The sequence below is a fragment of the Mirounga leonina genome, unplaced genomic scaffold, assembly GCF_011800145.1.
Source record: "Mirounga leonina isolate KUSES-001 unplaced genomic scaffold, KU_Mleo_1.0 Mir_170, whole genome shotgun sequence".
Lineage (NCBI taxonomy): Eukaryota > Metazoa > Chordata > Mammalia > Carnivora > Phocidae > Mirounga > Mirounga leonina.
In genome coordinates, this window is record NW_023270433.1 from 21121719 (window position 1) to 21182666 (window position 60948).

At 41.6% G+C, this 60948-nt stretch overlaps 1 protein-coding gene and 1 long non-coding RNA gene across 2 annotated transcripts in view; both read right to left on the reverse strand.

The window, feature by feature from the left end:
- The window catches only part of LOC118017814, a 16758-nt gene extending 13816 nt beyond the window's left edge, over positions 1-2942 (reverse strand). Inside the window, exon 1 of the long non-coding RNA XR_004681241.1 lies at positions 2802-2942. This is a non-coding gene — a long non-coding RNA (uncharacterized LOC118017814). The remainder of the gene's footprint in view (positions 1-2801) is intronic.
- Positions 2943-19971: 17029 nt separating this feature from the next.
- UGCG (UDP-glucose ceramide glucosyltransferase) lies at positions 19972-59498 on the reverse strand. The gene is made up of 9 exons (XM_035016062.1): positions 58998-59498; positions 38688-38829; positions 31702-31804; positions 30884-30985; positions 29330-29442; positions 26135-26313; positions 24989-25075; positions 23761-23950; positions 19972-23257 (listed from the first exon to the last, which is right to left on the reverse strand). The coding sequence occupies exons 1-9, from the start codon at positions 59093-59095 to the stop codon at positions 23087-23089; spliced, it is 1185 nt and encodes a 394-aa protein (XP_034871953.1). The 5' UTR covers positions 59096-59498; the 3' UTR covers positions 19972-23086.
- Between the last annotated feature and the right edge of the window lie 1450 nt (positions 59499-60948).

Genomic DNA, 60948 nt, shown 5'->3' on the forward strand with positions numbered 1-60948 from the left:
TTGGGTAGACTCAAAGCAGAGGCTGGGTGGCCACTCATGCTCTCTGTCTCTCTGTCAAATAAATAAATAAAATCTTTAAAAAATAAATAAATAAATAAAAATAAATAAATAAATAAGAAAACTACCATTTATGGAGCTTATATTTGTGCTAGGCATTGTGTTAGGTACTTTATATTCCTGATTTAATTTAATCTTCATAACCACACAACAAAATGGATGTTATTATTTTTAATATACAGATGAAGAAATTGAGACTCCGATTATTTGTCCATGGTCATCCAATTATTAAGTAGATTAGCCAGGGCTTATCCCTGGGAGTATATGACTGCTTGATTCTTCCTGGAGCCCTGAGAATTGGAAGGAAAGCGAGCGATTCCACCCACTCCATGACTACTGGGTACCAGGGCAATCAGGGTTGATACCAATATTATAGTCAGGGGACTTGTGGGAGGAAGCTCACTGGAGGGAACATGGGGCCACAACTGTGGGTGCTATTGACTGGCCAGTGGGGTCGTGTCTTGCCAGTAAGTTTTCAAACCTTGCAAGAGCTGACTTTGCTGGACTCTTACTTTGCTCCTTCTCCTGCACTGTCAACATAAATTCACAAGGCCTTGATGAAAATGAAGATGCTCACAGAAACACAATCTCTGACCAAAAGCTCCCTCGTTGGATTCAAGGATGTGAGTCAGGAGTATTTTGTTTCACTGCTTAAGACACTGAAATTTGAGTCTTGATGATGACTCTGTGGGCTCATAACCAGCCCCAGGATTGCTTGCATGGAGCCACTGGAAATCTGGAGCAAGTTCCTGGGAGCTACCAAGTAACTGACAAACTAGGAAGCATGATCTTTGACTCATCCACCCATTACACAACTAATCAGCACTACAGAGCTTGGGTGTTCACTGTGTGTCACCACACACTGGAGCCACACCTCTCCATTGCTGGTATAGCTTGCCTGGCTGGCCTTTGCAGCATCAGAAGATGTTTGTTGACTTGAACAATCAGTGCCTTTTCTATTACCTAATGAGCTGCATTAAGACTGACATTCTTACTTATCAGTCATTTTTCAGTGTGAGAATTTGGTTGTGGGCTCATGTTGTGTCTTGGGCAATTACTGTGGATTTCTCTGGAACCACCCCTGTTGACATGACTTGTACTCACACCTAGGATTAAAGTCTACTCATTATCAGAGGGCAAACACCTGTCCACACAATGAACACAGCTAACATTACAGTCAGGGCACAACTTATTTTTCTGTCGGAAGTATCTCCCTGTCATCCAGGAACTCTAGACCCCACCATTATTCTGCTCAACTCCCTCCCTCCTCCGCCATTCTTTCCATGTCAGAAAATTTATCTCAGAATTATAAAAGTTGATACTGCAGATAAGGAAATAAGCACAAGAAGGCTCATTCTACATCAAATAGCAAGTGAAATGGTCTTTTCACCCAACTACCGTGCCCCCTCAAATGAAGAACTGGTGTAATATGTGGCAGGAATGATGGGGGGGGAAAGGCGGTACATATCTTTATTTTTCTAAAGGACTCTAATATTGCCTTGGAATTCACCAAGCTCAGAATTTTATGGAAATGGCAAAGTGAAATGTTGAGAATGATTGAAGCACGGCTATAGTACACACTGGGTAACAGCCCATGGTGAGTTCTGAACCCCAGCTCCGGCTCCTCTTTAGATGATTCTGGTGATGACCCTAAAGCAGAGGGGCAGATGAGGTCTAATTCTCTGTAGGCAGCCCATGTCTCCCCATCTCACACAGTATGCCCTGCACTGGGAGGTCTGCCTCTTTCTTTATTTTTGTAAAGATTTTATTTATTTATTTATTTATTTGCGAAAGAAAGAGATAGAGCACATGCGCATGCAAGCTGGGGAAGGGGCAGAGGGAGAGGGAGAGAATTTCAAGCAGACTCTGGTGCTGAGTGTGGAGCCCGATGAGGGGCTTGATCTCAAAACCCTGAGATCGTAACTTGAGCCGAAACCAAGAATCAGACACTCAACCAACTGAACCACCCAGGCACACCAAGGTCTGCCTCTTTCTGTAGGATCCAACTGCTACATGTCATCTTTCTGCATATGCTTAAAGGTACAGTGTTTGGATGCTGAGTCTGGGAATAGCTGAGTGAGGCTGGTGCCCTGAATCTCTTACCCAAAGTCTCTGAGCGTACACTCTGCTGGGACTCCTCTTTTCTAGTGGCTGGATTCATTATAAATTGTGGTGGCAAAAAGGGGTTTTAAAGGCTCTCTGGCCAGAGGAGTCCCTTCCTGCTTGAGGTCAGAACTGAAAGTGACTTCCCCATTTACACCGCATCCTGGCATTTCCTATGCAACAGTACTGTCACTTTTTGCCCAGTATCCCCTAGTACATGGTCACAACCCTCTTGCACTCTTTCATGCATCAGAAAGGCAGAATAGTTGGGGCGCCTGGGTGGCTCAGTTGGTTGGGTGACTGCCTTTGGCTCAGGTCATGATCCTGGAGTCCCGGGATCGAGTCCTGCATCAGGCTCCCTGCTCAGCGGGGGGTCTGCTTCTCCCTCTGACCCTCTTCCCTCTTGTGCTGTCTCTCATTCTCTCTTTCTCAAATAAATAAATAAAATCTTTAAAAAAAAAAAAAAAGGCAGAACAGTTGGTGAGTAGTTTGAGTTCTTCAGCTGCAATCTGTAAGGGATGTAGCAAAGTGCTATCTGTGGTCGTTCTATGGGAAAAATCGAGGAAGGTTTGATGGAGGGAGATGCCCCCACCTCTGTCCATTCTTGATCCAGACAGACTGTTGGCTACAACACTGCTTACCTTATATCTCGGACTGAAGAGACTTTCAAAGATACCTTCTTCCTCACTGGAGCCATCCTCAACGGATACCTCCTGAAAGAAAGAGAATAAAAATAAAGTTTGCTACGTGTATATCTTTAGGATAAACTCCTAGAAGTGGAACTGTAGGTCAAAAGGCACATGATCTGTAATTTTCATACTGAAAATTATGCCAATTTATACCTCCACCAGCAGTGTATGAGAAGAGTGCTTGCTGTCCTATACCTTTGTAAATAAAATGGGCTTTTGCCAATTTTATAGATGAACAAATAAAATAAAGTTTGCATTCAACTGTGAAAAATTCATGCTTGTATCACTGGAGACTCTTTGGCAGAAGGAGATCTGGATTCTGCAGAAGCTTTGTTGAGGTTTACTCATTATCACCCCAGGGTCCTGAAGAGAGGCTGGGGAGAGGGGAAGTGGGGAGGAGAGAAGAGTGGTACAGAGGGGAAAAAAAGGGTGAAGAGGGTGAGGAAGTCAAGTAGTAGTAGGTTGGGGCACAGCCAGTGAACCTAGAGATGACAGTTCCTAGGTATCAGATGCATTCCTCTTCTCTCTCCACCTGACTTGCCTCCCTCCATCCAACACATACATCCCACCCAGCTGCTCCACGTCCGTGAATAGGTAGTTATGCTCTGGGCACTTAATCATCCCAATGCCATTCTTGGACCTCAGGATGGACACTAGCCATGGAGGCACCCACTGCCCAAGGAGTCCCTGTCAAGTGTGCCAGGAAAAAAGGAGTTGTTTAGGCTGTACCGGAAGGCTTCTAAGGCTGCATTAGTGATTATTTGGGATGGAGGACATGATCACAGGTGAGATTCTGGTCTAATCAAAAGACCTTAGGTCTTACTGCGAGGGGGGGGGGGATAAAACTACTGGATCAAAAATTTTAATACTAATGTATATGGTTTGCACAGGGGAAGTTGCCAGTGGAAAAGCTAGTGTGTTAGTCTGTTTGGGTTGTAATATACAAAGTGGCTTATCCAGATTACCCTGAGTGTTGGTGGTTTGTGAAGCTACATGTTTTAAGGAGGAGTGACATGTTGGCCATATAACCAGGTCTCTGGTGAACCTATAAATAGCTCAGTAGCTAACCTCCCCAGGGCCTAGGACATAGTTTGATAATTGGAAGGTACAGGATCCAGTGTGGGTCTGACAGCTAGGTGATGTCTACCCCTCCCTCAGCAGCAGGAGGAGCTAATTGCTACTCTGGAGCTTCACCATCATTTGGATCCAGCTCCTCCATCCTTTCTTCTGCCATCTACATCTCCGCCAATGAAATACTCTTTACTCCACCTGACCTCACACTCTGCGCACTCATAGCTTCAGCTCATGTCTTCTTACTGCCTGTTCTCTGTGTCTTTTGCTCTTCCTATCAATTGCTCAGTGCCCAATGTCTTAAATTCAAAAATCCTCAAAAGATAGAATGTGGTGGGTTCAATTAGTCACTGGAGTCCCTTCTGCTCAGTTTATAGACTGACATCTAGGCTGGCTACTGTTCCATCAGATGCTCATTCAGTTATGGCCATGTTGGAGGGGTCAACAGTGGCAGCATGGGATCCAGGGTGAGAAAGCCTTAGAAGGGGGTCATGGGTATGGGGCTTAGGTCATTAGACTTCTTTAGGACAACCAGACTAAATGCCTGGACTCACATCCCAGCTCTATGTATTCCCATACGACAAACAAGCCTGTCAGGTGAGCAGGGATTTCTTGCACATGATCTTCAAGGTTCTTTACAGCTCTGACAATCTAATTTGGTGGTTATACCAGTCCGCAAATAACACATCTGCTCCTCCTGGTTACCAGTCCTTCCTCCTATATGATTGTCTCATTTACCTACCATTTGAGATAAGACATCAAAGACCATTGTCTTTCTTTCCTCATCACAATGGATTACATATTGCATCTGCTGATGTCTCTGATAGACTCAGGATGTTGCAATGTGGGAAGCACAGTGTTGAGAGGAAGGAATGCTTGTTCCCCGTTCCTGACACTGTCATGGAGAAAGCATGGGCAGACACATCCAGCCTGTCTCTCCACATAGTGCTCCCCAAGGGAGGAGGAGTGACCAACTGGAAAATTCTCTTTTGGAGGAGCTTACTCTCGGAAAAGGCAGATTCTCTGCTTCTCGATGCAGTGAACTTACCAGAACATATTCTGCCCCTCAGAGAGAGAAAAGACTACTATTTGGGGGGTAAATAGTAGGAAGTCTGGGGAGGTGAAGCCATGGTCTCCTTTGCAGCCATAAAGCTAGTATTTTTATTTTTGTCTTTGTAAAATGTTACAATTATGTCTCAGTCACTTTGGAAGGTGGCTTAGGAGGGAGGAGTATGGTCAACGAGAACCACCTTGTTTCCCAATAGATGCCCATCCTTGGGCCTGGATGTTAGAAAGCATGCCACACCAGCTTTGATACAGCCCAGAGTGATTGGCCTCAAGGGTCCCAAAGTAACCTGAGGAAAGAAGGACACCTTGCAGGGATATTGGCCTCCTACGAGGGAATCCCAGGCCCCGGACTCTATCCAGAAAGATGCTCCATTCTTCATTTTCTTCTGTGGCTCGGTGCAGTGGAAAATGTTCTGGGTTTGGGGTGAGAGGATTTGAACTCAAATCTCGGCTCTGCTGGTTACTATTTGCATAATTGTACATATATGTAAGTCTACTGAGTCTCAGTTTCTCCATCTTTAAGATGGACCTCGTGATACCTACTCAGTCCTTGTGAAGAGCTCATTCAATAGGGAAATAAGTGGGAACACGTTTGTCGACTCTGCAGATGGGAGTGGTTGCCAACAATCCCACTGAGAATGAGTGCATTGTGCTCTTCTCACCCACCCACCTCCCTCTGCTTTTCCTCTTGTGTTCTGGTGGAAACGAAAAAGATGCAGTAGTTTTCTGATGACTATCGCATTGCTAAGTTTTCTGTGAGCCCCTTCATCTGGAGCAAAAGGAGAACCGGGGCCTGAGCCAGACCAACTGGGACTAAATCAGCCTGGCAGGGGGGTATTCTGAAAACTGTGGGGAATTCACTTGTCAGAATCCCTGGTTACTCTTATCATTTAGAAAATGAATATAATCATTCCAATCTCATAAAGTTCTCAGGGGGAATAAATGGGCTCAGTGATCAGGCGCATGATTAGAATGTTAAATGTTATGTCTCTTCTTTCCATTAAACACTGAGTAGGATGCTACTCCTCAGAAATGTTTCTTATAGAAGTAACTTGCTTTGCAGAAAGGACCACACGACAAAGAAAGCTCACAGAATGTCAAGTTCAAACTTGAATCCACACAGAGAACTGTCATGTGACATCTGGACAGATTTGAGTTTGATAATTTTTTCAAACACCCTAAAAATGATTAGCAGTGACTTTTCTAAAGATTTCATTTATTTGAGAGAGAGAGAAAGAGAAAGAGAGCATGAGCAGGGGGAGGGGCAGAAGGAGAAGCAGACTCCCCGCTGAGCAGGGAGTCTGATCCCAGGACCCTGAGATCCTGACCTGAGCCGAAGGCAGACGTTTAACCCACTGAAGCCACTCAGGTGTTCCAGTAGTGACTTTTAATATATTAAAAGTTGTGATTAGAAAGCCAAGTGAGTTCTTTGCCAATAGTCAAACCAGGAATGAGACTTCTCCAATTCCATATCCCTGACCTAAACCCCCATCTGGTCCAAGCCTTGGCATCCCACCTAGACTAGTGCAATGGCCTCTTCATGGGCCTTGTCTTGGCCTTAATTGGAACTTTTCTCAAGTTCCTCCTCAATAAAGCTTCCCTACTGTTGCCAGTTGAATTTTTCCCGACGCACCACTCTGATGTCATCAGTTCCTGCTTGGAGATCCGCCCTGGTTCCACAATCACAGTTTTTTTTTTTTTTAATATTTTTATTTATTTATTTGACAGAGAGAGACACAGCGAGAGAGGGAACACAAGCAGGGGGAGTGGGAGAGGGAGAAGCAGGCCTCCTGCGGAGCAGGGAGCCCGATGTGGGGCTCGATCCCAGGACCCTGAGATCATGACCCGAGCTGAAGGCAGACGCTTAACGACTGAGCCACCCAGGCACCCCTACAATCACAGTTTTTAAACTTGCCTCCTGTTCCTTCCTTTTGTGTACCCTTCGACCCTTTCAAATGGAACTAGCACCTGTATGGATCCTTCAGTCACCAGGTGCAAGGGACAGAAATAGTCTCTGGATTTGGGGTAGTTTGCAGACTGATTGACAAGACCAGAGAGAGTCAGCCACAGCCCTGTATTTCTAGAGCCCGAACAGCCGAGCCACAGAGCTGGGGGTTTATGATGAAAACACCTTGGTTGTTTCCCTGAGCACTAACCAAATCTGTGGTTTTTCCCTGCTGCCACTTCTGGGTCAGAAATTCAATTTTATTGCAACTGCTATTTCTTTTTTTTTTTTTTTTAAAGATTTTATTTATTTATTTGAGAGAGAGAATGAGAGAGAGAGAGCATGAGAGGGGGGAGGGTCAGAGGGACAAGCAGACTCCCTGCTGAGCAGGGAGCCCGATGCGGGACTCGATCCAGGGACTCCAGGATCATGACCTGAGCCGAAGGCAGTCGCTTAACCAACTGAGCCACCCAGGCGCCCTGCAACTGCTATTTCTGCCAGGATCTGTGACATCTCTTCAGCAAGAACTCAGTCTGGAGGGCTCTAGAAGCCAGACTTCTGCTACCCTTTGGACAGAAAAAATTAAATATGTATGCACTACTGTTTCCTTATATTGCTTACTTCAAAATCACTGTCTCCGTGGGTAAGCCTTATCGATGGGGTCTGGATTACATGTTTATGCTACGGTTGACAGGAACGCTGGGAGAGTTCTTTTGGCTTTTACCTTGGGGTGGGTTGGGCTGAGAATTATAAGATGGCAAATTCCCAAAACATAGCAAGAGTGCTCAAATATTGCTGGGCAGCCAGAAAATGTGATGAATATTTATGGTATAGTCAACCCTGTTTACTCAACATTAATCTACACTCTTCTGGCATACTTAAGCTTACCGATGACAAGTCTTCTACCTTGAGATAATGCAACTATCCTCCAAGAGAAAACAGACTTATCCTCTGTCCAAAAAGGAGACAACTCAAGGTCTCACCAGTTAGGGCATCCGGCTTCAAGTCCCGGATTTCTGGGTGATGCACATTCTCTAGTTTCATCTGGATTCTGGCTTTATATCCGGGAACCTATGGATTATATTGTTAAGATAACCACCAGCACCACAACCCTCCATATACATTAGTAAGCATATAGGAAAGAGGAAAAATAACAGTTATGACACAGAAAGGAAAAAATACAAGTACATAATATAGCCTTTCCCCCCACTATTTATTAAATGGTCAGAGTTGGTGTTTATATGTCTTCTTTCCTCTACCATCCACTCTATGTTCCTTTGTCCTCAGTTAGCCTGTTGGGTGGATGATTCTACACTATTCTATAGCGTTTTTTATTTAACTGCTACTGGGTGAAGAAATACTGGGAGGTTGTGAAATAATAAGAAAAATACATATTGGTTTCTGTCCCCGGTTCCTGACTCAGACTGTACATTCTAAGCACTCAGAGCACGAGGAGCATCTTTTAGTCTACTGAGATGACTCTTGGTGGGCTCCTCGATAGGGGATGGTCGCCAGAATGACCAGGCCATGATTAGCAGCTTGGAGTTTTCAGCTCCAGAGAGGGGAGAAGGGCTAGACATGGAGTTCATAAGTGATCATGCCTCTGTGATGGAGCCTCCATAGCATCCCAGTAGTATGGGGTCTAGGGAGATTCCAGGTTAGTGAACACATCCAGGTACTGGAGGGTGATGCCCCCGAATTCTATGAGGACAGAAGCTCCTGAGCTTGGCACCCTCCCAGAGCTCACCTGATGCATCTCTTCACCTGGCTGTTCATCTGTATCCTTTATCATGTCCTCCAATACACTGGTAAACATAAGTAAAGGCTTCTCTGGGTTCTGTGAGCCATTCTAGCAATTAAAAAAAAAAAAAATTTATTTATTTATTCATGAGAGTCAGAGAGAGAGAGAGAGAGACGCAGAGGCAGAGGGAGAAGCAGGCTCCCCGCCTAGCAGGGAGCCCAATGCGGGACTCGATCCCAGGACCCCGGGACCATGACCTGAGCCGAAGGCAGACGCTCAACCATCTGAGCCACCCAGGCGCCCGCCATTCTAGCAAATTAATTGAACCGGAGGAGGGGAGCCATGGGACAGAGGCACAGGTTAAAGCTGGACTTGTGATTGGCACCGCAAGTGGGGTGGGAGCAGTCTCGTGGGGCTGACCCTTAACCTGGGGGATCTGAGGCTATCTCCAGGGAGCATCAGAAGTGAATTAAATTAAGTTGTAGGACACCCAGCTGGTGTCTCAGAGAATTGCTCGGTGGGGGAAAACCTCCACGGAAGTACTGTGAGCGTGGCAGGGTGAGGGCGCAGGAGACACACAGGAGGAAAACCAGGTTTGTCCTTACAGAGACCTAAGGCATATCCTGGCTTTCCGACATAACCTCCTCCCTGCCTCCATTGTATAACTGCAACCCTCTTCCACCTTGAAAATCAGGATAAATCATCCTGGTCAACACCATGACCCCCTTTCTGCCTGTTCTTCAAGTGATAGGAGGAGCCCAAATGGCCAAGTGACTGGTTCAGCTTTTACTTCAGTGTCATCGTTTTTGTGTCCCTGGTGGAAACATTCCTCGTCTGGTAGTAAGATTCTAAACTAACAGAGCTCAGAGTTGTGGAAATGAGCATCAAACTAAGTGGTATATCAGATGCAACAGTGAAGATGCTACACCCACCATTTCATCTTTTTTCTTGCTCTGGATCCTGCTCAATCCTGGAAGGATTGGTCACACAGTAAAAAGGTCCAAACAGCATGCTTAAATGTGGTATACAGGGCCTCCCAAATCTAAGGATGTCTGCCAAGCGATGTGCCTCTTTCTTAATGGTAGAAGTTGCAAGGCACACCGACCTTTTCCTTTGAAAGTGGTATCCCAAGCCTTGGGGCCCCTGGGTGGCTCAGTCAGTTAAGCATCTGCCTTCGGCTCAGGTCATGATCCCGGGGTCCTGGGATCGAGTCCCACATCAGGCTCCCTGTTCAGTGGGGAGCCTGCTTCTCCCTCTCCCTCTGCAGCTCCCCCTGCTTGTGTTCTCTTGCACTCTCTCTCTCTCAGATAAATAGTAAACAAAAATCTTAAAAAAAAAAAGAAAGAAAAAGAAAGTGGTATTCCAAGCCTTGCACTTTATGAGAGCTTTATACTTAATAAGGCAGCAACCCCCTATATTTTCATGGCATGCGTCTCTCCCTTTAGTCACATCTGTATCTTCCCCAAGGTACCTAAAGCACCTGCTGCATCCTGGCCTCCAGGTTCTATTAGCCTGATGTCATCCATATAATGGGCCAGCATCACGTCCTGTGGAATAGGCAGAAAGCCAAACTCGGACACAACTGTGGCATGGAGGCAGAGTCCGTGTAATCCCAAAGCCAAACAGAGAAGGTGAGCAGCAGTGCCTGCCGGGTGAAAGCGAAGTAGCAACTAATGCTTTCTCCTTATTTGAATGGACACAGTTACCACGCCCATAGCTGCACATCAGACATTAGGAACTGGGCTTGTTTGCTCTAGTGAAGAGACCACATCTGGAGAGGCGGATACAATTGGAGTCTCTACCTAATTAAATCTATAGTAATACTGTATACTTCTTTGAGTTTATCTGATAGCTGCATAGATAAAACAGATTTGTTGAAAAGGGCTATGAAAGGGGGCGCCTGGGTGGCTCAGTTGGTTAAGCGACTGCCTTCGGCTCAGGTCATGATCCTGGAGTCCCGGGATCGAGTCCCGCATCGGGCTCCCTGCTCGGCAGGGAGTCTGCTTCTCCCTCTGCCCCTTCTCCCTCTCATGCTCTCTCTCATTCTCTCTGTCTCAAATAAATAAAATCTTTAAAATAAATAAATAAATTTAAAAAAAAAAGGGCTATGAAAGGAACCATTCCCAAATAACCATAACCACAATCAAATCTTTTTCGATTGCATACGCATTTCTGAGAATCTTCCCGAACGTGTCATTGCTTCTGGTTAGCTCTCACAGTGGGGAGGAGAAGCTCGAGAGCTGGGCTCTCCAATACCGTAGCACTTGACACGTGGTTAGTCCATAATAAGATGTTCTGTAAGTGTAGCTTAGTACAAAAATAAGTGTATTAATAAGCTGTGTATTGCTTTCATGTTGAAATGATACTATTTTGGATATAGTGGGTTAAATAAAAAATACTACTGAATTAATGTTACCTGTTTCTTTTTACCTTTGTAAAATATGGCCACTAGAAAACTTAAAATTAGATGTGTGCTCACATTATATCTCTATTGGACAGTACTCCTTGGAGGCTTAATTTGCTTCTCTTACCACAATAGCCCTCATGACAGGGGTCAGGAAGCAAACTTGGAAATTATGCTCATTGCCAAATTGATCTGTTCTAGCTATACTCAACCACAAGATAGTTGTGGTGTTTCACAGGGCCCCATGTGAAGCTGATTAGAATTAAAATATTTATCATCTGATCATGATAAGGCTACCACTCACTGGTAATCCACAGAGGCATCCTAGTTTGCCATGATTTCAAAGCCAGAGGTTTGGAGATTCTCTTTCCCTCAGTATACATTGACGCTGATGAATAGCTGTCTCTTCGGAGAAGATGGGGAGAAAGAGGCACAGTATAAACCTGACATGTTATCATAGAGGCTTTTGTCAGGGATATGCACCCTTCCTTTCATTTAAGGGGCTCAGAGTTTCTGAAATAAATCAGGCCTGTGAACTGAGTGAGGACATGGGGTTTTCTATTGTAGTGGTTCAAGTACTGAATCACCAATGATAAATGCATTCCCCAATCCCTGTCTTCCTAAGTCTACTCCTTCCTTGCCATTGTCCCAGAAATTTCTGACTTTCAGGCTTCATTTGGTGGGGTCCACCTCTGAGGTAGTTTCCAGCCAGCCAGTTGAGCAAGACAATCAGACGTACTCCCAGCTGTTGGAGCTAGTAGTTTCATCCAGAATCTCTGGCAAGAATACGGTCTCGAAAAATGCAGCCTAATCTTTAGTTATGTCCCTCTCTCTTTGGTCAAGCCCTTAATCTCACACACATTCACCAGGGTTTTGCCAATAAAAATTAGCAAAGATTTAAAAATTCCTTTGATGTCTTAGCCATCTTCCTGGTTCTGGGCCCCTGGGGACATACTAGGATATAATTCTAGTTAGAAAGTTTGGAGATAATCAGAGATGATAAGGGTAGGGCCTGAAGAAACTGGCTCCCCCTTGCAGAGTAAGTCCCGGGAGAAGATCATTGCGGGATCCCCACTGGACAAGAAGGAAGAGAAGCTGCGTCTGCCGGCAAGAGGCTCTGTGGGATTCGGGATACTCTGAAGCACACAAATCCCCCCAAATCAATTCCTGGGGACCTACTTCTTTCTGGTCAGTGCCATAACTTTTGCAATAGACCTGATGAAGCTATGGATTCAGCTAAGGTTTTAATTTAACAAGCTTCAAAATCAAATTTTGAATATTAGGTGGCAGCAGGGAAAGCCGAGCTGTGAGTAGGAGACTTGAACAGGGAAATAAAGTTAATAGCACCAAGAGCCCGTCATATGCAGGAACAAATTGGAGAGTGGTGTCCTTGAGAAGTCAGGTGAGGGTAGGAAGTCAGATGCAGTGGGCTGTCATCCTGACATGGATTTTACTTAGGTGTCAGCCTCCTGGGACTTTGGGAAGTCAGACCCTCATGAAGGCAGACTTAGGGTCGGTATGGAACAGAAAGGATTCCCAACTGTAGAAAGCGAGCAGGTTGTAAGTGGAACATTCCCATCTGACCTGCGCAAAGGGAAAAAAGAAGTTTCTAGCCACGCTGTGGTCATAAAGGTAGGGATGGTTTCCATAAACAAACAGAAATCCTCTTAGGTTAGAGCAACAACTTTCCTTCTGGTCTCTGCCTTCAGGGTCATTACCACTCTTTTATCTCCATGTAGCAACCAGAGAAATCTAACACACAAAACATTCAATGGCTCCCTACTGCCTTCAGGATAAAGCTTAAATTCTTTATCTAGGATTCTTTATCTTTAAATTTAAATTCTTTATCTAGGATTTCAAGGCTTAGCATGCTCCTGCCCTGTCGTTCCATCCATCTTCATCTCATGGTCCTCACCTCCATCCCTACCCCTACTCTCAACCCTATTGCTTCCCAATGACCCTGAACTTCATCCAGGACTCTGTCATGAAGCGAGAGAAATGTTCTTTAAAAGCCTACAGCCTTCTAACGGGGTGGATTCTATCAAAAGAAAGACCACAATCACAAGGTTTTTGCTAGTTCTTTTTATTTCTAAGGGAGAAATTGTTCCTTTTGTTCAACTGAGCATCTTGATGGATTTGGAGCTGAACAGATGGGCCTGGAGCTAAGTTTGCAATCTGTAGCTAATCTGCCCTGTGTCAAGAGTAAGACAAATGTGGCTAGGAACAAAAACAAGGATGGGGAGCTGAGAAGGTAAAGAAAGGACACCACTATGTGTGTGTGTGAGATAGAGAGATAGAGAGAGAGAGAGACAGGCAGAAAGAGAGAGAGATTGAGGGGATACTACTATTACCATTAAGAAATCCTCAGTGGAAGGATGGGCAAAGGACTTTGCAGGTCTGAGGAGCAATTTGAAGTTGTTTTTCATGCACTGTGGCATGGTACCAAAGCTCGCGACTTGGTAAACCTCAACAAAGCCTGAAACCATTTTTACGTCTCCATTTTCTTTCACATCCCTACTCCTAGGTTTGGAGATGTTAGAATTTTAGCCAAGGCTATTGAACTTTCTTTCCCCTATAAAAAGTCTTAACTGATTCAAAAATTTTTCATTATTCCATGCCACACTAGCATCATCCATTCAGATCAATACTAACACAAGGTTCCTTATTTTTTTTTTAAGATTTTATTTTATTTATTTGAGAGAGCAAGAATGAGAGAGAGAGAGAGCTTGAGAGGGGTAGGCTCAGAGGGAGAAGCAGACTCCCCGCTGAGCAGGGAGCCCGATGCGGGACTCGATCCAGGGACTCCAGGATCATGACCTGAGCCGAAGGCAGTTGCTTAACCAACTGAGCCACCCAGGCGCCCACAAGGTTCCTTATTTACCACAGTTTCCTTGAATTCTTTCAATTCTCCCATGCAGAGATTTTGGATTTATTTTCTTGAGTATTTCCTTGACTAATTTCTTCAGACAGAGAACATGGCTGGTGTACTTTCTGAGGCCCTCCGTGTCCAAAAAATGCCTTCTTTTTTTTGCCCTCCTATAATAATGTTTTGACTGGATGTGAGCTTTTCTGATCATAATCCACTACCCTCCCCCCCCACTAGCCTGTAGATATCATTCTTGTGCCTCCCAAGAGCCTCTGGTATTGCTAATAGTCCAATCCTGGCCTCACTCTCTTTCCTTTGTCAGTAACTTGCTCTTTCTGGCTGATGAGGGTAAAATTCATCCTTGAAGCTCAGACCTTTCACCAGCATGCTTCTTTGTGGGTGTGTCTTTTCAATAAACCCACCTGGGCCCTTTAAATAAAAATCATGTCTTCAGGTTTCTTCTCTCTCCCCCTTTTCCCTGGGCCTCCTACTGTTAGACTACTAAGTCTTCACCCGACTGGTCCTTTACCTTTTGGATCCGTGCATTTTCGCATTTAGAATTGCTTTGTTTTGTTTTGTTTGGCGCTGGGTTATTGAGACACCCTCCCACCCCCAAACACTAATTGGTTTTTAGACGGAATCACTCTATTTCTACGTCGAAATTCTAAATTTAGAAATCTTGCCTTTTAGTTCCATAATTTCATTTGTTATGCTCTAATTCCATCTTCTTGAAAGTTCTCATTATGTTTTCCCACTCATGTTTTTTAATTGAATTCCCCTCTGTTTCTCCCATTAATTCTGCCTCCACTTACCCACATCTTCTGGCCACTTGGTCTCTTTCCTGCAAATGACATGTTCTCTTCGGTTGCAACTTCTTTTGCCTGATAATTTGGTAAGTCAGCTGTGGAATCCCTCCAGCAGTGGTGGGCTGACTGCCACTGTAATATGGGCCAGCCGGAACAGGGACAGGAAGCCTGACATTTCTGTTGAGGCTTTGGGGGGTGGGGTCTCTGTTCTCAGATGGAAGAAAGCTCAATCTTCTTTCTAGCACCATCAGTGGAATGCACCGGTGTCTCCCAGACAAGATCACGGCAAGGACGTACCGCAGCCAGATTTGGACTCGTGCCTAGATTTCAAGCAACGAGCTCCTAGCTGTGTCTGGACTCTTTATTCTGTGGCTGAGTGGTCCTAGATGGGAGGGACTGAGATCAGAAGTGACTATAGGGCACCTGGGTGGCTCAGTTGGTTAAGCGACTGCCTTCGGCTCAGGTCATGATCCTGGCTATTCCTGAGTTACTCCCTTTAGTAAACTGGTAATCTAGTCAGTGAGATGTTTCTCTTGAGTTCTGTGAGCCGCTCTGGCAGAATAATGGAACTCAAGGCCTGGGTGGTTGGAAACTCCAATCTATAGCCAGTTGGTCCCACATCGGGCTCCCTGCTCAGCAGGGGGTCTGCTTCTCCCTCTGCCCGCTTCCCTCTCGTGCTCTCTCTCATTCTCTCTCTCTCAAATAAATAAATAAAATCTTTAAAAAAAAAAAAAAGAAGTGACTATAACAGGGGCACCTGGGTGACTCAGTCGTTAGGCGTCTGCCTTCGGCTCAGGTCATGATCCCAAGGTCCTGGGATCGAGCCCCGCATGGGGCTCCTTGCTTTGCGGGAGGCCTGCTTCTCCTTCTCCCGCTCACCCTGCTTATGTTCCCTCTCTCGCTGTCTCTCTCTGTCAAATAAATAAATAAAATCTTAAAAAAAAAAGTGACTATAACAGGTGGTCATTTCCCCAGAACTCCCTGGGACGGCAGGTGCTGCTCCCAGCAACTTTGGCTCAGTGTCTTGAGACACAGCAATGGCAGGTACTCTTCCACACATTTCCCCCCTTGGGCTAATCCATGAAAACAAAGTAAAAATTTTAAGTTCCAGCTACCCTGGTAACAAAGTTCAAAATTAGAGTTTCTAAGAGAAAAATATTTGAAAACTTTGTTAACTTTTCAATGTGTTTTCCTCTGCGTCTAAGTTCCCACTTACCCGGCCTCTTGTTTGCCAGTCCACATCTGCCATTCTGTATGATCTGCCTCGTAGATTCCTGGGTGTTGTGGCAACCTCTGGTGATTACACTTGCCTGGGGCCACTATTTGGTTCCTGATCACCATTCCCCCATGTGGCGGGGGAGGTTCCCCCTACACCAAGCAATGCTCAGGACACCAGCTGGGTGTCCCAGAGTTTAGCTCCATTGTGACACTATCTACCCAGAGATAGCATTAGATCTCACAGGGTAAGGTTTCAGTTCTACAGGACCGTTCCCCAACCTACCCCCTGCCACTTCCGAAGCTGGTCCAGGTTGTCACCTCAGCTTCTGACCAACTGGCTATAGATTGGAGTTTCCAACCACCCAGGCCTTGAGTTCCATTATTCTGCCAGAGCGGCTCACAGAACTCAGAGAAACATCTCACTGACTAGATTACCAGTTTACTAAAGGGAGTAACTCAGGAATAGCCAGATGGAAAAGATACAGAGGCCATGGCAGGAGGAAAAGCTTGGAGCTTTCATGCTCTCTCCAGGCACGTGGATCTCCCCCAAATCTCCAGGATGGTGTTCACCATCCTAGAAGTTCTCTGAGCCTCATCCTTTGGGTTTTCATGGAGGCTTCATTATATAGGTACAATTAATTAAATCACCGGCCATTGGAGATTGATTCAACCTCCAGGTGCTCTCCCTTCCCTGAAAGTTCCAACCCTCCAATCACATTTGGTTCTCCCAGCAACCAGCCCCAACCCTAGCTACAGTCGGAGAGGCACCTCATTAACATAACAAAAGGCCTCTCTTCATGCAGGAGATTATAAGGGTTTTAGGAGCTCTGTGCCAGAAAGGGGGGTGAAGATCAAATATATGTTTATTATTTTTTTTAAAGTAGGCTCCACGCCCAGCAAAGCCCAACTTGGGGCTCTAACTCACGACCCTGAGATCGAGACCTGAGCTGAGACCAAGAGCAGGCGCTCAATCAACTGAGCCACCCAGGCGCCCCTGTTTCTTATTATAAATCAAAGTATCTCAGCCACTTCACTTAGAGATCAAAAAAAATATGACCTAGGGGCTGAGCCTCAACTTTCCTGCCCACAAGGCCACCACCTTCATTCCACAGTCCTTGACTTGTGTGAAATGCATCCCCCTGGTAATGTAGCTCTACTGAAATGTTCCTTCAAGTGTCCCAGAAAGTGCCTGCATCAGAATCTAAGGAAAGCTTATAAAGGTATGGGGTTTTTGGCTTTAGGACATAGGAGTGGAGCACTGCAGTTGGCATTTAAAATAACTCTCATATGAGATGCCTGGGTGGCTCAGTCGGTTAAGTGTCTGTCTGCCTTTGGCTCGAATCATGATCCCAGGGTCCTGGGATCGAGTCCCGCATAGGGCTCCTTGCTCAGCGGGGAGCCTGCTTCTCCCTCTGCCTGCCACTCCCCCCGTTTGTGATCTCTCTGACAAATAAATCTTTAAAAAAAAAATAATTCTGGGCGCCTGGGTGGCTCAGTTGGTTAAGCGACTGCCTTCGGCTCAGGTCATGATCCTGGAGTCCTGGGATCAAGTCCCGCATCAGGCTCCCTGCTCAGCGGGGAGTCTGCTTCTCCCTCTGACCCTCCCCCCTCTCATGTGCTCTATGTCTCTCTCATTCTCTCTGTCTCAAATAAATAAATAAAATCTTAAAAAAATAAGTAAAAAAAAAATAATTCTTAATACTCGTTTGGAAACCATGAAAGCTACAAAGCCATGCGGAAGAAAAGTCCCCTTCAGATGGCCATGTCTAGAGACCTCGGCCTTCATGCTAATTGCTGTCAGTGCCCAGAGTCAGAGAGCACCCAGGAAACTCTGAATTATACAGAAAATTGTCCTATAAAGGAGTAATAGCTGGAAATATTCCAGCCATTCCAGCCAAGTGTCACGGGTGCACCTCATTCCACACAGGTGTTGTAATGCTCTGCTGTGAACACCAGGTTCTCGGCCTTTAGATTCTGTGGCCATTGTTGTCGGATTGCGGGTCTGTGCGGTGGGGTCTTGCGGTGTTGCCAGGCCTTGCAGCTCAGGCCACTGGCTCTGACATTCTGAACAGTATTACATGGGCTACAGTAGCACTATTGAGAATAGTTTAAATGAATCAGATTGATTTTCATCTTGAAGGCTAGAATATTTACTCTGAACCACCAAGGGCCGAGGGGTCAGTTGCCCTACAAAAGATCATGCAATTCTCTCCATCAGATTGTGAACAATTCTTTCCCTCAAGCCTTGGAGGAAGAGCTACTTTGTCGACGGTGTAACTAAGCTTTCTTTTTCACTTAGTGCCTCGAGATCCTTATCGTCACGCACAAGGTTTTACTGAGAACGTGGCTTTTCAAATGCAGTCCTCCTTTCAATTCTCCCACTGACCCTGAGAGGTCGATCACGTCGGCGTCCACTGAGGCAGAGAGAGTGTGTATAGGAAGCAAATGGTGACGCTGGAAAGCGGACCCGAGCAGGCTGGCTCCACAGACTGCATTCCTATCATGCGATTAGCTATAGGTCTCAGATTAGTGACAAAGGCATGCTTATCTTTGTTTGTTCGTTCATTCCAGAGAGTGGACTTTGTATCAGGTCCTAAGCCAGGAGCTTGGGACACCAAGTCAAGTACATTACTGACCCTCCCTGTCCTTGGTATTTCCAATTTAATGATGAACACAAACAACTATAGGACCAATGAAAATAACTAGTATTAGGTATTAGGTACTAGGTACTAGGTGCTAGGGCGGACGTGCAGGGCGAGGCTGTGGAGGCAGACACAGGGTCCATAAGCCGTGCAGGTAAGTCACGGAGGAACTGGCACCTGAGTGGAGTCCCAAGGGCAATGTGGAGGCTGGAGGAACGGAGTCGGAGGAAGTAACAGGCACAGAGGCGCAGAGCGGGCAAGAGCAGACATCGGGTAAACGGCAGGAAGCTTACAGTGAGAGTTCAGTGTGAGTGGGTTAGGCAGAACAGCAAGAGGGGAGGTGTGGGCAAGGATGTCACCTAAAATGGCCTTTCTGCCATGAGTAAGCCTTGGGCTTTATCCTGAAGGTAACATCAAGCCCTTCAAGTGTTTTAAGACTAGGAGCAATGGAGGCCAGGTTTTTTTAGAGGATACTGGCGGCCTGGGGAGGGATGGCCTTGCCTGCAACTCTGCTCTCAGACCTGAGGTGCAAGTTCAATCCGCACAGGGGCTGCAAACCTCCTGCCCAGCAGCACACGCAGCTAGTAGGAGTCCGCAGAGAATTACGAAAATGCTGTGTGCATCTCTGTGGTGCAAATAACCAAAACGGACTTTAAAAGACATAGAAAATGTGAACTGATTCGTACCAATGAAATAAACTGCAAAAGGTTATTGAAGTGCCAGGCCCATATAGTTTTATGGATAAATGCTTTCAAACTTTCATGGAACAGATCATTCCTGGCTAAATAAGTAATTTCTGGAGCACAGGGGGGAAAAAAAACCCAACTGACTTTGCAGTTAGCATAACCTCACTCTGAAGCCTAGAAAATATTTCATTAAATACTAGCAAATAAAGTTCAGAAATGAACTTCTATCTGGTGATGTAAATTGTTTATTATGATTAAGAGACAAGACTTGGAATACACAATAAGGACGCATTAAGACCCTCACTATTCCAGTGGTTATAAATCATACATACAAAAATACTCAATTTTGCCAGTCATTTAAAAAAATCCGTATGTTGAGGGGCACCTGGGTATCCGACTCTTGATCTCAGCTCAGGTCTTGATCTCAGGGTTCTGCGTTCAAGCCCTGCATTGGGCTCTGCGCTGGGCGTGGAGCCTACTTTAAAAAAAAAAAAAACCCAAAAACTCCTTGTTTAAACAAGGAGGTACAATATTTTCATCTCTCAATTTTAGAAAGATTTTGAAACCGGCCATTCTGTGTTTGAGCAAGGATACCAAACAACGAGCAGCTCTGCGCACTTTCTCGAACCATTTCGGCAACAGGTATCAGAAGACTGGAAGGAAATAATACATTAATGGTGGTTTCACGATTTCCTTTATTTATTTTAAAAAATTCAGATATAATTAACAGACCATAAAATCTGCCTTTTAAAGTATACAATTCAGGGTTTTTTGTCTATTCACAAGGTTGTGCAACCATCACTGCTGTTTTACGGCAAAACATTTTCATCATTTCAAATTCTTTTCAGACTCTTCCTCCCCTGGGATCTTGCTCTCCAGTTAAAAGTATTCTGCCCTCACAGGCTGATGGTGAAATAGGCCTGGAAATGCCTCCAGCTTGGGAGGAGCCTGGCCCTGGACAGTGGGGGGGGGCGGGGGGTCGGGCTTAGCAATCTCCCATCTGGGTCTCCAGCCAGTGGAGCCATTTCTTTCCTTTCCCAGCCACTGGAGTGGTACCATCTAAGAGGCTGAGTCAGGCTGTGAGCCAAGGGGGGGGGGGGGGCCAAAGGGGCCAAAAAGGGCCAAAGCTTCTCAGGTCTGCCTGCTCAGAACAAGCAGAGCTCAGGCCTCACCCCAGAATAACTGAACCAGAATCTCCTGTGGGCAAGGGCGAGGCATCTGTATTTTTTTTTTTTTTTTAAGTTCTCTGGGTGGTTCTAACATGCAACCAACGTAGAAAAGCCCAATGTGAAGCCATAAGCCTGACTGTAGTGCAGGTAAAAAGGAAGATTTCAAAATTAACACTTGACAGAATTCTCCCAGTAATTCTGCTATGAATGGTGGAACATGTTATTTACAAAAATATAAAATAAAAAAAGGAAAGACAGTAAATAAAAATACATTATTGTTAATGTTTTGATTGTATTCAAATTTTTATTTTGAACAAAAAACTTAATACAATGATTTTAAATAATAAAATGTGGTATATTCTAGATACTTGTTGGTATTTTTGTTTTAAATTTGGACTCCTACAGTTCTGTTGTGATGCTTCCTTCAACATTTATATTATTTCTTACCATATTATCACCACTCTAAACTTGCTAAACAAAGAATCACTCTAAGTGAAGCTTCACTTTACCACAGAAAACACACATACAGAACAGTCATTTTTATATTTACAAAACACAAGAAGTCTGTCCAGCCATTTGGATTCGTTGTTACATTGCCCATACTGAGATTAGCAAAAAGCTAACTAATAAGCAAGATTTCACTTCAGCAGTGCAAAAGATGGCATCAACCAAACTTCATTAAACAAACCGACAAATTACAAATTCAGTAAAACTCAACTTGTGTAATAGAGATTAAAAAAAAAACACAAAGTGGGTCACAACTAGACTGGTTTTCACTGTGCAACTTTCCTCAGGGAACACTACTACCCATTTCACATAGAAAGGAATATGCATCAAAGCCTTTGTTCATGAAAAAAAATGCCCTCCAAATTTGTCATAAGGCGCAAAAAAAAAAAAAAAAAAAAAATTTTTTTTTTTTGAATGAAGCAGTTTGGCCCAGAGAAAAGCTTATACATAATGTGTATACATAGTATATACACATTAATAGCTACATTACAATTGAAACCATGTTAGTCATTAGACAATTAAATGAATTGGCTCAGTGCAGTGACAATGTGTCCATTTTCTATAAATATGTAATTATTGCTGATATGCTACACATGATGCTTTGACACGGAAACTGTAGTAACTTAGACTTTAAAGCTGCCATATTGCTGGCGTCAGCCCTGCAGCAGGCGTTCATGTGGACAACATGCCATCCAATCCTGAAGAAAAAGCAAAAATTCCACTACAGAAAAAAAAAGGCTTATGCACTGTCCCTTACATTTTGCCTATTTTTTTTTTTAAAAAAACAGTAACTAGTCCAGTTCACCACAAGTTAAGTACAACCTGACAAGCAAGTTTAGCGGCAGGATGGGGAGAAGAGTGAAAGACAGCATGCATTTACAACTAGCGCCGATCTAGTCTATTCTGTCATACAAACTGGAATACAAAAATCCAATTTAAATAAGACTAGACTAACTGTAAGAGTTAAAAAAAAAAAAACACATACACAGTAGACTTAGTTTGATACTGATTAATTTTAAGAGGAAAACTCATCTTGTCCCCACTTAATACTCTACTGCAATTTATTTGATGGCTAGAATATTTACTTACTTAAAAAAGATATTAAATACCTGTATCATGAAATTACATTCTTTTTAACAATAAGACATACTGTGTAAGAAAATAGCTCATGTGTGAAATGTGTCTGAAATGCATTTTTCCTCACAACTATCAAAACATCCACTCACACTAAAACAAAACCACCACCACCGCCCCCCCCCCAAAAAAAGTTCAGGAAAGATGGGGTGGGGTCGGGTAAGGAGCAAGGAAGGAAAGGTTTACCAGCACAGTGATTAACAATGGTTCAAGACAGAACCAACAGGAGTTGGTCAAAAGGATGCCTTCAATACATGGCTACAATTAAAAACCCAACTCAACCACTTTTGGTTCATTGCAGTGAGACAAAAAAAATCTCTCTCACAGATTCATATAAATACTAGACTCCAGCTCTTTTATTATTATTTTTAAAGTTTTCCCATTTGTTTTTGCAAGGCCTAGCTACCTTATTACAATTTATATTTGCTCTGCAACAACTACAAGAGGTAGGCATAGAGCATGAAAAAGTTTCTTAGTTAGTACCCCGCTGTGGGCTGTCCACCACATAATACCTTTCACTTTAGACACGTAAAGGGATTACTTTCTAGCCTTTCCTAAACCCCAAAACAAAGCTGCTGCCATCCCATGAATGTTCTAAAAGAGTGTACTCACAAATAAGAAACTTTCTCTACTGAAGGATACTGTCATAGTGTTTGTTGCAGAGCATTCATATATTTTATATATATATATTTATTTATTTTTAAAAAATAAACAAACAACAACAAAAACCAAACCCAGGTTCCTAGAACCAATTCTCTTGATTCACTACTTCCACAAAATAAAGTGTACCATTTGGCCAAGACTACAGATGTGTTTTTTTTTTTCTTCACAGATGCAAGTGCCATGCAAAATAAATTAAAGAACAGGTATCAAACATACATGTGATAAAACTACTGAAGGTAGATCTTTAAAAGCATTTATATAAACATAATTTATAATACTTCTCTTTTTTTCCTTTATGTACAGTCACAAAGCTGTCGTTATACATCTAGAATTTCCTCCGCTGTGCCTCCACAGCGCAATCTGTAGCGACCAGTTCTCCAGCTTATGGTAGGGTCCCATAATGCCGACAAAAAAATGTATATTGTCATGGATTCACGGATGAACCAGGCTACTGCATAATCAAGTTTTGAGAAACACAGTGTGCCACCCTGGGGATTTAAAAAAAAAAAAAACAACAACAACTGACTGACCGACTGTCGAACTAGACACAGTTAAAAAAAAATGAAATTCTTCAATTTCACTCTTTTAAATACACTACATAAAAATCAAGCCTGCTTCTTTATATGATTTAACTGCCATGCTATATCTGTTAAAAAGTGTTAATGATGAGTAGAAAAACCATTAAAATCATGGCTATCCTGACCTATTTTAGTTTGAATACTTGATTCTTTGGGGAGCCTTAATAAAAATCATTTTATTACATTATTTTTTGAGCCTTAATAAAAGTCATAGTATAACTACCAACTGAAAGTTGAAAATCAAGTTGAGTTTTGCATCCGCATTCTACTAAGGAAAGTAATGTTTAAACCTGATATTAACCTTCAATGGGAAGCTAAAGAATGGCTCAGATAGATTTCTTCAACCTTTTCTAAATTAAAATAGTTTTAGTTCTACCAAATGACTGCCAACCTTTTCATGCCTATCCACATACCTGGACACCCCTGAGTTGAATGTAGTCAAATATAAACCATGCCAGGCAATGACACATGAAAAATACCATAATATCCCATCTGAATACATGGTGGGCTGCCCATCCGATAATTAAACTGGCAACAAAGCACTCTGAAATTGGCTCACAAATTATTGTAGCAGGAAGCATGTTAATTCGCAATTTGGTCCACCTTAAAAAAAAAAAAAAGATATTCTTTAAACAACAGCTTGGTTACAAGACTAATCAATTTCCCCCCCAAATGATCAGCTCTTTACCCTATAATATAAAGGCCCTCCTCTTTAAAGAGTATTTAATGAATTCCTTTTCTATTTTTATTCAGTATATATAAAAAAGTCTATAAATTCATTTGTATGGATTATAGAAGTCAAAATATAGAAAGTTAGAAAACAGAGATCAGCAAATTAAAGAAATCAAATTCTCAACATCTTTTTAATTCTTTTTTTTTTTTTTAAAGATTTTATTTATTTATTTGAGAGAGAGAGAAACAGCATGAGAGGGGAGAGGGTCAGAGGGAGAAGCAGGCTCCCCGCTGAGCCGGGAGCCCGATGTGGGACTCAATCCCAGGACTCCGGGACCATGACCTGAGCCGAAGGCAGTCGCCCAACCAACTGAGCCACCCAGGCGCCCCTTTTTTTTTTGTTTAAAGATTTTATTTATTTGACAGAGAGAGACAAAGCAAGAGAAGGAACACAAGCAGGGGGAAGGGGAGAGGGAGAAGCAGGCTTCCCACTGAGCAGGGAACCCAATGCGGGGCTTGATCCCAGGACCCTGGGATCATGACCTGAGCCGAAGGCAGACGCTTAACTGAGCCACCCAGGCACCCCTCTTTTTAAAAACTCTTTATTTAAATTCAACTTAGTTAAATATACTGTATTACTGGTTTCAGAGGTAGAATTTAGTGATTCATCAGTTACATTTAACACCCAGTGCTCATTACATCATGTGCCCTCCTTAATGTCCATCACCCAGTTACCCCACCCCCACCCACCTCAACATCTCTTTATTGAATGCTTCCAGGGTTACACAGCAAAGAAAATGTATTTATACAATAAATTTATTTTAATAATGATGTTAAACTCTCTTTTCTGGAACTAAGCAAAATTTGACTTTTAGATATTTTAAATACCAAGTTAGACCATGTAAAAATTACTCCCCCCACCCTTTTTCTTTTAACCAAGTATAAAAAGAAAAAAACCAGCTGATTTACCTGATCATTCTGGATTGAAACTGGGAAATTGAGTAAGAGCCAGAGTTTTGCATTGCAACCTGAGTGGACATCGCAAACCTCCAGCCTCTGAAAATTAAGACAATTATAAAATGTACTATGTTGATGATGAACACATACAGGCATGACTGACTATGCATTTACTCATCACTATAAAGAGGAAGCAACTGTTGGGTGTTCAGGGGGAGCCTAGTTCTCAGGATTAGCACCCTACTTGGGGTGTATCATACTTATGGATGTTTTAGCAATTACACAGGCCCATGACAGTACCATCTACAGCTGGAAGGAACTACAACCCCTCCGTTTACAGTTTAAGAACTTAAAATACAGACATTCTGAAAGTACTAAGTGGAGTGGGTTCTGTATTTCATAGTTTAGTCCCTGATCACTACTAAACAAAACCAAAACCAAAAAACCACCAGCTCAAATGGGGGGGTGGGGGGGTGGGAGATACATGTGATACGTGCGTATCAACAAGATATCCACATGTTGTGGATATTCAACAAGAAATGCAAACAAAATGCAGCATTATGTATCTCATGGGAAACACTATGAAACTATGAGCCACATGAATAACATCATGAAAGAATTTTAAAAGCATACCTCAATTTTTAAAATCTTATCTTTAGTAAATTATCACACAAGGCAATGAAAACCCTTTTAAAAGCAAACAAGTATTTTGTGACAGAGAAATGTTATTAAGTCATTCTGTGAATCGTTAGGTGGCTTCATAGCAAAGCACCAAATAATCTACTGAGAAATTCCAAAATGCGAAATCATATTCTTTAAATTTTCACCTGCTGGCTTATGACTGCACTAATATTTTTAATTCTTCTAAAACACATAGAAATTTACATCTATAATAATGTAAATTTATAATCACAGAGAAGCTTCTTTTAATGTCAAACCATGTTAAAGAATCTAAAAGAATCAGAACACTTATTTTCCTCACTTATTTCTTTCATAATGTATCTATGAATAATAGGAATTACTTTGTAAAATATTAACCTATTCTGTACTCACCAGCAAGAAATAAAATAGCCCCAAACCCATGGGTTTAAAAAATACAATAAACCAACAGGAGTTGGTTTAAGACTACTACAGCCTGATGTCATTTCGTTTGCTTACCGGTCAGCTATGGCTTTGGCCATAAAGTAATCTTCAGCAATGTACTGAGCAAAAGCTATAAGCCCTCCTGCTTGATCTAACACATCCTTTCTCATTAAACAAGACATTCCCGTCACACATTTGAAACCAGTTACATTGGCAGAGATATATGACCTTGGATGAGAAGTTCCAAAATATACCTGCCAAAACAAAAGAACATTTATGTGTAATTAGAATGTTATGTTAAAAGTATGGTATTTATAAACATTTTTTTTTTCCTAATGAACCTCCTTTAAGTATGACTGAGTATCTTATTATTCTTATATAATTACCTGAATAAAAGTTATTACAAAATAACATTTACATGTAGCGGGCAATCAGTAATTTCTTATTTGATTGACTATTCTATTTTTTTTTTTTCAAGATTTATTTATTTTAGAGAGAGCGAGAGAGAGAGCATGTGAGCAGGGGGCAGGGGCAGAGGGAGAGAGACTCTCAAGCGGACTGCACTGAGCGAGGAGCCCAATGTGGGGCTCGATCCCACGACCATGAGATCATGACCTGAGCCGAAACCAAGAGTCAGACGCTCAACCAACTGTGCCACCCAGATGCCCCTAGATTGACTATTCTTGTTACCACTATTACAAAGAAAAATATACTTCTGGGAAAAAAAAAGTGTATTCTATTCTCAGATAAATATTATGTTCCATAAAGCTGCAAGATTCAAAGATTATCCAAATAAAATGTAACTGGGATATAAAATAAATTAGGTAAAAATATCATTCACTGACATGTCAAATATTTTACATAGCCTACTATCAAATGTTCGTGTAATGACACACACACACACCTACATATACAAGTGTATGTACGTGAATGTACATGTGTACTCACACATGCATACATACATACAAACACCACCCATAGGTGTATCAACCTACAGGACAATCCTATTTTAATTCCTTTCATAGCTAGCCGCTTCCTGCCCAAGTCACTGAGCTTTTTCCCCGAGTTCCCCAATGTTATTTTTCAATGTATTTTTCATAAAGAGGGTAGATACTAAAATTCTGTCTCCCATTTTACTGCCCCTTTCCCTAGATATGCTTTGAAGTCATGAGCTATGCAAGTTGCTAAATTAGTGGTAGAATAAAATGGTCATCACCCTATTAGACATAAAACATTATTATTTACATCTGAGATATGCTGCCTTTTCCAATTAGCTTGAGAGGAGAACGGTGATTTTTCTCAATGGCAGGAGTTATGCACACAGCGTGGAACAAGAGAATTATCAGGGGTGATGAAGAAGAGGATTCTTGCTACCTACCCTATGTCCAGACTTCAATGAAGCTTTGATGTTTGTGGGACTGAACTGAACCAAATATATAAGACCAGAAGCACACATCTTAATTCCTTAAGCAGTTATTATGTGGGGCTTTAAGAATGAGGTGTAAATAGGGACTATGTCAACGGCTCCCAGGATTTCTTTACAGACTTGAAACAATCCCTCTATTTCCATTCACTCTAAGTACGGCAAAAGGGGCCTTTAAGGATTAAATTTAACCTAAGGGACTGACCGTGATCTAGAAGATGTGGTATACCACTGCCATATACATCAACTTGGATATTTCTAAAACAAAAATACAATGTGGCATATAAGAATAAAAAGTATTTTATTTTAAAGTAGCGGCTCAGAGTTTTTCTTAATAAACAAAAACTCCACTATTTAAAGATTTAACAATTTCTTGCAATAGGACAAATATATTCATAGGCAATATTAAGAGCTCATAGCTCAAATTGCCAAAGGTTAAATTCCACTCACAATGTGCCTTTACCCCCTTAGATCTGTGGTAATCACAAGACTGAAATACAAAATAATATAAGTGCAGATATGCTTAAAAGCAATTTGATATATTTAGAAGACTACAACCGTATATCCTTCCCTGATGACATTAAGGCAAGTTTTTCTTCCCAAATGTGTAACAGCACAGGAATGGTTAAATCAAGTATAGAACATACATATGATAGACTGTGACACAGCCCATAAAAATTAATAACTTTCTAAAAAGTTATTAATGATATGGAGAAAAGCTAATGAAGTGACAAAAGTCAACTTATTTTTTAAAAGCACATAGAAAAAAATAGAAACTTCCTCTAATAGGTAGGGTTATGGGTTGTTTTTTATTTTTGCTTCTTTTATTTTTCTAAAATTTATAGTTTATATTTCTGTTATAGGGTGAAGAGAAAAAAAAAAGGAAAACCCAAAGTAAGTTTCTCAGGTAACTTTTAGAAATCTGTTTTTAAAGGAAATCAAACAGGGGTGCCTGGGTGGCTCAGTTGGTTAAGCACCTGTCTTTGGTTCAGATCATGACCTCGGGGTCCTGAGATCAAGGGTCCCCCCCATGTCAGGCTTTCCTGCTCAGCGGGGAGTCTGCTTCTCCCTCTTTCTCTCCCTCTGCGCCCCACCCCCAGCCAAGCTCCAGAACGCTCTCCCCTCTCAAATTAAAAAAAAAAAAAAAAAAACTTAAAAAAAAGTAGGACATCAAATGGATTTTATAATGATTTGTATGAATAATTTTCCCTTTTTTGTATATTTAAAATACTCTGGGGATGCCTGGGTGGCTCACTTGGTTGAGCATCTGCCTTCGGCTCAGGTCATGATCCCAGCGTCCTGGGATTGAGTCCCACATCAGGCTCCCTGCTCAGCGGGCAGCCTGTTTCTTCCTCTGCCTGCCGTTCCCCCTGCTTGTACACACTCTCTCTCTGACAAATAAATAAAATCTTTAAAAACTAAAATATTCTGTGATATTTAAAAAAGATTCTTTTCAGACTGGATCTCTGAAAGAATTATATGCCATGTGCTTTTATGTAAATCAGTAGTCTAGAACCTAACTCTAGATCTGAGAGCGAGAGCCCTAAGGAGAAAGAATACACTCTGTTCAGCTGGTGACGAGACCGTAAGAGGTTTCCTGTGCATATTCCTTCTCTGCCAGAGGGCAGTTAAGTTCAGCTGTGAGTGATTCCAGGGGCCCAAAAATGTCTTCACTAATAAAACAACTACTCTCATCTTGAGGATGTCAGCACCTAGTAGGTTAAAACAGACTTAATCACAGTTAACTTCGGGTAGCTCATCCCAACTCTCAGACTTAAACTAGTCTCAGGTTTCTGGTAGATGAGGGATGTGACAATAGGAATATTACATATGACCACCATACTTACCTGTTCTAATGTGGCGGCAAAGCCCTGTCTGTCTGCTACATAAGGCAGACCATGAACCAGGCCTACTTTCTCTGTCATTTGGTTAACCATGTCAGTGAGTGTGTCTGGAATTACTACAATGAAAAAAACAAAAAGGTGGCAAGGGAGAGAGAGAAAAAAAATTTTTAGTAAAGTGCCCACTAATGTGAAACATATTTTGTGAGCTATTATCCTTTTTTTATATTTGGATCTAATAGAATCATTCTCAATCACTTTTCTAAGAATACACATCTCAAAAAAGGCATAATACATGATAAGCTAATTTACACGATACATTTTCAGGCTAATAAATACCTAACATGTACCAGAGACAGGATATACCTTGAAAATGTTACTCTCCCTGTTTCAGAACCTCCAAACTGGACTAGAGACAGTATGTCCTAAAAGAAAAGGTACAGGAGCAGAGCTCTAAAGGACCTCGGTCCTTTAGCATTCTCTAACTATAGGAAATGAGCCTCCACTTTCTTAGAGGGTATGAGATATCCTATCTCCTAAAACCGCTAATGCTAATGCGAACTGAATGGGATGATACTTGACAGAGATGTGTACATGTTATGAAAACGTAACAAATATTTGAGAAAAACAACTGAACATAGCAAACACGAAGAATGAACATAATCTCTGACCACGAACTGAGAGATCTGTAATGATCCTGATTAATTAGGCATGCCACACTTCTATTAGTTTCAAATCTGCATTTTAAGCTAATAAAAAAATTTAAATCACTGTCCCCTCTTCAAATAGCAAACATCTCATATCTTTTTACATGACTTTATTTTTATTTCCTTCAAGTCTTTCGAACAAAATCTACTCTATAAAGTGTACTTGGACCTTAAATACAGTGGTTCTCAACTGCTGCCCTGCAGGGGACATTTTGCAACGTCTAGAGACAGTTTTTGGTTGTCACAACCAAGAAAGAGGTGCGACTGGCATTCAGTGTGTAGAGGCCCGGGATACTCGCTAACCATCCCACAGGGCAGCCTCAGCAACAAAGAGCTATCCAGTCCAAAATGCTAAGGTCGAGAAACTTGTGGTAATTAGATATAAATATTTAAAAATGCAAAACTGCAAATTATAATTTCAGTATATAAACGCCTTCCTACTAAAATAAGCCATGTCTGTATTTTGGTAATACATTCACCTATTAATTTCTGTGAACTACATTTTGTGTGAGATAGTATATTGTTGGTGTCACAAACAGATCATGAACAAGGGAAAATTTACAACTATGAAAAATCTTATATAAGGGGCTGTAAAATGGACCATGACTATCTTTTTCTTAATAGCTGGAATTTTCTCTTTAAAGCAAAAATATTTTTATACATGTAACATTCTAGGTTAGCATTACAAAATTCCAAATCTTAGTAAGTGTAACTTGGCATTTTACCATGAAATAAGATGAAATAAATTACTTTGTTAGGCAAATAAAAAGGACTGACAAATATATTTTCAGACTGCTTTTGGCATTTTACCATCAAATGGATAGTTTTGTGAAATAAATAAAAAGAAGCTCACCTCTTATTCCACTATCACAAATCCATATCAGATCATACTTTGCAACTTCATATCCTGGCATTAAATTATTAATTTTAGGATTAATGCCAACTTTTTTGCCACCTAAAAATGTAAAGGTGCAACAGTGAAAAAGATTCATGCAATACTGAAAATATTTTCTATAATACAGATATAGGGTAGAGAGAAGTGAAAAGTACTTTCATACATAATAATTTAAACAAACATACTTTATCATTATGCTTAACATTCCTTATTATTCGTAACATTTAGAAAGAAATTGTTCATTCTCAAAGAGAATTAATTTCTTTGAAAACATTATTTTCAGTTTTTTAGTTCTTAAATGCATCAGTAGTAAGTATGAATCAATGTTTAATGGCAAATATCTCTCTACAAGTCTTCAGAATAAGCCTATAGGCTTTTGAAAAACATTAAAAAATATATATATATATTCTTTTTGCAATATCATAAGAGCAAATTCTATCGATCACTCCCAATTACAGTGAATGTGATATAGAAAAGCCCACAGATTGAAAATATTAAAGAAACAAAAAAACAGACTCTCATGTCTGATTGAGAAAACAGGGTAATGGGGGGGGGGGAGGGAGTAGGGGTTTTTTGTTGTTATTTTGTTAATCCCAGATATGAAAAAACCTGTGTTTTTAGAACTTAAGTTTTCTCAAAAGGATATAAACATATCCTATCACTACTCCAACATGCATAAAGCAAACATGCTAATAACTTCACTCTAGTTTAATACAAAGATTGCTGATACTTAATATTATTAAAGCAAAAGGATTATTGCAGAAGTTGTTACCTACCAATAAACAATCTAGCATCAACATTTGGGTATTTTCCAAGAAGCTTCTTACATACATCAATGGCTGGATCATCATGATCTTGTACACAAAGGAGGACTTCATACTAGTCAAAGAACACATTTTATGTAAATTAATCTCTTACAAAAATAAGCACATTATTAGTATTTGCTGACTGATAAAAAGGCGTTAGGAAAAACAAGCAATTGTACACACAGTTTAAAAGTTAAGAGAGTACTCATAATGGATGCAAACACTTATGGTATCAAGTGTTGCTTTAATTGAGCGCAGCTTCCCCCTGAACAGGGGCCTATTTGCAAGCAGAAGAGATCATGAAGGGCCTGGCAGCCCTCACAGCTGAGGGCCATTCCCAGATAGGCATGACCTGGTAATTAAACTGGATCTCAAGCTTCTCTGTGGCTCCGAAGCTTTACCAAATACTCACAGGGTGCCCAGCAGTGTAAACGCAACATAGAAAGCAAAATAAACACCCCCTCTGTTCTCTAGAAGCTTGGTCTCTGAATTTATCATTTCATGAAGGTGCTATCAGTTACGTATCAATTCCCCTTATGATCAATTTAAAGCACTTTCCCAAACTCTTCGCATGAAAAGGACAAAGGGAGTTTAGATTTTTGCTGTATAGTAATTTCTGAAATAAAATAGAATTTGACTAAAAATCTATCATCCTGAAAAGCACGGTTAGCCTTTTAACAATGAAAATACCCAGGGTTCTATTCTGCTCAGTAGGTTAGGAAGTCATTTCTTTGCACTTGACTGGTTTGGTCCGTTACCCTGGGATATTTATTTAAAGAAGAGAATACTAGGCCCCACTCTGACTTTTGAATTAGAACTCACGGGGTGATTCTGACATATAACCAGGTTTATAAAATCTTGAGCTAAACTTTAAGTTACCAATTAGTAAACTACTAAATTTTTAAAAAGTATCTGCTTTCACATACAAAGATGCTACTTCAATATTTTATGGGGTATTCTAAGTAGTAATTTCTTTTTCCAGAAGTGCTGCTAAATTCATGCTGACTCTGCAACAAATTTCCTACCAATCTTTTTCTAAAATGGGGTTGGCATTTTTAAGCAAAGGAGGGAGGTTAATTATGTCCATGAAAAAAATAACAAATCCATGGGTCCTAAAAAATAAAAAGAACTAAAGACATAACTTTTTAAGTGTCTAACATACAGGGACTAGCCCACGTAAAGGGGAAACTCAGCAAAAACTGGCAATATGGAAATTGGTGGCTGAGTATGAAAAGGGGCCAGGACTAAGGTCAAAGAAGGAGGTAATACGATTTTTTAAGTGCAAAAAAAAAAAAAAAAGTTTTCTCAATAATTAAGTAGAGGGGAAAACAATGTATACTTCCCTCATACTTTCCACCTATTATTAGCATACATTCTATCAACTATCTACCTTTAATAATGACTGACCAAAATTGCCACTCAGGAGGTATCAAAACCAACTTTACAACTACCCAGTCTTCAGGGACCAGATAAAAATCGGAGGATGGGAAGGACACCACTCTGGCCCACACCCTTGAATTTCCCAAAGGGTTGACTCTTAGGTCCTATAAAGCATCAGTCATCCTTGCAACCTGACTCTCAAAACAATGTTTGGCTGAACCAGCCAAAAGGTACTGACCTTAACAATGAAGATCAGAAAGATTAAGTGACCTTCCAAAGGGTAAAAGTAACAACTGGCTTCCCTACTAGAGCAAGCTGTTCAGCCAGGCTTGTGGTAAAGAATTCCTTGTTTTTCCAAACACCGCATGGTTTCTTTAATGCTTTTATAATTTATGTTGTTTTGCAGGTATGAGCGAATACAGTGAAAGGGATATTCATAAGTGATATAATTCCATAAAATATAATGAAAAAACTTTGTAAAATATATGTTCTAGAAATGATTTCAAAGGAGGCAGAGTTTACCTTTCTTCAAATGCAAGATTTAAAATTTTTATTTTAGGGGCACCTGGGTGGCTCAGTCAGTTGTGTTCAACTCTTCATTTCGGCTCAGGTCATGCTCTCAGGGTCCTGAGAGCTGGAGTTCCACATGGGGCTCCCTGCTCAGCAGGGAGTCCGCTTGAGATTTTCTCTCTCTCCCTCTGCCCCTCCCCCCGCTTGTACTCTCTAAAATAAATACTTCAAAAAATTAAAGTTTTTATTTTTATTGATTATACCTCTTAAACTTAATTTTAAACAAAAATCAAAAACCTCCTGATTAGCCAGGGTACAAATAAAACTCAATTCACATTATCTAAAAAACGTTAAGACTCTTATTAAAAAAAACATAACTTTTGCTTGTTTCTGAAATTGAAAATGAAAATCATACCAAATAGGAGGTAAGCATTTCACGTATTTCCTAAAGTATGAGATTTTAACCAGGTGTTCGTTTTTTAGCTGTGATAATCACCTGTGTCTTCAGTTTGATCAAACATTTTATTTGCTAGGAATCTCTATTAGAATAGTTAAGTCACTCCAACTACCCTGCAACTGGCAAAACACAACATTATCAAATTGGTTAAAGGCTTTCTTAGTTAATACAAAAAAAATTTCTGAAATGTTTTTTAAAGACTGTGTTTATTTACTTATTTAGACAGAGAGTGCATGAGTTGGCGGGGGGCGGGGGCAGAGGAACAGAGGGAGAGGGACAAGCGGACTCTGCGCAGAGCCCAATGTGGGCTGGATCTCACGACCCTGAGATCATGACCTGAGCTGAAATCAAGAGGTGGAGGCTTAACTGAGCCACCAAGGTGCCCCTGGATATTTTTATATTATCTTAAGGATCGGACATAAGTATATATGTTCAAAAACATAATGTTTATTAAAAATATTACACTTTAAAAATATTTCAAGATAACATTTACTTTATAAATCTGAAAGGGCTACAAGATATAGTGAATTCCATTATAAATCGGTGTATTATGAATACATAAAGTCTAGAAATAAACCCCAGAGTAGTTTAGATAAGAAGGTTAGTGTTCCACAACTCTTTGGTAAGGTTACTATACAAATAGCTAAACTGGCTAATTTTCCCTTTTTCTTTTCAAACAGTGCAATGACTGAAAGGCTGAGAACAAGAGAGGTGTAGGAAATCCACAAACTGAGATTCAGCCCTTTGATATTTAAGAACTGAATATCTGAAACAGCAATAATGAATGCTACTTTTCAGTTTTTACAAATAAATTCAGATGCATACATAATATTAGATTTAGGTATATAAATAACATTAGAAAAACCTCACTGATAAACTTTGCACTATAGCAAACAAAATAAAACATCCTCTTAAAATAGAAAACTGTTTTAATGATATTAATCAATCATATTGCATATCAAGTAGAAATATCTTGAACTATTCTATAAATAACTACACATTTTTACAGAAAAATTTTATGATGATATTTGGATGACAGCAGAATATGAATTTTCTATAACAGAACAGATTTAAACCACAAATGCCTAGAACATTCTCTGGCATGGAGTGATTAATACACTTGTTAAGTTAATGCATTTATCCTTAGGATAACTTCTGAGTGAAAGACAGATGCCAGGAAGGAGATGTTTCATAAGAACACAGCTCTGAATTCAAAGTTTGGACAAGTAATATTACATACTTCTCTATTTTCAAGAAATTGTCTATACAGTTTTCCAAATTTACTTGGCAAATTCCTATCTTGCAGATTCACCACATATATTGTGCTTGGTCTTTTGATAATGGATTCGATTTTCTGTCTTCTCTAATTCTTTGTTTAGATCCTGTTAAGGGTAACTACACTACCAGCAAGAAAGAGTTCAAACATGGCACCGGACTTGCAACATTTTAAACCAATTCTGTATTTGCAAAAAAGACAAAAAACCCACCATTATTACCACAGCCTCACTCTGGTAATAACTCTGATCATTTAATTTAAAAACTCTTCATATGGCCAGAATTTACTAACATAAAGCTGTCAAGCCATTTGAGACATTGCTGCATCTTCCCTCCGCAGCTAAATCTCTCCCTAAAACGCCGTCTATGCTGACACCAAGCTGAGTGCTCAATTTTGCGGAAAATGAATTGTATGGCTTTTTCATTATTTTTTTCCCCCAAGGAATAAATATCAAAGTAAGTGGAGGAGTGCCTGGGTGGCTCAGTCCATTGGGCGGCTGCCTTCGGCTCTGGTCGTGATCCCGGCGTCCTGGGATAGAGTCCCGTGTGGGGCTCCTTGCTCAGCGGGGAGTCTGCTTCTCCCTCTCCCTCTGCTGCTGCTCCCCCTGCTTGTGCTCACGCTCTCTCTCTCAAATAAATAAAATCTTAAAAAAAAAAAAAAAAGAAAGAAAAAGTGGATTGGGGCTCCTGAGTGACACAGATGGTTAAGTGTCCCAACTCTTGGTTTTGGCTCAGGTCGCAATCTTGGGGTCCTGGGATGGGGCCCCAAGTCAGGCTTCGAGCTCAGTGCAGGGTCTGCTTAATAAGACTTCCTCTCCCTCTGTCCCCCACCCCCCGGTCCATGTGTTCTCTCTCTCAAATAAATAAAATCTTAAAAAAAAAAAAAAAAACCCAAAATAAGTGGATTGACAAGATATGTAAAGTACAGAAATCTTTCAGGGCAATTAGTATAGTAACGATTCTCACCAAAATTTAAACCCAGAAATTCAGAACAAGTACCAGCAGTAAATCTTGCATGTGTCCAAAATTAAATAAAATTTCTGAACTTCAACATGTTCTTTTTCCAGAATGGTCTATAATGTTCGGAATCAAATCAGGAGGAAAACCTTATGTCCAGAATGAAACTGGACATACTTCTGGAAAACAATGTTCACACTCGAAAAAAAGCCAACAGTAAAGTCTGCTGGGCCTGGCAGTCACACAGATGTCCCTTTCAGGACTACATGCCTCATGGGTGACATAAGCAACTTGTCTGTTCACACTTAGATTTGTGGAATTTCAGCAGTTTAACTTCAGTTTCTTGTGGAACATTTGCCACTGGGCTTGGTCTTTTAAAAAGCCAATAAAATGCTAGGAGGTCCAAGGTTTCCTTTAGATTGCAGGTCCCTAGCACTTTCCCTCCACTTTCTATATTTTCTATTTACACAGCTAACAAACAGTACTTTTATAATTAGTAAAGTTCTGAAAAAAGAATAAAAACAATCTCTTATATATGTGGTTCCTCATTTTATAAGTATCAAAACAGCTTTCTCCACAATACCTCAATGACGTAAGTGCAAAAAGAAGCAAAAACTAGAGCTCTTGAGATAATTTCAAATTGTAATAAAAAAAAAAATCTTCATTCATTCAGAAGAAAACAATTATTGATTTGTCCCAAATGTTCAGGATTAATGGATACATATGTTCCTGGGTTATTTTTAGAAATTCTTTCTACAACTAAAACCCACACTAACTTCCGCAACCAATTCAATTCCATCATCTCCCAAGGACCCAACCTAAAAGTTCCATAACTAAGTTCTGAGAGTGGGTGAATGGGGATAGGGTGGGATGATGATTAAATGCATGATTCTAGCTTAATAATAATCAATGAAATATTTAATAATAATGAGATTTAATTACCAATGAAAATATTCATTAAAAAATTCTCTTTGCATTTACTTACATAATGTGAGGTTTGAAAACCTTCCATTTTTCTAATTAATTTTATTTGTATCATTCTTCCTAAATTACAAAAGTACACTTTTTGCACTTTTAGTTTAAAAACATCAAGTATGTATCTTATTTTTTAAAAATTGCATATTCAATTTATTGGATACATACTGCGTGCATACACACACACACACACACACACAGACTAGAAGAAAAATACATGACTGTTTTGCTTCAAATTAGCTTCAAATACCCACTTCCAAACTTTAAAAGCACTAATATAAAAACAACACTAAAAAATAACCAATTATACTCGTGTCCACATACTTAATAAGAGGTGTATTAAGGCTATTACATCTGTGTCTTCTCTATTCTTTTCATTGATGCTACCGAGAAAAATACGGGCTGAAAGAAAAGAAATAAAGAGTGTCACCCTAAGAAATGTGGTGTGTATTGTTTTCCTTCTCACAGCCTGAGATACACTGCCCTAAAGAAATAGGAGGGGAAGGGTCTCCAAGTGGCAAAAACTATGGACAAACTGGACAGTCAGTGTAAAAACTGACACAAGACCTTGGAGGAAAATTCAAGGGACTGAATGATCAAGCAGGTAGAAATGTAAAGACACATTCAAAAGCGGTGTTTCAAAGAGGCAATTTAAAAAGCTGCAATAAAGCTAGATACATAAATCTCTTGATTTAGTAAGTTCTCCTAAGAAACTACAGGTGGAATATTAAAGGGAAGAGATAAAAAGAATACTGTCATCTCAAGAAAACCGGGAGTTCGCCAAAGGAGTACGTTGAGTTCACAGATCTACAGACTGTATAGATAAATGATACGAACAATACAATTAGGCATTAAAACCCAGAAAGATAAAGAAATTAGAAATTAGGTATGAGGAAGCCCCATCTTACTGCTAACTGTAACCTATTCTTGGCTCAAAAGCCAGATTTCTCAAGGGAATTTACGTTTACTTCTAGCTCTCTCGAATCTCATTTCAGACCACTAAACACTGTTTTTTCTTTCGCACTGCCTTTTCCTCCTGTCGTTCACATACAACTCTCATGGAACAAGATTTTTATATTCAAACTATCAGGGACTTAACAGTGTCTGAGTTCCAGGAGGTCTACTCTGGGATTTCTAATTCAGATGGACATGCAGGTGGTTACAAGGTTACAGAAGGAATCCGCACCCCTTCCTCAACCCCAATTCTGTCCTGTAACTGCTGCTATTGCAGCATCATTGTATGAGGCCAACATCATCATGCGTTTTTTTAATACCTCTACCTTTTACAGTCAAAATGCCTCTTTAAGGGTTTACCATGAGAGAAAAGAAAAAAAGAAAGAAAGAAAGAAAGAAAAGAAGAAAAGCTCTCACCCATTCCTAATGAGTACAAGGCTGTACTTACTTTGGGGTAATCCAATTCGAAGAATGTCTCCAAGTTGTTGATTAGGTTAGGATCTACCCCTTTCAGGGGCTTCAGAAGAGACACGCCTGGGAGCTTGCTATACGGCTGTTTGTCCGTTGCCTTCTTGTTGAGGTGTAATCGGCTAAAAAGCAAATGATGTTTACGTCATTTCTGCAGAACACATTAGTGCCAAATCTGTATAAAGTATGTGTTAAGCTATCAAGAAATTACTAAATTCTAAGTTTTAAAAAGCTATCTGAAAATGAAGGGATGTAACCAAATAAGCATCCAGTTTAGGAAAACCAGAACTAAGCAGAACGAATGTTCCAGTGAAGGCTGGAGCTGAAGACTGTTGTTTATGGCTGTAGTCTCAGTGCTTAGAGAACCATGCCCAGCAGAGAGGAGGCATTCAATAAATACATGGTGAAGAAATGAATTACAGTGTTAGCCCACATATTAACCACCCTTCCTCCCAAACTGCCATCACTGTAGACCAAGAACTATAACAACAGTGGGAGGAATCCCTATCTTCCCCAGAAAGAGAGAAATATAACCAGAAAAATCTGAGAAATTTCTATAATAAGCAGTCCACACAGCACACGACTGAAAGTACTACACTCCTGAGCGGCAAGCAAGAAAATGGGATAACTAGCAGAACTCCTGATATACACAAGATCAGAATGGCAGTGATGGGACAGAAGGAATTTGAAAGTAAGAAAAAGAAAAAATCTCACTGATAAGAAAAATGTCTATTAATGCCATTGGAAGATAACCAGTGCCACCAACACACAGATAAGTTAGCCGTTGTTCTCAAGCCAATTAGTGAGAGAATTTGCCCCGGTTAATGTTCGTGGTGTGACCACAAAGAGAAGAGATGCCTTTCAGCAGAGTGGTGATGTTTCTATTTTTTTTTTTTTAAAGACCTTATTTATTTGACAGAGACACAGCGAAAGAGGGAACACAAGCAGGGGGAGTGGGAGAGGGAGAAGCAGGCTTTCCGCGGAGCAGGGAGCCCAATGAGGGGCTCGATCCCAGGACCCCGGGATCATGACCTGAGCCGAAGGCAGACGCTTAATGACTGAGCCACCCAGGCGCCCCGAGGGGTGATGTTTCTAAAAGAAGTCACTGAAGTCTTTCCTCCTTCTCATAAGCAAGTCTCCAAGCACTCAACAGTAATTAGAGGTTAGAACAATCACGGGACCATGCACAGATATTTTAAGACACACCTTCTTCCACATTTTAACATCTCTGAAATCGATGGCGTCTTAACAATTGGTGGCATCCAGTGGCAGTCCTAAATTAGTAGCATGAAAACCAACCAATGAAACCTTCTAGAAGATCAAGAAAACACCAGCATCAATGCATCTTTGATTCCATGAAATACACTATTAATCTATGAATGACTTCTGAAAGTACACCACTAACAGCATGCAGAGCAGTTAGCCATGGGCTCAGGTTCAACTAATTAAAGGCTGGGATGTGCCACAGCGGAATATCTAATGTTTCAGATAAGGCCGCAAAACATTTTACAGAAAGAAAACAGGTTACCTACAACGGAAAAAATTTAAACCAGTAAGAGATTTTTTAAAGAACAAGATTGTATCAATATCCGATCTACAGCCCCCAAATACCGGAGAATAATGGGGTACCATTTCCGGTAGTGCCACTTGGTGTGGTTAGTGCATAACTTGCTTTTTTACTGGTCTGCGATAAGAAGAAATGGAGAGAAAGCGTTTAGAAACAGTTACAGCAATTTGACATTTCCATGCCATCCAAGCATGTGATCAGTATTTATTTTTATTGTAGTCTACCAAAGTATCAGTCCATGCCAGACTGGAAATATTTTAAAGAGCTGATCCTCTGCCATAGATAGTTTGGAAAATATTCATCTAGCAAGTTCATCGAGAGGCTGACCAGAGGTAAAACCATGATCTAAAATTTATATAACCACTGGGGCACATGGGTGGCTCAGTTGGTTAAGCGTCCGACTCTTGATTCTGGCTCAGAGGTCATGACCTCAGGGTCATGGGATTGAGCCTGCACTGAGTCTGGTGCCTGCTTAGGATTCTCTCTCCCTCTTCCCCACCCCCCATGCACACGTATGCATTCTCTTTCTCTCTCTCTCTCTAAAAAAAATAAAATAAGGAGTGCCTAAGCGGCTCAGTCTGTTAAGCATCCGACTCTTGATTTTGGCTCAGGTCATGATCTTGGATTGTGAGATTGAGCCCTGCATGGGGCTGAGCATGGAACCTGCTTAAGATTCTCTTTCTCTCCCCCAACACGCCCCTCCCCCCGCCACTCTCAGATGCGTGCATTCTCTCTCTAAAAAAAAATAATAAAAATAAAATAAAACAAAATTTATATGACCACTATTCCATACCTAACAAAATGGTAGACTAGATGTCTGGAGAAACCTATCCAATACAGAACATACAGACTGCTGGAGAAAAAAAGTTTATATATTTAATTGATTGACAGTAATATCCACATGGTTCAAATCACTGAAGATATTAAACACAAAAGAGGTCTCCCTGTCATCCCTGCCCCCCATTCTCAGCATTATTAGTTTCTTACTCATCCTTCCAGAGACTTTTTAAAAATGCATATACAAGCCAACACACATGCACAAATTCTTACATATTTATAATGTTTAACATAGATGCATTAAAAGCTTGTTTTAAAATACATAACTGAACTGTTAGGAAAATAAATGAAACCTCCCAGGTCAGAAACAAGGAGAAATCTCTGAGTGAGGGAATGCTGACTGGCCCCAGGGACATCTGTTGGTGGAGACAAGCCTGAGACAAGAATGAGGGAACTCTGTTCTGTCCACTGTGTATAAATATGGCATCTCTGAAAGGCAAAGTAGAAAAATGCTGACCCACGGTGGGAAAATGGGGATGCTCCCTTCTTGGATTCACTCCTGAATGAAGTGGAATAAAAGGAAAAAAGTCTTCCAAGAGAACACCCAAACACATGGGTTTGGAACCCATAATGCAAACTACCTGTGATGCTTGAACAAAACCCAAGGGAAATAAAAAAATCATAATCACTGACACTAGAAACTCAATAGACAGGTAGGACAAAAGAATGCATATACAGTTTAAAAGAGAACTGGAGAACTGGAATCTAGATTTGAAGAAATTATTCAGGATGTGGCACAGAGAGAATGGGATGGAAAGACACTGAAATCATGGAACAGTTTGAGACATGGGAGGATAAAACAAGAAGGCCTGATATCCCAGGAATTTTTTCATCTCTTCCCACTCCATGATCTTTAAGTGCTATTAAACTTATCAAAACTTGCACGAGGTCATGCCAATACAGAGAAACCCAGACCACTAACCCATTGATTTTGGCAAGTCTTTAGATTAAAAACAATAAGGATAACTTAAACAGTGTTAAACAGTCTAGTATTGATTCTATTCCCCCCCCTTCCCTTCTTCTTTATTAAGACATTTTAGTTTAAGACACATAGATCAATGGAATAGAATAGAGAGCCCAGAAATGGGACCCTCAACTCTGTGGTCAACTAATCTTCGACAAAGTAGGAAAGAATGTCCAATGGCAAAAAGACAGTCTCTTCAACAAATGGTGTTGGGAAAATTGGACGGCCACATGCAGAAGAATGAAACTGGACCATTTCCTTATACCACACACACAAACAAAGACTCAAAATGGTTGAAAGACCTAAATGTGAGACAGGAATCCATCAAAATCCTAAAGGAGAACACAGGCAGCAACCTCTTTGACCTCAGCCGCAGCAACTTCTTCCTAGAAACATCACCAAAGGCAAGGGAAGCAAGGGCAAAAATGAACTACTGGGACTTCATCAAGATAAAAAGCTTTTGCACAGCAAAAGAAACAGTCAACAAAACCAAAAGACAACCGACAGAATGGGAGAAGATATTTGCAAATGACATATCAGATAAAGGGCTAGTATCCAAAATCTATAAAGAACTTATTAAACTCAACACCCAAAGAACAAATGATCCAATCAAGAAATGGGCAGAAGACATGAACAGACATTTTTCCAAAGAAGACATCCAAAGGGCCAACAGACACATGAAAAAGTGCTCAACATCGCTTGGCATCAGGGAAATCCAAATCAAAACCTCAATGAGATAACACCTCACACCAGTCAGAATGGCTAAAATTAACAAGTCAGGAAACGACAGATGTTCGCGGGGATGCGGAGAAAGGGGAACCCTCCTACACTGTTGGTGGGAATGCAAGCTGGTGCAGCCACTCTGGAAAACAGTATGGAGGTCCCTCAAAAAGTTGAAAATAGAGCTACCATATGACCCAGCAATTGCACTACTGGGTATTTACCCCAAAGATACAAAGGTAGGGATCCGAAGGGGTACATGCACCCCAATGTTTATAGCAACAATGTCCACAATAGCCAAACTGTGGAAAGAGCCAAGATGTCCATCGACAGATGAATGGATAAAGAAGATGTGGTATATATATACAATGGAATATTATGCAGCCATCAAAAGGAATGAGATCTTGCCATTTGCAAAGATGTGGATGGAACTGGAGGGTATTATGCTGAGCGAAATAAGTCAATCAGAGAAAGGCATGTATCATATGACCTCACTGATATGAGGAATTCTTAATCTCAGGAAACAAACTGAGGGTTGCTGGAGTGGGGGGTGGCGTGGGTGGGATGGGGTGGCTGGGTGATAGACATTGGGGAGGGTATGTGCTATGGTGAGTGCTGTGAATTGTGTAAGACTGTTGAATCACAGACCTGTACCTCTGAAACAAATAATACATTATATGTTTAAAAAAAGAAGATAGCAGGAAGGGAAGAATGAAGGGGGGGAATCGGAGGGGGAGACGAACCATAGGAGACTATGGACTTTGAGAAACAAACTGAGGGTTCTAGAGGGGAGGGGGGTGGGGGGATGGGTTAGCCTGGTGATGGGTATTAAAGAGGGCACGTACCGCATGGAGCACTGGGTGTTGTACGCAAACAATGAATCATGGAACACTACATCAAAAACTAAGGATGTAACGTATGGTGATAAATACAACATAAAAAAAAAGACATTTTAGTTTAAATGCTAATACAGATGTACCTTCTATCCTTTGGAGAGCTTTTCATATCAAGAATGCAGCATTTTATCAGACACATTCTGACTCACCCAACAGCAATGAAGCTCTCTCCGGGTTTATGAAGAAGAGAACTGGTTAATACTAAATCTGAAATTTCTACTCAAAATAACTATAACCTAAACTATATCATAGGACCTTTAAAAAAAATTCTCATTTGTGTTTCTCCCATATCTATCTCTCCTCCCCCACCCCCCAATATTTTCATTCCATACCCCAAGGAGTCACCTTGTGGAGTATACCCTAGGATACAAGAATCCTACTTCGGAGAATATTGTTTCGATTTATGTAACAGAACTGACAAAGCCCCTTGTTACAAATTAGGTGAAATGTTTATCAAAAACAGTAAAATATCCACTAAGTCACACACAAAATCACTCCGCACTGTGCTCAGCACACAGTGGGCTCCATGCCTACTTAGCATTCCCTTGCTGAACAATCATTTTTGAACCCCAAATGTACACTAGGCATTACCTTGTGCACTGGTGGTAGAGTGAACAGGGGAATTCCCGACCATCAGGGAGCTGCAGTCTAATGGGGGAGTTGCACACACATATATAAGCTCTTCTCCGTATAAAACTTATATGTATAGTCAACCAAGCTATGTTTTAAAGCGAGAAATATATTAAGTTGGCCTGCCACCCAGAGAAATGATGCAGGGGGATGCCTTAGCCGTAGCCAGTGTTTTGTAAACACATCTCTATTTTTCAAAATATGATCAAAAGCCCATTTGCCCAGAGTCTCAAAAGTGGCCTGAGTGATGGAGTCCTCCAAGTGGGGTGTCTGTGACAGGGTCTACAAGGTTTACTGGCTTCAAGCTTTGGTATCTGGTTTCTAACTTTGGTATCTCAGGGCAGGGGTTCTGTATTACTTAGAACGGACTTGAGCCCACTGCACCCACACATTGCACAGGCTTTATCATGGGTGCCCATTTCTACCCTGGGCCTAGAGCAGGTGACTTGCTTTCTGTCGGGATCCTTTGTACAATACTTTCTCAGTTTCAGGTTCTACACTGGAAATCCAGTTCTACCTCCCCATCGTGCATTTGGCTTACGGGCCTTGTCCTTCTTTAAGAGGGTGGGGGAGAGTATTTTTTATTGATGGGTAACACACATATAGTAAAGTCACATGCATTTTCTCAGAGTGAAACACCCATGTAACCAGTACCCAGATCAAGAAGCAGAATATTACCGGAACCCCAGAAGCCCTGCCATGTCCCTATCTACTAACTACCCTCCTCCTCGAGAGTCACCACTATCCCGACTTCCAACACACTAATTCTGCCAGCATTACAATTTTCTCTAAATGGAATCCCATGGGATGTACTCATTTGTGTCTGGTTTCTTTGACTTCAGTGAGATTCATCTTTGCTGTTACATTTAGTTATAGTTCATTTTTAAAAAAGATTTATTTATGTTCAAGAGGGAGCACGCGCACGCACACACAAGCGGGAGGGGGTACAGCGAGAGGGAGAAAGAACCTTAAGTGACTCTGCACTGAGCATGGGCCCGACACGGGGCTCGATCTTACGACCCTAAGATCATGACCTGAGCCCAAATGACTGTCTCACTCAGGTGCCCTTGGTTCATTCATTCTTATTACAGCATGTATTCCTTGTATTAATATACCACACTTTATTTAGCTACTTTCTGTTGATGGGCATTTGGGTTATTTCCAATTTGGGGCTAATACAAATAGTCTGCCGCCTTGTCTCTGTCCTTACTAAAGTACCAAAAACCCTGGCCTAAACCCCACTCCCACCCCTGGACTTAAACTTTTAGACAAGATGAAGAAATAGGGACTGAATCTGCTTGCCCACCTGAAGCAATTTTTAAAAAATCAGACAAAATATGGGAAACAATGGTTTTTAAGATACCGGACATAAGGTAAAGGACAGTGATTCCTGCGACATGGAAAACAAATGAAGTAAGCCCTCCAATTGCCCCAGCTTACTGCTTTGAAACAATTTCCAGGCCAGGAGACCAGTGTTTCTCAACATTTAATATACATAATGCCCAGAGGTAAAAATCACAACTTAATGGACCAGCTGCAGAGCTTAAGAATCTATTTTTACAAGCATCCCAAATGATTCTAATGCAGGCTAGTGTGAACCACACTACAGTAGACTATAAATTCTCCAGGCTCCAGGAAAATAATGATAAACAGTATGTTTATCTCAATTAAAAAAAAAAAAACCACTGACTAAATAAGAGTAAATAAACATATACAGAGCTCAGAAGGTAAGGTTTGGGGCGCCTGGGTGGCTCAGATGGTTGAGCGTCTGCCTTCAGCTCAGGTCATGATCCCAGGGTCCTGGGATCGAGTTCCGCATCGGGCTCTCTGCTCCTTGGGAGCCTGCTTCTCCCTCTGCCTCTCTCTCTTTGTCTCTCATGAATAAATAAATAAAAATCTTAAAAAAAAAAAAAAGGTAAGGTTTGGTTCAGAGATAAAATTACGGAGCCACAGTTGGTTAAGTGACTGCCTTCGGCTCAGGTCATGATCCTGGAGTCCCTGGATCGAGTCCCGCATCGGGCTCCCTGCTCGGCGGGGAGTCTGCTTCTCCCTCTGACCCTCCCCCCTCTCATGTGCTCTCTCTCTCATTCTCTCTGTCCCAAATAAATAAAATCTTAAAAAAAAAAAATTACGGAGTCATCCAGAGTTTGTTAAATACATTAGCTGTCTCAGGTAGAGCATGCCATTAGCAGGTACCCACAAATCAATGTAACTGATAGAGGGCCAGTAATGGATGAAGGAGACCAGGAGTGAGTAACTCAAGGAGCAGAAAGATAGGAAGAAAGGATTTAGTAAAGAAGGCTTTATTTGGCTAAGCTGTTTTTCTTTTTGAAAGTGTTCAAGGAAGAACAACACTAAATGCAGCTGAGGGAGAAGTCAAGACATGTCCCTGACTGTCCCCTGACTGTGTGGCCTTGGGGACCTTGGAGCACTATGGGCAGGGGGAGGTAAATGAAAACAGGCCAAGAAGTAAATAAATGAGAAGTACAATGTGATAACAGGGAATAAACACTATTGTCTCCTGAAATCTGACCTGAATAAAAGTTACTCTGGCCAGAGGAACTAGATGGAGAAAGGTTTTTCAGTTTAATTTTGGAAAAAAAATTTTTTTTTCTTTAATACTTGAGTATAGAGAGTAAGGGGAACAAGCTAGTCAAAGGTAAAGAGAGAGAAAATTTAAAATAATTAATGGCATGCTAGGACCCACGGTGTGAAGCAGGAGTTAGGAAAATCTGACAAGATTGAAGGTAGGGGGGTGAAGAATTAGAAGAGGTTCTGCCAGTAACGGGTGACAGGGGCTAAATAAAGCAACAAAGCATTCAGATAGCACCGCAGGCTAAGCAGAGATCTGAGACCACGAATGTGTAGTAGTACTCACCCACATGGCTATGTGATTGCCCTCTGCAGGATTTTGAAAGTTGAGAAGCTATAAATTATAAGATGGGTTCAGGATAACAAGGCCGACTGACAGGAGGAAAGGTGAGGGGCAAGATGATGGAGTGATGAACTCTTGAGTTCTGGCTAGATGGAGAACTCGACAAAACAAGAGATAACAGGTGGAGGCCACAACTGTGGATAGGTAGCCTAGGGCAGTTGTTCTCAACTTTGACTGCACAAGAAAATCACCTGGGGAGTTTAAAAAAATCCTGATGCTCAGACCAATTAAATCAGAATGTCTAGGGCTAAGATGTAAGCAAGCAGTATTTTTTTTTTTTTAAAAGGCCTCCCCTGGTGACTTCAAAGTGCAAAGCTGAGAACCATGGACCTAGGAATACTAGATCACTGTAAGAAGAGAAGAACGCAAGAAGGGTGGAAACTCAGGAAGATCAGCAGTTATAGGATGGCTGAAAACAAGGAGGCTGTGAAGGAGCAGTTCAAGTCAGAGAATGGGGAAGAGCTGCAGAAAAGAAGCAGGGGGTCTCTCCATAGTACTCTCAACATGGCCAGTTACCAGAAACTTAAGATTCACAGCAACTGGAGAAAAGTCCCATACAGATACTCTATCCCTGTGGATTACTTCCGGGGTTAATTTTAGGTTATCACTAGCTGTATAGAGCCGCATGCTGGTTTAAAAGCCTGGGCTGGAGCAGATCGCTGGGATTTTTATACCAGCTTCACAGCAAACTGAGTATCCTCGGATAAATTACTTCTTTATCTCATTTTTTAAAAAAGTGTGGACAATTAATACCTACCTCATAAAGCAGTGAGAAATAGATGAGATTAAGCCACAAGGTAAACATTCAATGATAGCTATTACTGTTTTTATTTTTTTTTATTTTTTTTATTTTTTAAAGATTTTATTTATTTGAGACACATAGAGAATGTGATACAGAGAGCATGAGAGGGAGGAGGGTCAGAGGGAGAAGCAGACTCCCTGCCGAGCAGGGAGCCCGATGCGGGACTCGATCCCAGGACTCCAGGATCATGACCTGAGCCGAAGGCAGTCGCTTAACCAACTGAGCCACCCAGGCACCCAGCTATTACTGTTTTTAATTTTAAGGACATTTTCCACTTCTCTGAGTTACCAAGAGATTTAGAAATGTCGAACATTGATGAGGCTTATACACCAGAATGGAAGAACTGGAAATTCATATATTTAAAGATTCTTTCATAGATATTTAAATATTAAGCCATTATGTTGGATTTTTACATTAATTTTTATTTTTTATTTTTTTTAAAGATTTTATTCATTTATTTGACAGAGAGAGACACAGCGAGAGAGGGAACACAAGTAGGGGGAGTGGGAGAGGGAGAAGCAGGCTTCCCGTGGGGCAGGGAGCCCGATGCGGGGCTCGATCCCAGGACCCTGGGATCATGACCTGAGCCGAAGGCAGACGCTTAACCGACTGAGCCACCCAGGCGCCCCTAATTTTTATTTTTTATGAGATTTTGTTTTTAATTAATCTCTATACCCAATGTGGGGCTCAAACTCACAACCCCAAGATCAAGAGTTGCAGGCTCCACAGACTTAGCTAGCTAGGTGCCCCTATGTGGATGTTTCGTCTTACTTTGTTTGAGAGAGAGAGCGAGAGAGCATGAGCACTGGGGGGCAGGGGCAGATAGAGAGGGAGTAAGAGAATCTTAAGCAGGCTCCACGCTCAGCACGGAGCCCAACATGGGGCTGATCTCACCACCCTGAGATCATGACCTGAGCTGAAATCAAGAGTTGGACACTTAACTGACTGAGCCACCCAAGCACTCGGGGTTTTTTAAAACATAAAATCACCCTTGTGTATTAAGAAAGATTAAAGGGGGAAAGGAATCATCAAAAGTCCCAAATCATGGTTAAAACAGAGCAAGTCAAAACATGGCATAAAACACATCTAATGTAAAGTTTAAATTATATGCAGTATATAGGCTAAAGTTATATTCAAAGTTAAAATTATGCTCACTATTTAGGAACCAATTCAAAATCCTACAGAGATCATCCAAAAGCATAGAGGCAATTAAGTACAACAGAGAGGAACATTAAATATCACCAATGATCCATTGAAAGTGGCCTGAGCTCTCCTTTTAAACCACTAGAGAGGTTCTCAACTGGGCAGAGGCACTGCACAGTCCTGGCTTCTCTGAATTCCTCTACCCTCAGAGCCTCACTCAAAATGTGGGATTCCACTGCCACAAGAACCCTTCCCTTGGCTCTGCTAGAGGGAGAGTTCGCCACGCTCAGAGCTGAGGGGAGAAGGCCAGACACGATGAGCAAAGTCACTCCCAGTTACTATGTAATCCAAGCACACTGCCTTCCAGGATGGAGACGTTTTGAGGGATTCCAGAAGAGACTGTTTTGTTGACCATTAAATCACCATGCCCATGGCAGTCCCCAGAGCAAACGCTACAAGGCAGCCTTCTCACCCTAGTCCAGGCCAGGGGGAGGCCCCTCTGCACAACCCCTAACACCGGGTGAGCCCTCAATCCAGTGGTAGCCATGTCCCAGGCTGCAGGCCAAGCAGAACCATAACTGGGGATTTTAATAATCATCTTAGTTCTTTATGAAATAGAATCTCCCCTAACACCTACATCTATTTGATTTTCAGAAATTTGATTTTATTACATTTTCAGGAACACACTGGATATAAAAGGAATGCACGTCCTCTATGTCCGGTCAATGGTTTTGATTTGTTTCATTTTTAAAGGATAAAATGATCCTGGAATGTGAGTGAGCAATGTTGGGGAGACAGAAAGCACAGGAAAATTTCAATGTGTCACTCCTGAGGAATGATTTCTAAATTAAATTCTCTATCAGAAGCTAGTCACTCTGTCACAAAACTCGTAATTAAGGTCCCGTTGCCCTCAAGCGCAGGGGGTTGGAGGTGCTCTCAGCAGGCACCTGCAGGGCTGCATCCGCCAGCAGCAGTAGGACCGGGAGCCGGAGTGCAGGCAGGTACACCATCCATGGGGCTTCCTGAGTAAGTGAAGTCTAAAAGGTTGTGAGGGATGAATCACAGGCAAAAGAGAGAGGCCTTCAGGGTCCTGCTTTCCATTGTGAGCTAGAAGGACATCTATTCAGGGAACACTTCAAAGAGTTCCAAGCAACTGGTAAGAAATATTCAGGGGTTCTGCTGGACTTTATAGCAGCTTTATCTTCGTGAAGCCTAATCGCCTCTCGGCACAAGGGGTTTCAACTTCTGAGCTGATGGAATGGCCTTCTTTCATCTTAGGTGATTTTTATTTCCTAACAGCTCAGTCTCTAAAATTGTTACTCTTTTTCATCATTTTGGCTTACTGTTTCATCCGTCTACTCTTTAGCTCCCCCCCTCTCAAGTTTTTGATTTGCTAGTGTGCACGACTTTAAATGATTTATTTTACTGGTTCATATTCTAATTTCGTTCTGAGCAGGAGGGAAGGAAGCTTGGTGCGAAGGGAAGCTCCCTGGAGAGAGGGCGGGCTGTGCCCCTTCAGTCGGCTGGCAGCAGCCTCTGCAGCAATCCTAATGCAAAGCTACACCTCCCAGAACGGCGGCACAAGGTCCTCACACAAGGCTTGAAGGGAGAATGTGGATTCCTTGAGAGCAAAGTTCACCTTGCTTAACAGCCCCAGATCGTGCTTTTTTATAGTTCTGCTGGGTGGCTCAGTTGAACCAATTTATCTGATTCTCGGAATTTATCTCCTCTGCTCCATGCCACCAAGCTTGTTAATATGTCATGTAAAATGAGGCTGACTGCTGTATCAGCAGGTCCCCTACTTCACAGAGTCCATGCCTGCAATTTCCCATGATTAAAGGCTTCTGTTGTTGTTACTTGTTGACTGTGCCCTGGAAGGCTGTTACCGTGTGTTTATAATCAGTATGTGTCATGACTCATGTTACTTCCATATTGCATCTATCTTTTCAACAACGGTACTGCATCAAGATGAGCTTCTTCAGCAACACAAAGCACACCTCTGGTACAACTTGAACTCTGCAGACACGAGATTCCCCACAAAACACATAATAACCAATACTGAGTTAGCTTTATGGGAAAACACAACCTATTTCCACTGGACAGTACACTTATATACTACAGAATACAAAAGATTCCATTACCATTGAAAACAAGAGATCTTTATTAATTTTACCACACCCTCCCCCCAAAAAACCCCAATTCACTAATCCTTTGGTGACAACAGAGCTGCCCTAGTTGGAAATGGATAGAGCATGGTGTTTTGCTAATAGCAACTAAGTAAGCCAGGCACCCAGCAGAAGCTATGGTTCCAGCACATAGTGCTCAAAAACACAGGAGACCCTCAAACATACCACATGCTCAAACTCTTTTCACATCAAAATGAAACTAATGGGACTATCTCAGTGCTCTTCTACAAAACTGGCTAAAGCAGAATGTGATGTTCAAATTCTTCTGTGTATAAAATAAAATTCTTGGATGGAGGAAAAGTGGGGGGCACTGATGATTTGCACATCAACCAACTCAGGAGAGTACTGGGCTCTGCATCCCCTGAAAGTCAGATCTTAGTGTAAAGATTATTTACGGTCAGATAGGCATTCCCATAGGAAAACCTTGGGGAGGGGATTCAGACTTGTAGGTAAGCATGTTATAAAACCCTGTTTCTATTTTAATGTGCTATTAATTAGAAATAGTGAAATAAAGATTCCATTTGGTCCAATAAATTTCATTAAAGTCCATCACCACTGAAAGCATCCCCAAATCTGACCATCTACCTCAGATCACAAGGGCCAAATGACACTGAACTAAAGACACTGAAAAATCCACCATTACCACTGGAAAAAATTCAAAGTTCGTTCATTCAACCAGCAATAATTGAGTGCCTAGTACACACTGGACATTGAACAGTAAATAAGACACTATCCCTACCCTCAAGATCTTACAATCTAATTGGGAAAAGAGACAACTGAACACATTTACAATCTGGATGGGTAAATTCAAGGCACTAAAGAAGGATATAAGAAGAGGTGCCTGGGATGCCTGAGTGGCTCAGTCGGTTAAGCGTCTGCCTTCCGCTCCAGTCATGATCCCAGAGTCCTGGGATCGAGTCCCACATCCTCTCCCTCTGCCTGCCGCTCCCCCTGCTTGTGCTCTCTCTCCCTCTCTCTCTGACAAATAAATAAATATAATCTTAAAAAAAAAAAAAAGAGGAAGAGGTGCCTAATAATGCAGTAAAAAGCTAAAGCCTAAATAGACTTGAATGAGTAGAAGTAAAACAAAAAGGAAGGGAGGGGAAAAAAAAGGAAGGAAAGAGAATTCTAATACACAGCATATTCAGGGGAACGTCAGTAATTCAATACTGCTGAAGAATTAGGTACAAGGGCTCAGCTCCTAAAGAACTATGCGTGTCTTGTTAAGGAGCCTGAATGTTAACCTAAGTCAATGAGGGAACCATGGTAATATTTTAAGCACATGATCTAAGATTAGTACTCCAGGAGGATAAGGCTACAGTAAGAAAAATAAAGCAGAAAGGGAGCAAGGCTGTTGGTAGAGATACCAGTGAATAGAGACAGTTTCAATAATCTAGAGTAGAGATAAAGGGTACTGCACTCATGATGTAGGAAAATGGTCGGATAATGCATTAACAGAACCATCACTAAATATTAACACTGAATTATAATTGTCATGTTGCTTTTTAGAGTTATCACACTGTCACCCAATTCGGTGTCTTCCCAGGCTCAGGTTAAAGAGGCTCAACTGCCTCATTCATTCTCCCAAAAGTGGTCCTGGCAGCAATGACCCTAACTGATCAACACATGACCAAAGTTCAAGAGCATCCTCAGAACTGAACCCAGAAAAGAAGCTCTTGATTTATAATCCCACTAGGGCTCAGAACACCAATGTATTAAGGAATTTAAGGCAAAGATCATACTATCTAAAAATATTATTTGAAATGCTAAAATTTACATTAAAAACAATTAGTTTTTGACAGGATGTTCACAGACATCCTGATACAATGAGTATTTAAATTCCACTCAAAAGCTATGCAGCAGGTATAAAAGTTGCTGTGCTAAAAAGGTTTGAAAAGGTAGAAGGAACTTGAAAGGAAACTCCAGGGAAAGACCTCTGCTTTACTAGAGGGCAGTTAATATTTACAGATACAAGAAGTTATTTTCACACTAGCCTGGCACCTCCAGTCACTTAAAAGATAAAGCCTAGCACTGAACATTAGAACTTCACAAACAGAGGACAAAATATAATAATCCAAGGAGAGGGAGAAGGGAAAAAAAAGGGAGATGGAGGGAAAAAGGCAAGATGCCTCACTCAGATACTCTTATAATCCAGCAATATGGCTCCTAAGGGCTAAAAAGAGAAGAAAGTGACTGGTTCCAGACTTTGTAGGATTTCACCGCAGCTCCCAAACTATCAAACCACACTAGCTCTCAAAAAGGAAAAACTCAAAGATCACTTAACCGTTAACTCTGCCCAGCGAGGCTAGACTCATTAGTTTTTTTAGGAAATTAAAAAAAAAAAAAATCTTGGGAATAAGAGCCCTGAATTTTAGTCTCTAATTTGAATATTATCTTGAACATTACAGGCAGTAATCCCACAAAAGTCTGCCATCTAGAACATATTACAAAATAACTAAGCATCAGTTCAATACGAAAACTGGAAAGGAAAGTGCCTCAGTGGGTTGGGCATCCCACTCTTGATTTCGGCTCAGGTCATGATCTCAGGGTAGTGGAATGGAGCCCCACATCGGGCTCTCTGCTCAGCGGGGAGTCTGCTTCTCCCTCTCCCTCTGGCCCCCCACCACCTATGGTCACATGCCCTTGTGTGCATTCTCTCTCTCAAATAAATAAATAAAATTTTAAAAAAATTTAAAAAATGGCTTTCAAGTTTATAAATTATCTCAATTTAAAAAAAATTTTTAAATTAGTTTTTAAAGATTTTATTTATTTATTTGACAGAGAGAGAGAGGGCACAAGTAGGCAAACTGGCAGCCAGAGGGAGAGGGAGAAGCAGGCTCTCCGCTGAGCAGGGAGCCTCACACGGGCTCAATCCCAAGATTGGGATCATGACCTGAGCCGAAGGCAGACACTTAACTGACTGAGCCACCCAGGCGCCCCCTCATTTTTTTTTTTTTTAATTGCAGGCTTATAGGAATTGTGAGACATTTGTGAAGTCTGAATAATCTGAGCAAGAACTGTTCACTGTATTAATCACATTGAGCTCCATTTTTTAAAGTTTATTTATTTATTTATAGTAATCTCTGCACCCAAGGTGGGGCTCAAATTCGCAACCCTGACGTCAAGAGTTGCATGCTCTACCAACTGAGCCAGCCAGGTGCCCCTGAGCTCCATTTTTTAATACAGGCCAATACTTATTAGCTCTGTCTCTTTCTAAGAGGACACAACTCAATAGAACACTGAATCTAAATTAACTAGATACCATTACACACTATATTTAATTTAAAAAAATAACCAATTGGTTTTTAAAAGTTTTATAACTTTTCTTAGCCATTTACTATAATATCTGCATGACTTAAATGCTTTTAACAATTAGGTGTCCATGATTAATCTCTTTAATGTGACAACCAGATAATGGAGCAATATAAGCTTTTGAAATAGGCTCCATTTCCACCAGTTGCAAGCACAAAGTAGGAAAGTTTCAGTATCTGCTTATTTTATGTACACTTTACCTTATTTCAAAAAAGATTTGAGAGACACAGACCATGTATTCAGAAAATATATTGTTCAGAAAATATATTCTTCAATAAAATACAGAACATTAGCACACTATTTTAACCAAAATATTGTTGCCAGTGTTCTTTAGCTTTCCTTGTCAAAATGTTAACAAGTTTGCAATTTCACTAAATAACAGTGGGGGGGTGGGGGGGGAGGGAGCACAAACTGTAGTTCTATGCCTAAAATAACTCATTAAACTGGGAAGTATCTTTATTTCAGTAAGAAAGTAATGAGATCAAACACATAAGTAATTTTGAAGGTGGGACCAGAAGAAAGGAACTTATCCAAAAAAAAGGGTTAAGATTTAATTTATACATAAATTAAGCTGCTGACTATTTGCTCTATGTTGAATTACCCATTTCGGAAAGGTATTCACAAGATTCCTTTAACTAGCTGTTCATTATAATCTGTTATAAACTAATTGCATTTTCTTCATTTCTATTTTCAGGATCCTGTTACTATCAGTCACAAAGGTAACTGGGGCATTAGAAAATAAATACAAAGCCTCTCTATAGTATTTTAACTAAGCTAAGTGTTTGCACTATTCTCAAACACAAAGTATTTAAAGAAAACTCTAAACATAAAATAAATAACTTAAAACAACTGTGGAGTTGTCTCAAGTCTAACAGCACAGGTTACTTGGAATATTAGGCTACATCACTAGTGTTCATTCTAATTAAAGAAGTATGACTTTAGGGCGCCTGGGTGGCTCAGTCGTTAAGCGTCTGCCTTCGGCTCAGGTCATGATCCCAGGGTCCTGGGATGGAGCCCCACATCGGGCTCCCTGCTCCGTGGGAAGCCTGCTTCTCCCTCTCCCACTCCCCCTGCTTGTGTTCCTGCTCTCGCTATCTCTCTCTCTGTCAAATAAATAAAATCTTAAAAAAAAAAAAAGAACTATGACTTTACCATTATGTATATATAATTGAGGGAAGGGGAATATCATAGTCCTATGTTGAAAGAAGTCAAATTCTTCCAAATTGAGCTGTACATTTAATAATTCCAATTTAAGAACAAGATTTAAAAATTGCAGTTATAAAACCAGATTACTTAAGAGTCTTGGAAAAAATGTTAAAATACACCTTTAAGTAAAAATGTGTAAAAGCCAGTAAAGTTTGGAAAAGAATGAGGGGTTTGCCTCACCAGTAATAAGGTAGTAAAACTTCATTAATTAAAACAGTGGATACTAGTACAAGAATAGATCAATGAAACAGCACTGGGAGCCTTGAGACATATGCAAGTATACAGACGAATTTAGTCTATAATAAAGACAGTATTTCAAGACCGTGGAACAATAAAATAGTAATTCACTAAGTGATTTTGGGACAAGTGGCTAAATATTTAGGTGAACCTAAAATTAAGGCTCTGGCTCTCATCATATAATGAAGTAAAACGAGTATATTACAGGATAAAATGTAAAACAAAACAAAAACAAGAAACAACCAACGAAGGGGCGCCTGGGTGGCTTAGTCGTTAAGCATCTGCCTTCAGCTCAGGTCACGATCCCAAGGTCCTGGGATCAAGCCCCACATCAGGCTCCCTGGAGGCCTGCTTCTCCCTCTCCCACTCCCCCTGCTTGTGTTCCCCCTCTCGCTGTGTCCCTCCGTCAAATAAATAAACAAAACCTTAAAAAAAAAAAAAAACGAAGAAAATTCAAATTACTAAAGAAAACCAGACATTAACTATATAATAATTGGAGGACTAGATATAAAATTACACAAGTCAAAAACATTAAAAAAAAAAAAAGCCCTGAGAACCCAAAACACAGGCACACATAATTTTCTCCATGTTAAATATATGAACACAGTTGAAAGACAAAAAAAAAAAAAAGCTAGGGAAAAAACTTCAACTTATCACAGAAGAACAATCTTCATATAAAGATTAACAGAGCAATGGATTGCAGGACAAAGTATTATGAGTATGTAATTTACAACTAGATGTAACTAGCGTATCAATATATGAAAAATGTTCAATGGAACCAGTAATTAAAGGAATGAAAATAAAACAGTGAAGAGCCTGATACTTGGGAAATGGGCACCATTATACATTTTTACCAGGACTATGAATAGATACAACTTTCTATAGGGCAATATGTATCAAAGTTTAAAATGTGCAGACTTCTGGCCCAATAATTCCTCTTTCAGGAATGTAAACTAAGGAAATCCTCTCTCAAAAATATACACATATGAATTCACCACAGTGTTTGTTATCTTGATGAACTGACAACCTAAATGCCAATTAATAACAACAAATACATACTAGTACCTCATAAACAAAAATGCTATGCATCTATTTAAAATGATATAGAGATCATACATTTACTGACATGGAAAAAAATGGTCATGACACTACATGTAAACTCTATGTGAGCAGGCTGGGCAAACCCTGGATGTCCTGTTCTTCAACCTTATTTCCAGCACCTAGAATAGTGCCTTGTACAAAAGAGCTTCCCAGAAAGCATTTACTAAATAGATTAATTTTAAAAGCAAGCTATAGAACAATAATCATAATGTTGACCCCCCCTCCCTTCTATCTCCTCTCTCTACACACACACACACACACATGCCCCCCCACACACACAAACACACACACAAAGACAGTCACAAAAGGTTAGGGAGTTTTGGTTCGTGTGTTTAACTTTCTTCTTTATTCCACTCTGTACTGTCTAAATTCCTTACATAGTAAACATTTTTTATGATTGGAAAAAAGGAACAAAATTGATTTTTAAGAACTCATATATTAAAAATGAACGCCAGAAAGTGTTCAGTGACGACAGTTCACAAACTACAAAAACTAAGATCAGCAATATCCAAGTGGCATTTTCTTTCATCTCCAAAGAAATACTGGTAGGTCTTCTACAATGTAGCATCTTTCTCCAGTACCAGGAAATGCCACCCTATACTAATAAAATGCAGAACTTCCAAAAGAAAAAGCACATTTTTTTCTGTAGTAAAAGGGGGGAGGGGAGCAACAAATTTCTTAAAAGTCCTCCCATCTCCTCTATTAACACATGCCCTCTTCTAGTTGGTGATAAAGATTACTATGTATAGTCTTTTTTTTTTTTTTCAGGCTAAAATGCCAGTGAATCCATCAGAAATGTGCTCTATGCAATTCTTTCATTTCTTTGGAAAAACAGATTTTATTTTAAAGACATTTAAAAAATTGAAATATCAAAACTAGCCACATACCCTCTGTCATTATTCATCCCACCACCCTGTTTTATATTACTCACAGACTTTATCACTACCTGAAATAACCTTATTCGAATTTTTATTATCTGTCTCTCCCTTCTAGAATGTAAGCTCTATGAAGACAGGAATTCTGTCCTTCTCACCACTGTGTCCCCAGTGAATGGCATCTAGTAGGCCTCAAGGAGTATTTGTTGAATAATGAAAAAGGGGTGTGTGTGTGGGGGGGGGAGGGACAAATCTAAGGAAGACTATAAATAAGGAACTGGAAAAAAAGAAAAGAAAACCACAATGAAATGTACAAGCTGACATGACTCAAGGCTATAACGTCAGCCCGGAGGTTTGGTGGACATTTTTCAAGGTGGACAGGTGCTTCACACCTATCTAAAAGCATAGAGCTCTTCCAGGAAGAAGAAAATCCACAGGGAGGTCCCCGGGTAGCTGTGTGCAGCTCCCAGAAGACTGGGAACGATCATCATCATAATAGAAATGTCGTCCAGATCGAGAAAACAACAGCAACAACATACTATACATCTTGGCCCAGATGAAAAATCAAACGAATTCTCGACACAATGAAACCAAGCAAGCAACCTTCCGCCCGACACGTAGAAAGAGCAGTCTCCTTTCCCCTGGCCGTGCAGTCGCCAGCAGCCCAGCAAAATCCCTCACTCATCACTTCCCCCCCTCAAGGACCCCCGCCCCAGCTGGTCCAAGGGGAAAGGGAATGGGGGGCGGGGAACAGTATGAGGATCAGCTTTCTCCACCCCCACCCGAGCCCAATCCTCTCCAAAGCGCAATGCCTCCCACCCACCCACCCCGAGGCCCTGACCCCCGCGCCAACGGCTCCTCCAGCAGCCCCTCACTCACGTGTAGATGATGGCCATGAAATGCATCAGCCACAGCACCAAGAAGAGGACGAACCCGAAGACGGCCATTCCCTCCAAGGCCAGGTCCAGGAGCGCCATCCCCCGGCCTGGCCTGGCCCGCTCCGGCCGCCGCCGCGGACCGCGCTCCCGCAGGAGGACAGGGTGGGCGCCCGGCGCGGGGGCGCAGTAGGGGAGAGGAAGGTGGGGAGAGGAAGGGGCGGAGGGGGTTGGGGACGGAAGGGGCGGGCAGGGCCTGCGCGCCCCGCCCGCGCGCACTCGTTCGCGCTCTGTCCTAGGCGCGCTCGCTGCTGCGGGCGCTGCGGTGGCCGGGCTCCGTGGTCAGAGCGACCGTGGCCCGCGCTCAGGCTCGCCTCTCCACACCCTCGCGGTCGCCGGCCGGACCCTGCGCGCCTGCGCCCCCGATGCCAACGCCCCGCCGCCTCGCCGCCCGGCCCCGGGCCGCACAACTCCGCACCCTGCTCCGCCGCCGCAGCTCCGCGCACTAATCAAAACCGGCGGCCAGCGCTCCGACTCTCCGGCGCGCCCCGCCCCGCCCCCGCCCCCGCCCCCGCCCTTCGGAACGGCGGCGCCCGTCCCTCTAAGGGGTGGTGCGCGCCGCTGCTCCCCGCCCACCCTGCCGCCCTCGCGCCCGCTGCGTCACCGTCACCGTCGGGAGCGCGCCCCTGGGAGGCTTCTGCTGGACGCGAGCCCGCCTTCCCCGCGGGGTCCTGTCTCCCGCCGCGCCTAACCCTCGGCGTTGGGCGGCGGCGCCCGGGGCGGCCAGGACTGCCGCCCTGGGCCGGCCTCCCTCGGCGGTGGCGGCACGTGACCCTGTGTCCGGCTCGAAGGCTGCTTGCCCTCTGCCGGGCTCCAGTGTTTGCGGGCGCCCCAGAGAAACACACGGAGTTGCAGGCGGCCGCCCGAGTTGTCTCGAAATCTAGCTTCCAAAGCTGCGTCTGCAGCTTCTCCGCCCGGTACTGCTCAGAGAGGCTTAGGCCCTCCTCCAGGCCACGTTCCTGGGCGCTTGGCTGTCCCATTGCCTTCCTCCCTCACTGCTTTTAATGCTGTGTTGTCTTGGATCACAGCCGACCCGAGAGCAAAATAATCTTATTCCTCACAGACAGCGTGTAATGTAAAAGAAATTCTCAAACTCGGAATGTAAGGAATCAGTATCAAAGTCCCCTAAGACTACTGTCCAATACTGTAGCCATACGGGGCTATTGAGCGCTTAAAATGTGGCTGGTAGGAATTGAGGCGTCCTGTGCGTCTAAACCATACACCGGATGTCAAAGACCACCTCCTTAATACATTTTACATTGATTACATGTCGAAGCAATATTTTTGATATATTGGGTTAAATTAAAAATTACTAACTTCACTGTTTTTGTTGTTTTACTTTTTAAATGTGGCTAGCTACTAGAAAATTTTAAATTACACATGTGGATAGCACTGCTCTAAAATGTAAAGAAGTGGCACTTTGGACAATAAGTTAACTTAGCCTTTATCTTAATTTTTTTTTTTAAGATTTTATTTATTTATTTGACAGAGAGAGACACAGCCAGAGAGGGAACACAAGCAGGGGGAGTTGGAGAGGGAGAAGCAGGCTTCCCGCCGAGCAGAGAGCCCGATGCGGGGCTCGATGCGGGGCTCGATGCGGGGCTCGATGCGGGGCTCGATGCGGGGCTCGATGCGGGGCTCGATGCGGGGCTCGATCCCAGGACCCTGGGATCATGACCTGAGCCGAAGGCAGACGCTTAATGACTGAGCCACCCAGGCGCCCCAGCCTTTATCTTAATTTTGAATCAGTTCAGAGAGATGTTTTAATCTAGTACTAAATGTTTCTGTTTGTTTCTTTAGCCTAGATGAGTTTATATTGTTTCTTGATTGTTTTATGTTTAGACAATGTTTATTATTTCAAGTGATTTCCTTTTAAATAATCCATGACCTCCCTT

Coding starts and splice junctions, on each gene's coding strand:
- UGCG (XM_035016062.1), bottom strand. CDS start 59,095: ATGGCGCTCCTGGACCTGGCCTTGGAGGGAATGGCCGTCTTCGGGTTC. Junction 25,076..26,134: donor GCCAAAGCCATAGCTGACCG/GTAAGCAAACGA, acceptor CTTAATTTTCAG/AGGCTGGAGGTTTGCGATGT. Junction 23,258..23,760: donor TTCAACTCAGGGGTGTCCAG/GTATGTGGATAG, acceptor TTAAATCCCCAG/GGTGGCACACTGTGTTTCTC.